Source organism: Mus caroli, unplaced genomic scaffold, assembly GCF_978045245.1.
Source record: "Mus caroli unplaced genomic scaffold, Mus_caroli_1 scaffold_18, whole genome shotgun sequence".
NCBI lineage: Eukaryota > Metazoa > Chordata > Mammalia > Rodentia > Muridae > Mus > Mus caroli.
The window spans coordinates 54,451,250-54,523,338 of record NW_028227273.1 but is presented as its reverse complement, the minus strand read 5'-3'; the positions used below and the strand labels follow the sequence as shown (position 1 = coordinate 54,523,338).

Below are 72,089 nucleotides of genomic sequence, written 5' to 3'. Positions count from 1 at the left end.
GCATCTTCTCTGACTAAACACAGACCTGGCAGTCCTCTGCTTTATATTTGTGTTGGGGGACTCATATCAGCTGGTGTGTGCTGCCTGGTTGTTGTTCCAGTAACTGAGAGGTCTCAGGAGTACAGATTAATTCAGGAAAGAATGGGATGGGGGATTTCTGGAGTGGAAACTAGGAAAGGGGATAACATTTGAAATGTAAATAAATAAAATATCCAATAAAAAAATGTACAATATCTTTTGTCTTCAGAGAAATGCAAACCAAAACGACTCTGAGATTCCACCTCAAAAAATTAGAATGGCTAAGATCAAAAACTCAGGAGACAACAGATGCTGTCAAGGATGTAGAGAAACAGGAACACTCCTCCATTGCTGGTGGAACTGCAAAGTGTAAAACCACGTTGGAAGTCAGTCTGGAGATTCTCCAGAAAATCGGAAATAGTTGTACTGGAGGACACACTATCCCACTCTTAGTTAGCAAATGTTGAACAACTATCTGATTGATGTAACCATATTTAAAATAATAATGCATGGCATGTGCAAACAGGCTTATGTAATTTATTTTATAATAAATGGATTGTAAGATGATATGTTTCTTGAAAAGAATTATGAAAAAGCAAGTTGATTCATTAAATAAAAATTGACAGATTTCACCCAACTCTGAAGATTTTTATTTTGTTTTAGCTTTGTCCTTCACTTTCTTTTAATCCTTTCCCTCAACAATTATTTCTTTTGCTACAGATCAGAATTCAGGTATCAGTTGTTGAGCTACATTTCTACTACATGTTCTCCTTAGTGAATATGTCTTGCAGTTCTTCTGTGGCCTATGAGGTTGTCTTATCCTAAAAATCTCTCATGATAAAAATATAGAAAAATTGTTTTTTTGTTTTCAAATACTATTTTATTTAGTGTTATTTTATTGCTACCAGACTATGTAATGATATATGTCTCTCTCTATATGTATATATATATATATATATATATATATATATATATATTCCTATTTATTTGATGTACATACAATTACAGAACTTCTTTAGCTCTGTATAAGAAATTGTACTTAATATCTCATAAAGACTAAGATCAAGTCTCTGACACTCGCTAGGACCCAACAGGATCCCTCACTGGATCCTAAGACCTCTGGTGAGTGGAACACAGCGTCTGCTCCAATCCAATTGTGTGGGACCTAAGACTGCATTAACTAGTGAAGCAGATAACCCTGGTTGATCAGGGGCACACGTCCCTTCTGGTCCACTCCAGCATCCGGATGCCTTGCCCGCAGAGTTTCAGAACACCCGGAAGGACCCACACAGGATCCCCCACTGGATCCTAAGACCTCTGGTGAGTGGAACACAGCATCTGCTCCAATCCAATCACACAGGACCTGAAACTGCATTAATTAAGGAAGCAGATAACCCGGCCTGATCAGGGGCACAAGTCCCTTCCAGTCCACTCCAGCACCGGGGTTCCTTGCATGAGGAGTTTCTGGACACCCCCAAGGTCCTGAAAGAAACCTCCTTGGGATCTTATGACCTCTGGTGAGTGGACCACAACTTAAGCCAGGAGGCAGGTTGGAACACCAGATATCTGGGCACCTTCCCTGCAAGAAGAGAGCTTCCCTGCAGAGAATACTCTGACCACTGAAACTAAGGAGAGAGCTAGTCTCCCAGGTCTGCTGATAGAAGCTAACAGAGTCACCTGAGGAACAAGATCTAACTAGAGACAACTATAACAACTAGCTTCAGAGATTACCAGATGGCAAAAGGCAAACATAAGAATCCTACTAACAGAAATCAAGACCACTCACCATCATCACAACGCAGCACTCCCACCCCACCTAGTCCTGGGCAACCCAACACAACTGAAAAGCAAGACCAGGATTTAAAAGCATATCTCATGATGATGGTAGAGGACATCAAGAAGGACTTTAATAACTCACTTAAAGAAATACATTAGAACACAGCTAAACAGGTAGAAGACCTTAAAGAGGAAACTCAAAAATTCCTTAAAGAATTGCTGGAAAACACGACCAAATAGGTGATAGAATTGAATAAAACCATCCAAGACATAAAAAGGGAAGTAGACACAATAAAGAAAACCCAAAGTGAGGCAACGCTGGAGATAGAAAACCTAGGAAAGAAATCTGGAACCATAGATGCGAGCATCAACAGCAGAATACAAGAATCGAGGAGAGAATCTCAGGTGCAGAAGATTCCATAGAGAACATCAGAACAACAATCAAAGAAAATACAAAACACAAAAAGATCCTAACTCAAAACATCCAGAAAATCCAGGAAACAATGAGAAGACCAAACCTACTGATAATAGGAGTTGATGAGAATGAAGATTTTCAACTTAAAGGGCCAGCAAATATCTTCAAAAAAATATAGAAGAAAATTTCCCAAACCTAAAGAATGACATGCACATGAACATACAAGAAGCCTACAGAACTCCAAATAGACTGGACCAGAAAAGAAATTCCTCCCGACACATAATAATCAGAACAACAAATGCACTAAATAAATAGAGAATATTAAAGGCAGTAAGGGTGAAAGGTCAAGTAACATATAAAGGCAGGCCTATCAGAATTACACCAGACTTTTCACCAGACACCATGAAAGCCAGAAGAGCCTGGACAGATGTTATACAGACACTAAGAGAACACAAATGCCAGCCCAGGTTCCTATAGCTAGCCAAACTCTCAATTACCATAGATGGAGAAACCAAAGTATTCCATGACAAACCAAATTCACACATTATCTTTCCACGAATCCAGCCCTTCAAAGGATAATAACAGAAAAAAAAAAAAAATACAAGGATGGAAATCACGCCCAAGAAAAAGCAAGAAAGTAATCACTCAACAAACCAAAAAGAAGACAGCCACAAGAAAAGAATGCCATCTCTAACAACAAAAATAAAAGGAAGCAACTATTACTTTTCCTTAATATCTCTTAACATCAATGGACTCAATTCCCCCAATAAAAAGACATAGACTAACAGACTGGCTACACAAACAGGACCTAACATTCTGCTGCTTACAGGAAATAGATCTCAGGGAAAAAGGCAGACACTACCTCAGTGTGAAAGGCTGGAAAACAATTTTCCAAGCAAATGGTCTGAAGAAACAAGCTGAAGTAGCCATTGTCATATCGAATAAAATTGAATTCCAACCCAAAGTTATCAAAAAAGACAAGGAGGGGCACTTCATACTCATCAAAGGTAAAATCCTCCAAGAGGAACTCTCAATTCTGAATATCTATGCTCCAAATGCAAGGGCAGCCATATTCATTAAAGACACTTTAGTAAAGCTCAAAGCACAGATTGCACCTCCAGTGGGAAGTCTCCAGTGGGAGACTTCAACACACCACTTTCACCAATGGACAGATCATGGAAACAGAAACTAAACAAGGACACAGTGAAAGTAACAGAAGTTATGAAGCTATTGGATCTGACAGATATCTACAGAACAGTTTATCCTAAAACAAAAGGATATACCTTCTTCTCAGAACCTCAGGGGACCTTCTCCAAAATTGACCATATAATTGGTCACAAAACAGGCCTCAACAGATAGGAAAATATTGAAATTTTCCCATGCATCCTATCAGACCACCATGGACTAAGGCTGATCTTCAATAACAACATACATAATGGAAAGCCAACATTTACGTGGAAAATGAACAACACTCTTCTCAATGATACATTGGTCAAGGAAGGAATAAAGAAAGAAATTAAAGTCTTTTTAGAGTTTAATGAAAATGAAGCCACAATATACCCAAACCAATGGGACACAATGAAAGCATTTCTAAGAGGGAAACTCGTAGCTCTGAGTGCCTCCAAAAAAAACTAGAGAGAGCACACACTAGCAGCTTGACAACACAACTAAAAGCTCTAGAAAAAATGGAAGAAAATTCACCCAAGAGGAGTAGATGGCAGGAAATAATCAAACTCAGGGGTGAAATCAACCAAGTGGAAACAAGAAGAACTACTCAAAAAATCAACCAAACAAGGAGCTGGTTCTTTGAGAAAAATCAACAAGATAGATAAACCCTTAGCTAGACTCACTAGAGGGCACAGGGACAGCATCCTAATTAACAAAATCAGAAATAAAAAGGGACACATAACAACAGATCCTGAAGAAATCTAAACACCATCAGATCCTTTTACAAAAGGCTATACTCAACAAAACTGGAAAACCTCGACGAAATGGACAAATTTCTAGACAGGTACCAGATACCAAAGTTAAATCAGGATCAAGTTAATGATCTAAACAGTCCCATATCCCCTAATGAAATAGAAGCAGTCATTAATAGACTCCCAGCCAAAAAAAGCACAGGACCAGATGGGTTTAGTGCAGAGTTCTATCAAACCTTCAAAGAAGATATAATTCCAGTTCTGCACAAACTATTCCACAAAATAGAAGCAGAAGGTACTCTACCCAACTCATTCTATGAAGCCACAATTACTCTGATACCTAAACCACAGAAAGATCCAACAAAGATTGAGAATTTCAGACCAATTCCCTTATGAATATGGATGTAAAAATGCTCAATAAAATTCTCACTAACGGAAACCAAGAACACATTAAAACAATCATTCATCCTGACCAAGTAGGTTTTATTCCAGGGATGCAGAGATGGTTTAATATACGGAAATCCATTAATGTAATCCATTATATAAACAAATTCAAAGACAAAAATCACATGATCATCTCATTAGATGAGGAGAAAGCATTTGACAAGATCCAACACCCATTCATGATAAAAAGTCTTGGAAAGATCAGGAATTCAAGGCTCATACCTAAACATGATAAAAGCAATCTACAGCAAACCAGGAGCCAACATCAAAGTAAATGGTGAGAAGCTGGAAGCAAGCCCTCTAAAATCAGGGACTAGACAAGGCTGCCCACTTTCTCCCTACCTCTTCAACATTGTACTTGAAGTCCTAGCCAGAGCAATTGGACAACAAAAGGAGATCAAGGGGATACAAATTGGAAAATATGAAGTCAAAATATCACTTTTTGCAGATTCACCAGAGAACTCCTAAACCTGATAAATAGCTTCAGTGAAGTAGCTGGATACAAAATTAACTCAAACAAGTCAATAGCCTCCCTCTACACAAAGAATAAACAGGCTGAGAAAGAAATTAGGGAAACAATACTCTTCTCAAGAGTCACAAATAATATAAAATATCTTGGCGTGACTCTAACTAAGGAAGTGAAAGATCTGTATGATAAGAACTTCAAGTCCCTGAAGAAGGAAATTAAAGAAGATCTCAGAAGATGGAAAGATCTCCCAAGCTCATGGATTAGCAGGATCAACATTGTAAAAATGGCTATCTTGCCAAAAGCAATCAACAGATTCAATGCAAATTCCATCAAAATTCCAACTCAATTCTTCAACGAATTAGAAAGAGCAATCTGCAAATTTATCTGGAATAACAAAAAACCTAGGATAGCAAAAACTCTTGTCAAGGATAAAAGAATATCTGGTGGAATCACCATGCCTGACCTAAAGCTTTACTACAGAGCAATTGTGATAAAAACTGCATGGTACTAGTATAGTGACAGACAAGTAGACAAATGAAATGGAATTAAAGACACAGAAATGAACCCACACACCTATGGTCACTTGATCTTCAACAAAGGAGCAAAAAAGATCCAGTGGAAGAAAGACAGCATTCAACAAATGGTGCTGGCACAACTGGTGGTTATCATGTAGAAGAATGTGAATTGATCCATTCCTTTCTCCTTGTACTAAGGTCAAACCTTAGTAGATCAAGGAACTCCACGTAAAACCAGAGACACTGAATCTTATAGAGGAGAAAGTGGGGAAAAGCCTCGAAGATATGGGCACAGGGGAAAAATTCCTGAATAGAACAGCAATGACTTGTGCTGTAAGACTGAGAATTGACAAGTGGGTCCTCATGAAACTGCAAAGATTCTGCAAGGCAAAAGACACTGTCAATGAGACAAAAAGACCACCAACAGTTTGGGAAAAGATCTTTACCTATCATATATCAGATAGGGGACTAATATCCAATATATATAAAGAACTCAAGAAGGTGGACTCCAGAAAATCAAATAACCCCATTAAAAAATGGGGCTCAGAGCTAAACAATTCTTACCTGAGGAATACCGAATGGCGGAGAAACACCTGAAAAAATGTTCAGCATCCTTAATCATCAGGGAAATGCAAATCAAAGCAACCCTGAGTTTCCAAGTCACACCAGTCAAAATGGCTAAGATCAAAAATTCAAGTGACAGCAGATTCTGGCGAGGATATGGAGAAAGAGGAAGTCTCCCCCACCGTTGGTGGGATTGCAAGCTTGTACAACCACTCTGGAATTTAGTCTGGAGTTTTCTCAGAAAATTGGACCTGGTAATACTGGAGGATCCTGCAATACCTCTCCTGGGCATATGTCCAGAAGATGTTCCAACTAGTAAGAAAGAAACATGCTCCACTATGTTCATATCAGCCTTATTTATAATAGCCAGAAGGTGGAAAGAACACATATGCCCCTCAACAGAGGAATGGTTACAGAAAATGTGGTACATTTACACAATGGAGTACTACTCAGTTATTAAAAAGAATGAATTTATGAAATTCCTAGGAAAATGGTTGGACATGTAGGCCATTATCCTGAGTGAGGTAACCCAATCACAAAAGAACTCAAATGATATGTACTCACTGATAAATGGATATTAGCCCAGAAACCCAGAATACCTAAGATATAAGTTACAATTTGCAAAACACATGAAACTCAATAAGGAAGACCCAGGTGTGGACACTTTGCCCCTTCGTAGAATTGGGAACAAAACACCCATGGAAGGAGTTACAGAGACAAAGTTTGGAGCTGAGACAAAAGGATGGACCATCTAGTGATTGCCATATCCAGGGATCCATCCTATAATCAGCCTCCAAATGCTGACACCATTGCATACACTAGTAAGATTGTGCTGATAGGACCCTGATATAGCTGTCTCTAATGAGACTACACTGGGGCCTAGCAAACACATAAGTGGATGCTCACAGTCAGCTATTGGATGGATCACAGGACCCCCCAATGGAGAAGCCAGAGAAAATACCCAGGGAGCTAAAGGGAACTGCAACCTCTCTAGGTGGAACAACATTATGAAATAACCAGTACCCCGGAGCTCTTGACTCTAGCTGCATATGTATCAAAAGGTGGCCTAGATGGCCATCACTGGAAAGAGAGGCCCATTGGACTTGCAAATTTTATATGCCCCAGTACAGGGGAACGCCAGGGCCAAAAAGTGGGAATGGGTGGGTAGGGGAGTGGGGGGGGGGGGTATGGGGGACTTTTGGGATAGCATGTGATATGTAAATGAGGAAAATACCTAATAAAAAAGAAAAAAGGAAGAAAAACAAAAACAAAAAAAAACAAAAACAAAACAAAAAAAATAATAAGCCAAACTACCCTGGTGCCTATATCCGGCCCTTACAAAGTTATAAAACGTGTGTTCTTTTTTTGTTATGGGTCTGTCCTCTGGCCTGTGTGCTAAGAGGGGAATCCCCAACATGTTAGGATAATAAAAATCCTCATTCGGTTACAAAATAAAATAAAATAAAATAAAATAAAATAAAATAACCAATATGTTTTTTCAATGCAACTCATTATGTATTTATAAAGGAAGCAGGAGTGAGTTGGTTGGTGATCAGGGAGAGAGTGGAGGCGTTAGGGGGATTTGGAGGGAAAACCAGGGAAGGGCATAACATTTGAAATGTAAACAGAAAATATCTAATAAAAATATCATAAAATTTTCTAATTTCAAAAAAAAGAAAATAATGGAAAATACAGGATCTTTTACGTTTTTAATTTCATCTACCTTTGTTCCTAATATTGTACTAATAATTATTTAATGCAGATAATTTGCCTCAAATGTGTAGAAAGAATAAAATATCATATGCAAAAATAAATATAAACTGTGTTAATATATAACAGGACAAAATCCTTTCATACAGTTAAAGTCGTCATTTGAAGACTTCAATAGTACTGAATTCAGATATATTATGGCATTTTCACACTATGTTTCCATACTTCCTTTCAAATGCCTTTCATGTCTATCTGCCTCTCCCCTTCCCCATTACCTCTTCAACCCAAATTTTCCTCATTCTTTTTATTGACCTTTTACTATTTATCCCCTTCGTGGTTACTAGCCCACAGATCTTAGTCACATAAACATTAATAACTAACCACAGAGCTACAAATTAGAAGATTTTATATACAGACTTTAGTGTTTATTTTGGTGTGGTTACTTCTTCCTATTTTATTTTTTTTTTCTTTTTGAAACAGGTTTAATTTTATGTGGTATATAATTGAGTAAATATATTACATCTACAGTAAAATTTTCAAGGGTTTAAAACTGTGAATTTTTCTTGTGTTCTAAAAGGGACTTGGACCTTTGAATGGAGTTGTTAAAATCTTGATGATTTGTGGATATGGAACAAAGGATTTTTTTTTCTGCATTGTGAAATGCATATGAGTTTTGGTTGCCTAAGGACAGAATGTCATAGAGAGATGCTGTAATGATTACAAAGTACTGGGATTTCATAATCTGCATAAGCTCCAGTCTACAACTTTGTGGACAGTGAAAAAGTCAAGAAGATCCATCAAATTAACATTAGTAAATTGGATGCAATCAATTCTGAATTTTCAAGTCAATGGGCAAAGCTCCTATGTATAACACTAGCATAAGAAGAGGTTTTACTATTTAAGAAGTTGAGATAAATTAATAATGGTTTTGTTTTTAATATCTGAATAGTATTCCATTGGGTAAAGGTACAATATTTTCTTTATCCACCCTTCACTTGAGGGACATCTAGGTTGTATCCAGTTTGTGGCTATTATGAATAAAGCTGCTATGAACATAGCTAAGCAAGTATCCTTGTTATATAGAAGAGTATATTTTGGGTACACGCTCAGGAGTTGTATAGCTTGGCTTTGAAGTAAAACTGTTACCCATTTTCTGAGGAAACCATCGAATTTATTTCCAGAGTAGTTGCATAAATTTGCACTGGAGGAGTGTTCCCCTTGCTCCACATACTCATCTTCAATTTGTTTCTTTGGGGACTTTAAGTTCTTGTTAAACAGATCTTTCACTTGCATGGCTAATTACCCTGAGATGTTTTGTATTATCCATGGCTGAAGAAAAGGCTGTTGTTCCCTAATTTCTTTTTCAGTTCATTTTTTATTTTCATAAAAATAAAAAGAGATTCTGACTACTTCTAATTAATTTTCTGTCCAGGCATTTGCTGAAGGTGTTTATCAGCTGTAGAAGCTCTCTACTCAATTACTCAATTGTAATTGGATATTGGCCATAAATTACAGGGTAGATATTCTAAACTCCACAGATTCAAAGAAGCTAGAGAAGAAGAAAGAACAAGAAATGATACCTCGGTCATAAGTCCCTTCCTGTCTGCGCCAGCACCAAGTCACCTTGGGCACAGAGTCAACGGACATCCCCAAGGTCCCCAGAGACTCTCCAAGGGATCTTAGGACCTCTGGTGAGTGGAACACAACTTCTGTTCCAAACCAATCACACAGGACCTGAGACAGCATTCATTAGGGAAGCAGAAAACCTGGCCTGACAGGGTGACAGGTCCCTTCCGGTCAGTGCCAGCACCCGGTCACCTTGAGCGCAGAGTCATCAGACACCCCAAAGATCCCTAGAGGAGACACCAAGCGATCTTAGGACCTCTCGTGAGTGGAACACAAATTCTGCCAGGAGGCAGGTTGGAAAGACAGATATATGGGTACCTTCCCTGCAAGGAGAGTTTACCTGCAAAGAGTGCTCTGACCACCTAAACTCGAGAGAGCTAGTCTCCCAGTTATCCTGCTGATAGAGGCTAACAGAATCACAAGAGGAACAAACTCTAACCAGAGACAACTATAACAACTAACTCCAGAGAATACCAGATGGTGAAAAGCAAACATAAGAATCTTACTAACAGAAACCAAGACCACTCACCATCATCAGAATGCAGCACTCCTACCTCACCTAGTGCTGGGCACCCCAACACACCCGAAAACTTAGACACGGATTTAAAAGCATACCTCATGATAATGTTAGAGGACATCAAGAAGGACTTTAATAACTCACTTAGAAAAATAAAGAAGAACACTGCTAAAGAGTTACAATCCTTAAAGAAAAACATGAAAACACAACCAAACAGGTACAAGTCCTTAAAGAAAAACTAGAAAGTAGGTCCAAACTGGTGATGGAAATGAATAAAATCATACTAGACCTAAAAAGGGAAGTAGACACAATAAAGAAAACCCAAAGTGAGGCAAAGCTGGGGATAGAAACCATAGGAAAGAAATCTGGAACCATAGATGTGAGCATCAGCAACAGAATACAAGAGATGGAAGAGAGAATCTCAGGTGCAGAAGATTCCATAGAGAACATTGGCACAACAATCAAAGAAAATACAAAATGCAAAATCATCCTGTCTCAAAACATCCAGGAAATCTAGGACACAATGAGAAAACCAAACCTACAGATAATAGGAGTAGATTAGAATGGAGATTTTCAACTCAAAGGGCCAGCAAATATCTTCAACAAAATTATAGAAGAAAACTTCCCAAACCAAAAGAAAGACATGCCCATGAACATACAAGAAGCCTACAGAACTCCAAATAGACTGGACTAGAAAAGAAATTCCTCCCGTCACATAATACTCAGAACAACAAATGCACTAAATAAAGATAGAATATTAAAAGCAATAAGGGAAAAAGTCAAGTAACATATAAAGGCAGTCCTATCAGAATTATAACAGACTTTTCACCAGAGACTATGAAAGCCAGAAGAGCCTGGACAGAAATTATACAGACACTAAGAGAACACAAATGCGAGCCCAGGCTCCTATAGCTAGCCAAACTCTCAATTACCATAGATGGAGAAACCAAAGTATTCCATGACAAAACCAAATTCATCCATTATCTTTCCAGGAATCCAGCCCTTCAAAGGATAAAAACAGAAAAAAAAACAATACAAGGATGAAAACCATGCCCTACAAAAAGAAGACAACAAACTAAAAAGAAGATAGCCACAAAAACAAAATGCCAACTCTAACAATAAAAATAATAGGAAGCAACAATTACTTTTCCTTAATATCTCTTAATATCAATGGACTCAATTCCCCAATAAAAAGACATAGACTAACAGACTGGCTCTACAAACAGGACCCAACATTTTACTGCTTACAAGAAACCCATCACAGGGAAAAAGAAAGACACTACCTCAGAGTGAGAGGCTGAAAAACAATTTTCCAAGCAAATGGTCTGAAGAGACCAGCTGGAGTAGCTATTCTAATATCTAGTAAAATCGACTTCCAAACCAAAGTTATCAAAAAAAGACAAGGAGGGAAACTTCATACTCATCAAAGGTAAAATCCTCCAAGAGGAACTCTCAATTCTTAATCTCTATAATCCAAATGCAAGAGCAGCCATATTCATTAAAGAAACTTTAGTAAAGCTCAAAGCACACATTGCACCTCACACAATAATAGAGGGATACTTCAACATGCCACTTTAATCAATGGACAGATCATGGAAACAGAAACTTAAACACAGTGAAACTAACAGAAGTTATGAAACAAATGGATTTAACAGATATCTACAAAACATTTTATCCTAAAACAAAAGGATATACCTTCTTCTCAGAACCTCAGGGGACCTTCTCCAAAATTGACCATATAATTGATCACAAAACAGGCCTCAACTGATGCAAAAGTATTGAAATTGTCCCATGCATCCATTCAGACCACCATGGACTAAGACTGATCTTTAGTAACAACATAAATAATAGAAAGCCAACATTCACGTAGAAAATGAACAACACTCTTCTCAATGATACATTGGTCAAGGAAGGAATAAAGAAAGAAATAAAAGACTTTTTAGCATTTAATGAAAACAAAGACACAACATACCCAAATATATGGGACACAATGAAAGCATTTCTAAGAGGGAAACTCGTAGCACTGAGTGCCTCCAAAATGAAACAAGAGAGAGCACACACTAGCAGATTGACAGCACACCTAAAAGCTCTAAAACAAAAGGAAGCAAATTCACCCAAGAGCAGTAGACATCAGGAAATAATCAAACTCAGGAGTTAAATCAACGAAGTGGAAACAAGAAGAACTATTCAAAAAATCAACCCAACGAGGAGCTGCTTCTTTGAGAAAATCAACAAGATAGATAAAACTTAGCCTTACTCACTAGAGGGCACAGGGACAGCATCCTAATTAACAAAATCAGAAATGAAAAGGGAGACATAACAACATATCCTGAAGAAATCCAAAACACCATCAGATCCTCTACAAAAGGCTATACTTAACAAAACTGGAAAGCCTGGATGAAATGGACAAATTTCTAGACAGATATAGGTACCAAAGTTAAATCAGGATCAATGTAATGATCAAAACAGTCCCATATCCCCTAAAGCAATTGAAGCAGTCACTAATAGTCTCCTAAACCAAAAACAACCCAGGACCAGATGAGTTTAGTGCAGAGTTCTATCAGAATTTCAAAGAAGATCTAATCCCAGTACTGCACAAACTATTCCTCAAAATAGAAGCAGAAGGTACTCTGCACAATTGATTCTATGAAGCCACAATTACTCTCACATCTAAAACACAGAATGACCCAACAAAGATTGAGAACTTCAGACCAATTTCCTTTATGAAAAACGATTTAAAAATACTCAATAAAATTCTCGCTAACCGAATCCAAGATCATATTAAAACAATCATCAATCCTAACCAAGTAGGTTTTATTCCAGTGATGCAGGGATGGTTTAATATACAGAAATTAATCAATGTAATCCATTATATAAACAAACTCAAAGACAGAAACCACATGAACATCTCCTTAGACACAGAGAAAGCATTTGACAAAATCCAACACCCATTCATGATAAAAGTCTTGGAAAGAGAAGGGAATTCAAGGCCCATACCTAAACAGTATAAAAGCAATCTACAGCAAACCAGGAGCCAACATCAAAGTAAATGGTGTGAAATTGGAAGCAATCCCATTAAAATCAGGGACTAGACAAGGCTGCCCAGTCTCTCCCTACCCATTCAACATTGTACCTGAAATCCTAGCCAGAGCAATTCGACAACAAAAGGAGATCAAGGGAATAGAAACTGGAAAGGAAGAATTCAAAATATCACTTTTTGCAGATGATACGATAGTATATATAAGTGACCCTAAAAATTTGACCACAGAACTCCTAAACCCGATAAACAGCTTCGGTGAAGTAGCTGGATATAAAATTAACTCAAACAAGTCAATGGCCTTTCTCTACACAAAGAATAATGAGACTCAGAAAGAAATTAGGGAAACAACACCCTTCTCAATAGTCACAAATAATATAAAATACTTTGGCATGACTCTAACAAGGAAGTGAAAGATCTGTATGATAAGAACTTCAAGTCTCTGAAGAAAGAAATTAAAGAAGATCTCAGAAGATGGAAAGATCTCCCATTCTCATGGATTGGCAGGCTCAATATAGTAAAAATGACTATCTTGCCAAAAGCAATCTACAGATGCAAAATTCCATCAAATTCCATCAAAATTCCAACTCAATTCTTCAACGAATTAGAAAGGGAAATCTGAAAATTCATCTGGAATAACAAAAAAACTAGGATAGCAAAAACTCTTCTCAAGGATAAAAGAACCTCTGGGGGAATCACCATGCCCAACCTAAAGCTGTACTACAGTGCAATTGTGATAAAAAAAAATCTGTATGGTACTGGTACAGCAACAGACAAGTAGACCAATGGAATAGAATTAAATACCCAGAAATGAACCCACACACCTATGGTCACTTGATCTTTGACAAGGGAGCTAAAACCATCCAGTGGAAAAAAGATAGCATTTTCAACAAATGGTGTTGTCAGAACTGGTGGTTATCATGTAGAAGAATGTGAATTGATCCATTCCTATCTCCTCGTACTAAGGTCAAATCTACGTGGATCAAGGAACTCCACATAAAAGCAGAGACAGTGAAAACTACAGAGGAGAAAGTGGGGAAAAGACTCAAAGATATGGCACAGGGGAAAAATTCCTGAATAGAACAGCAATGGCTTATGTTGTAAGATCAAGAATGGACAAATGGGACCTCATAAAATTGCAAAGCTTCTTAAGGCAAAGAACACCATCAATAAGACAAAAATGCCCCCAACAGATTGGGAAAGGATATTTGCCTATCCTAAGTAAGATAGGGGATTAATATCCAATATATATATATAAAGAGCTCAAGAAGCTGGATCCCAGAAAATAAAATAACCCCATTAAAAAAATGGGACTCAGAGCTAAACAAAGAATTCTGAAAAACGCCAAATGGCTGAGAAGCACCAGAAATAAATGGTAAGCATTCTTAATCATCAGGGAAATGCAAATCAAAGCAACCCTGAGATTCTACCTCACACCAGTCATATGTTTAAGATAAAAAATTCAGGTGTCAGCAGATGCTGGAGGGCATGTGGAGAAAGAGGAACACTCCTCCATTGTTGGTGGGATTGCAAGCTTGTACCACCACTCTGGAAATTAGTCTGGTGGTTTCTCAGAATATTGTACATGGTACTACTGGAGGATCCTGCAATACCTCTCCTGGGCATATAACCAGAAGATGTTCCAACTGGTAAGAAGGACACATGCTCCACTATGTTCATAGAATCCTTATTTATAATAGCCAGAAGCTTGAAAGAACCCAGATGTCCCTCAACAGTGGAATTGATACAAAAAATGTCATACATTTACACAATGGAGTAGTATGCAGCTATTAAAAAGAATGAATTTATGAAATTCCTAGTTAAATGGATGGACCTGGAGGGCATCATCCTGAGTGAGGTAAACTAGTCACAAATGAACTGACATATGTACTCACTGATAAGTGGATATTAGCCCACAAACTTAAAATATGCAAGATACAAGATACAATCTGCAAAACACATGAAATTCAAGAAGAAAGAAAACCAAAATGTGGACACTTTGCCCCTTCTTAGAACTGGGAACAAAACAACCAAGGAAGGCATTACAGAGACAAAGTTTGAAGCTGAGACGAAAGGATGGACCATCTAGAGTCTGCCATATCCGGGGATCCATCCCATAATCAACTTCCCAATGCTGACACCATTGCATACACTAGCAAGATTTTGCTGAAAAGACCCTGATATAGCTGTCTCTTGTGAGACTATTCCGGGTCCTAGCATACACAGAAGTGGATGCTCACAGTCAGCTATTAGATGGATCACAGGGCCCCCAATGGAGGAGTTAGAGAAAGTACCCAAGGAGCTAAAGGGATCTGCAACCCTACAGGTGGAACAACAATATGAACTAACCAATACCCCCCGGAGCTTGTGTCTCTAGCTGCAGGTGTATCAGAAGATGGCCTAGTTGGCCATCAGTGGAAAGTGATGCCCATTGGTCATGCAAACTTTATATGCCTTATTATAGGGGAACATAGGGCCAAGAAGTGGGAGTGGGGGGGTAGGGTACAGGGGATTTTTAGGATAGCATTGGAAATGTAAATGAGGAAAATACCTAATAAAAATATGGTACTTCAATTTCACTCATAAAGGGGAACTAAGATAGTCATAACAGGCAGATATAGGGATGCAACTTTGTTGGAGAGGAAATTGTTAAGGGAATGGGGGGGTACAGGATGACATGTTGATAGAAACAGCAGGGATGGTCAGATTGCCATTAGAATGAATAGAAATCTGCAACTTCCAGGGGTGAGGAGGTACAGACCTCTCCAGAAAGAGGCAGAGACCTAGGAAATGGCATATGGTGGACATCCAAGAAACAATAGGGGTGACCTTAGCTGTAATTCACAGAATTGTGTATAGGAAACCTGAATAAGCTACCTTCTGCAGACAGAAAAGAAACCCAATGGAGTGATAAGGACACCCACAAAACATTCAACCAAAAACTTAGCCTGCCTTTAAGAAATGAAGGGACAGGTGATACAACAGAGACTTTTGAAAACAGAGAAACAAGGCCAAACACTAACTGGCCCAACTTGAGATCCATCCCATGAGCAAGCACTAGTCCCTAACACTCTTAATGGTATTCTGTTATGCTTGCAGACAGGAATCTATTATGGCTATTGTCTGAGAAGCTCCACCCACCAGCAGACTCAGACTCAGACTGAGAGAGTAACAGTGGATGGGGCTTAGGAACTCTTATGCAAGAACAAGAGGAAGGATTGTGGCCTCTGAGGGGATAGAAACTCGAAAGGAAGACCAACAGAATCAACTAGCCTGGACCCTTGGGCTCTCAGAATCTGAACCACAAATGAAAGAACATACAAGGATTGGCCATAGACTTCACAGCACATATGTAGCTGATATGCAACTTGATCATCCTATGGATAACAAAAAACTGAAACTGGGGCTATTCCAAAAGCCCCAGTTGCCTGTCTGTGGGATATGTTCTAGCTGGGATACATTGGCTGATCTCAGTTGAAGAGAATGTGCCTAGCATCACAGAGATTTGATGTGTCAGGGTAGAGATATACCCAATGGGGTCCTGTTTGCCCCAAGGACAAGGGACACGATGAAGAGGGAAGGACTGTTTGAGGAGATTACTAGAAGTGGGGTAGTGAGCAGGATAAAAAGTGAATAAGTAAAAAGAAGAAAGAGAGAGAGAGAGAGAAGGAGGGAGGAAGGTAGGGATGGACGGAGGGAGGGAGGGAGAAAGGCACAGGGCAAGACAAAATATGCTGGCTAAAGTGAAAACATATAATAGAATATGTTATCAAAAATCAATGGCATCTGCAATTTGATGTAATGTCTTCATATTTCTTTTATATCTATGAACTCTAAAAATTAATATTTTGAAATAAACTGACCATATTAATACTTTTTCTTAGTTCAATTAACACATTTTATATATTTTCTCGAAAATATTTTTAATTATCTGAATTTTTCATATGCTCAATCTCCCATGCTTAATTGCTGTATTATTCTGTTTTATTTGCCCATAGACCTTTCATATCATTACAATGATCTGTCTAATCTGAATCATGTGTATATGAAATATCCAGATTACCTAATAATGTCAATATAAGTAGTTTTCCTTTACCGAAATATTTGTTGATGAAAATGGTAGAATAAGAGCAAGCAATAATCATTTTACTAAATCATCATAAATCTGAAAAACATCGTAAAACCATATATGAAAAACATTGAAAGGCAAGAGAACATTGCATAAAAAAGGATAATAAGAAAAGCTAGAGAAAAGGCCCAAATATTGCTTAATACAGTTAGAATGGGAAAAGCAAATTGTGACTTAAAATGCTAGACAAAAAGTTTAGAAGAGAGGGAAAATCTCCTTCCGAATGTTTTTACTTAAAAGTGACAAGGAAAAAATTCCCTAAGAAAGGACAGACAGAAACAAAGAAAATAGTGGTTTACTGACACACCAAGCAAATGCTGAGAAATTTCTCAGGGCTGCTGTCCCATTTCACTTTCACACACTTAAATATTCTGATGTAAAATTACCAGAAGATAAAAGACAATCTGTATTAAAAAAAAAAACTCTCTTGTGAAATATAGCCAAGAAAAAAAAAGCTTTAATACACTACTCTAGGCCTGCCCTGTTACCTATGAAAGGGGAATATGCCTAGAACACCTGAAACACAGGAACCTGCAACAGGAACTGGCTTGACATGAAAGCCTGGGGACAAAGCAATTCCAGCTAAGACAGTGGATTCTGAGAGCAAGTTCTATGGTAAGATGAAAGTATTGAAAATGCTAAAATTACAGTGGCTAGAGATACATCAGAGCCACAGTCCTTGAAATATACACAGAACCTTAAGGACTTCTGAGCTAACTGGAACATGAAGCTGATCAGGAGAGAAATTACAAGATTAAGGCTCCTACACTAGAAGGTTATGAACACTGGATGTATGTGGATCTAGGTGGACCTGAATGATTTCTTGATCCCGCGAAGTGACTGGTGTCTACTAGAAAGAATAAGGAAAGATACAATAGAGGTCTCTGTAGGGATATGTTGACTGAAATTTTGGTCATAAATTCAATAAAAAAGCAGGCAGTAAACTTGAAAGTGGGCATTACAGAATATCGAGGATGATTAAAGAGAGGAAACAAAAGTAAATGATATAAAAAATGTAGAGTGCACTGGACTGTTGCTGATAATGACACATCGTCTTTCAGACAATTAAAAATTTCAAACAAATCATGTACTTAACAGATTTTTAACTCTTTTGAATGTACACACAGTATTCAAAACAAAACATCATAACTTTAATTTATAAAGTAATTCATTTATATGTGTTCTTGAAGAAAGGAGAGTATATCCCACACTTATTGGACATTAGCAGCATATAAAGGATATAGGACTTGGTGACTCTCTGAGAAGGGACATTGTGAGCAAATATCAGTGGTTGTTTAATCTTCAGTGAAATACAAAATTGTCCATTTCACAAAAGAGGGTTTGAGTGAGTTTAAATAGACTAGTTATGCAATTCATTCTGATTGTATTTTCTTATTGAAGAGAAAAAGGGAAAATAGATTAAAGAATTAGAAAATATTAGTAGTATTTGGCAAAACTTGCAACTGTTCTTTAAAATTCCACTTCTAAGATCTTTCTATATTTATATATGCATCAAATCAGGAGCTGCTTTTTGTTTTTTGTTTTTGTTTTTGTTTTTGTTTTTTTGAGAAAATGAACAAGACAGACCCTTAGCAAGTCTAACTATCCGGCACAGGGACAGTATGCTAATTATCAAAATCAGGCCGGGCATGGAGGCACACACCTTTAATCCCAGCACTGGGGAGGCAGATGCTAGTGGATTTCTGAGTTTGAGGCCAGTCTGGTCTACAAAGTGAGTTCCAGAACAGCCAGGGCTACACAGAGAAACCCTGTCTCGAAAAACCAAATAAAAAACAAACAAACTAACTAACAAACAACAACAACAAAAACCAAAATCAGAAATTGAAAAGGAGACATAACAACAGAACCTGAGGAAATCCTAAACATCATCAGATCCTACTAAAAGGGTATACTCAACACAACTGGAAAACCTGTATGAAATTGACAATTTTCTAGAGAGATGCCAGGTACCAAATTTAAATCAGTATCAGCTTAAAGATCTAAACAGTCCCAAATCCCCTAAAGAAATAGAAGCAGTCATTAATAGTCTCCCAACCAAAAAATGCCCAGGGTAAGATGGGTTTAGTGCAGAGTTCTATCAGACCTTCAAAGAAGACCTAATTCCAGTTCTCCTCAAACTATTCCACAGTATAGAAACAGAAGGTACTCTACCCAATTCAGTCTAAGAAGCCACAATTACTCTGATACCAAAACCACTCTAGGACCCAACAAAGAAAGAGAACCTAGAACCGATTTCCCTTATGAATATCGATGCAAAAATACTCAATAAAATCCTCGCAAACTGAATCCAAGAACACATCAAAATGATCATCCACGATGATCAAGTGGACTTCATCCCAGTTTAGAGGGATGGTTTAATTTATGGAAATCCATGAATGTAATCCACTATATAAACAAACTCAAAGATAAAACCGCATGATCATCTCGTTAGATGCTGAGAAAGCATTTGACAAAACCCAACACCCATCCATGATAAAAGTCTTGGAAAGATCAGGAATTCAAGGCCCATACCTAAACATAATAAAATCAATATACAGCAAACCAGTAGCCAACATCAAATTAAATGGAAAGAATCTTGAAGCAATCCCACTAAAATCAGGGACTAGACAAGGCTGCACACTTTCTCCCAAAGTATTTATTACAATACTCAAAGTCCTAGCCAGAGCAATTAGACAATAAAAGGAGATCAAGGAGATAAAAATTGGAAAAGAAGAAGTCAAAATAACACTATTTGCACATGATATTATAGTATATATAATTGACCCTAAAAATTATACCAGAGAACTCCTAAACCTGATAAGCAGTTTCAGTGCAGTAGCTGGATATAAAATTAACTCAAACAAATCAGTGGCCTTTCTCCACCCAAAGGATAAACAGGCTGAGAAAGTAATTATGGGAACAACACCATTCACAGTACTTACAAATAATATAAAATGCCTTGGTGTGACTCTAAGGAAGTGAAAGATCTGTATGATAAGAACTTCAAGTCTCTGAAGAAAGAAATCAAAGAAGATCTCAGAAGTTGGAAAGATCTCCCATGGTCATGGATTGGCAGGATTAATATAGTAAAAATGGTTATCTTCCCTAAAGCAATCTTCAAGTTCAATGCAATTCCCATAAAATTTCCAACTCAATTCTTCACTGAGTTAGAAAGAGAAATTTGCAAATTCATCTGGATTAACAAAAAACCTAGGATAGCAAAAATGATTCTCAGCAATAAATGAATTTCTTGTGGAATCAACATGCATGAGTTCAAGCAGTACTACAGAGTAATTGTGATAAAAACTGCATGGTCCTGGTACAGTGACAGACTGGTAGATTAATGAAATAGAATTGAAGACCCAGATATGAACCCATACACCTATGGTCACTAGATCTTTGACAAGTGAGCTGAAACCATCCAGTGAAAAAAAGACAGCATTTTCTTTTTTGCTTTTAAGATAGATGCTCCAGTGTCCTTTGCCAAGGACTTCTTGGCTGGTCAAATGGCCCTGGCCAGATGGTAGTAGTACCCATCGAGTGGGTCAAGATGTTCCTGCAGCTGCAGTATGCCAGGAAGCAAATCAAAGCAGATAAAGAATACAAGGACATAATAGACGTGTTGTTTTGTGTCCCCAAGGAACAGGGAGTCCTGTCCTTCTGGTGTGGGAACCTGGCCAATGTCATCAGATACTTCCCCACCCAGACCCTCAACTTTGCTTTCAAAGATAAATACGAGCAGATCTTTCTGGTTGGTGTGGACAAAAGGACCCAGTTTTGGCGCTAATTTGCAGGGACCTGGCATCAGGTGGTACAGCTGGGGCCACATCATTGTGCTTTGTGTACCCTCTTGATATTGCCCGTACCTGTCTAGCAGCTGATGTGGGCAAAGCTGGAACTGTAAGGGAATTCAAAGGCCTTGATTACTGCCCGGTGAAGATCTACAAATTAAGGGCTTGTACCAAGGCTTTACTGTGTCAGTACAGGTATGCTTGACTACCGGCCAAAGATCGCTCACAATAAAGAAAGCAAGGCTGTTTTCAAGGGTGCATGGTCCAATGTTTTCAGAGGCATGGGTGGTACCTTTGTGCTCACATTGTATGAAGAGATCAAGAGGTACACATAGTTATGTCCTAGGTGTTCTTCCATAGAACAGCCATGTTGTATAATATACCAAATCTTGAACATTCTGGACAGATTCTCTGGGCTTGTCTGTTTTATCAATGTCAATTATTTACCATTTGAAAAGTGGGAAGCAATAATATTCATCTGACCAATTTATCTTAAAGCCATTTCCACAATGACAATAAGGATAGTTCTCAATTATATTTTTTATTTCAGTCACTCCAGATAATAAAAAAATTGAAGAAATAAAAATATCTAAAACCAAAACTAAATTGATTTATACTTTTTTCATTTATTTTTTTAATTCACTTTACATCCTAATCCTACCCCCTTATTTCAGTCCCTCTATTCCCCTTCTCCTCTCATTAGGGGTAGGCCCGCATTTGTACCAACCTACTCTGGGACATCAAGTCATTGTAAGACTAGTTATATCTGCTTCGTCTAAGGTCAGAAGAGGCAGCCCAGTTAAGGAAACAGGATCAACAAGGAGAGTACATAGTCAAGTTCAGCTCAGTTCCAGTTGTTGGGAGACGTGCATGAAAACCCACAAGTTCCATTACAAGGAACAAACATGTGTTAGAGAGGTAAAAAAGATAGAAAAACAGAGCAGTGAATGAGCTTGGGTGAGAGGTAGAACTAGTGACAGGATGGTTACAAGTAAGGAAGGCCTTAGGTATACATGCTGTCATTGAACAGTAGGGTCAGTGGGATGGTCTAGAACAGCTTCTAGATTCGGCAGACACAGACTCAGCCCTGGGTCCTCCTGCCCAGCTTTGGAATCACCTGACAATGGGCAATAAGGAATGTTTCACTTTCTGTATTGGACCACCTCTAAAAACCATTTAGTCCAAGATGTCACTGGAGTCCATGTTGGTGTTAGTGGTCAATGCTGCTGCTCCCAACATCTATGAAGCTGAGTTAGTGGCAGTATTGCACATCTAAGACCATCTTGTGGCCCATGGTCAGGGCTGCTTCCTGAATCCATGTTGATGTTTGTGGTGGAGCTGTGCACGCCACTCAGCAGCCCAGTACACTGAGATTTAGAGGAGGGCATAGGTAAAAGGGAGAGTGAGCACCCCTCTCCTCAGGCCACTTCACATCTCTCTTCCTCTGATTAATTTTGGTTTGGATGAAGGCAGAGAAAGACTCAACCTCCCTTGACCATTTATTGCGGAATATATATGGACTTTTTTTTTTAACCAATTCCAATGGAATTTGAGAAGAATTTTTTTTTTTTTTTTTGTGGAGGGGATAAGTCAAGGGGAATGGAGGACAGGCATATCAATACTGGGAGGCCAGTGTGATTGGGGGAATAAAATGAGATTCCAAAATAATCAATAAAATTAACTATTTTTTTAAAAAGACCTGAAGCCCATATAAAAGATATTAAAGAAAGCTACAGTAATTAGTCTTTTGTATATTTACTCAGCCAATAAGCCCAGCTACTTCAGAGAATGAGATAATATGGGTCTAATCATGAAAAAAAGAATTTCATCTTCTGTTGGGAGCCATCCCTCGGCTCACATGGACCGGAATTACTCCTGGGAGGCAAACTGGGGCTGAAAAGACAGAAGCTAGACGGTCAAGAGAAAAATGGAAGCCAAGACAAGGTTCCTGATCAAGCCTCAAATGTTTAATAGCAAACTGTGCTTATAAAGTAGGAGAGGCTCATCCCCGGCTAATTCATTCTTGGAGCCTGGAACCAGCTGCAGGTGATAGGGTGTAGCCTCCAGAATATCTCATTGGCCTCTCAGTAGGTAGAGATGTCTTGAAGGAGAACAGCAGCATTGGATGAACAATTGAGCCATCTAGGCAGGAAGTCTCCACCCAAGGTCCTCTCCTTCTTAGTGACAGCAAGGTCAAAGTCTGGATCAGCCTGTTTCAGGCTGGAGGGGGGTGGGTTTACAATCTTCAAGCTGTGGGATTTTCTTTAAAATGTAATTGAAGTACAAGGGTTCTGGGAAAAAAAAACTCATAAAAAATAAAGATACTGAGAAAGAATTCCAAGTAACTAGAGATTAATCAGAGGAAGAGAGATGTGAAATGGCCTGAGGAGAGGGGTGCTCACTCTCCCTTTTACCTATGCCCTCCTCTAAATCTCAGTGTACTGGGATAATAGAACACAACATGGTATCTTGGACAGATTACAGAAGGAAAAGGGTGAATTGCAAAAATTTGTGAAATACAAATGAAATGGAAAATATTTTGAATTATGTCAAATCCTTACTGTTAACAAACTTACCAATCACACAATATGTTATTGGTGAATGAGAACCATTTGGAATTTTGAAGTAATATCTCTCAAATCATTAAGTCCTATAAAACTCAAAACTAAGGATATTTTTTAATGAAGCAATATTAATAATTTTTCTTAGTTCAATTAGTACTTTTACTTAGTTTCTGCAAAATATTTTTAATTATTTGTCTTATTTAGGGTTTCTATTCCTTCACAAACATTATGAGCAAGAAGCAAGATGCATAGAAAATTGCTTACACTTCAACACTGCTCATCATCACATAAGGAAGTCAGAACTGGAACTCAAGCTGGTCAGGAAGCAGAGGCCATGGGGAATGGTATTTACTGACTTGTTTCACCTGACTTGCTCAGCTTGCTCTCTTATAGAACCCAAGACTACCAGCCCAGGGATGCCACAACCCACAATGAGCCCCCCTCCCCCATCATTAATTGAGAAAATGCCTTACAGCTGTATCTCATGGAGGCAATTCCCCAACTGAGGCTCTTTTCTCTGTGATCACTCCAGCCTGTGTCAAGTTGACACACAACCAGCCAGTAAAATTGACCCCTTGTCAACTTGACACAAAAACACATTACTATTAACCCTCAATCCTTACTTTCTTGTTCATCCCCAAGAGCTAAATAACTTTAAAAGTCCCACATTTTCTATGTATTAAAAGTTCAATCTCTGTAAAATATCAAATATCATTTTTAAAATTCAAAGTCTTTTAAAAATTCCAAGTCTGTTAACTGGGCTCCACTAAAATACCTTCTTATTTCAAGAAGGAAAAATATCAGGGCAAAGTCACATTCAAAAGCAAACTCCAACCATCCAATGTCTGGGATCCACTCATGATCTTCTAGGCTCCTCCAAGGGCTTGGATCACTTCTACAGCTCTGCCCTCTGTAGCACACACCTTGTCTTCTAGGTTCCAGCTGCCTATACTCCACTGCTGCTGCTGTTCTTGATGGTCATCTCCAAGTACTGGGGTCTCCAAAACACTGCTGTCTTCCACTGTAACTAGGCTTCACCAATAGCCTCTCATAGGCTCTCTTCATGGTGCCAAGCCTCAACTCCTTTGCATGAACCCTGCAGTTCTGGGCCATTAATTGCAACTGATGCTGCACCTTCACCAATGACCTTCCACAGCCTCTCACAGTGCTCACATTCTCTCAGCTGCTCTTCATGACCCCTTCATTCCTTCAAAACCAGTACCACCTGCATGACTCTTACACATTACCAAGTGCAGCCACAGTGCAAGGTATAACCTTGGCTATCTCTGGAAAACAGCCTCTGTACTCCCAGAAAATGCTACTCAGAAGATTTCACTTCAATGATGCTGGTCTCTTCTTAATCACGGCTAATTTCTTAGCTCCAGCTAACCAGCATCAATAGTCCCAGTAATGCAAGGTTTTCACTTTAGTAGTTCTGGTATCTTGTAAATCACAGCTGATTCTTCAGCCCCAGCTAACCAGAACCACAGAATCTTCACAATCAAAATATGGCCCTGCTAAGAGTCTTAATCTTCCCTATGAAATTTCACAAGCCAGGCTTCCATCATTTACACTGTTCTCATCATTATCTTCCAAGCTCCTACAGAACAACCCACAAAGCTCTTTATATTCAACGGTTCTTCTAGCTCAAAGTTGCAAAATCCTTTCACAGTCTTCCTCAAAACATGGTCAGGTTGTCACAGGAATACACCACTATACTGGTACTGATTGGTCAGGGTTTCTATTCCTGCATAAAATAAAAAGGATTCATCACTCAAAATTGAAGAAACGGGCAAGCACAAAGAGACAGTAACAAATTATATAAGATTTCAGCACTGAAAACATCTTGGAAAGGAGTGCCAGAGTAGGGGTTCTGGACCTGTAACAAGAGAATGAATTCCTGAGATAAAATCCTACAGAAGGTTCATGGAAGCACAGTGTTTAATGTAAAGTTAATTGATTTCCAATTCTGCCCCCAAGGATTCTATCAGATGTGCACAGTTAAAATTGAAGAAAACGTCCTATTTTTTGCAGCTGAATTTAGAATTAAAAAAATAAAATTATAACCTAACCAATCAATAAGTATTTGTTTCTTTTTTTTTCTTTTTCCAATTTTTATTAAGTATTTTCTTCATTTACATTTCAAATGTTATCCTGAAAGTCCCCTATACCCTCCTGGCCCTGTTCCCCTACACATCTACCCCCACTTCTTAGCCCTAGTGTTCCCCTGTACTGGGACATATAATGTTTGCAAGACCAAGGGGCCTCTCTTCCCTATGATGGCCATCTTCTGCTACATATGCAGCTAGAGACATGAACTCTGGGGGTACTGGTTAGTTCATATTGTTGTTCCACTTATAGGGTTGCAGACCCCTTCAGCTCCTTAGGTACTTTCTCTAGCTCCTCCATTGTGGGCTCTGTGTTCCATCTAATAGCTGTGAGCATACATTTCTATGTTTGCCAGGCACTGGCATAACCTCACAAGAGACAGCTATATCAGGGTCCTTTCAGCAAAATCTTGCTGGCATATGCAATAGTGTCTGCGTTTGGTGGCTGATTATGGGATGGATTCCCATGTGCGGCAGTGTCTCAACTCCAAACTTTGTCTCTGTAACTCCTTCCATGGGTGTTTAGTTTCCAATTCTAAGAAGCGGCAAAGTGTCAACACTTTGGTTCTTATTCTTCTAGAGTTTAATGTGCTTTGCAATTTGTAACTTGGGTATTCTAAGTTTCTGGGCTAATATCCACTTATCAGTGAGTACATATGATGTGATTGGGTTACCTCACTCAGGATGATACCCTCCAGATCCATCCATTTGCCTAGGAATTTCACAAATTCACTTTTAATAGCTGAGTAGTACTCCATTGTAGAAATGTACTACATTTTCTGTATTTATAATAGCCAGAAGCTAGAAAGAACCCAGATGTCCCTCAACAGAGGAATGGATACACGAAATGTGGTACATTTACACAATGGAGTGTTAAACAGCTATTAAAAACAATTAATTTATGAAATTCCTAGGCAAATGGATGGACCTGGAAGGCATCATCCTGAGTGAGGTAACCCAATCACAAAAGAACTTACATGATATGTACTCACTGATCAGTGGATATTAGCCCAGAAACTTAGAATACCCAAGATACAAGATACAATTTGCAAAACATATGAAACTCAAAAAGCTCCTTGGGTACTTTCTCTAGCTCCTCCACTGGGGGGGGGGGGGCTCTGTGTTCCATCCAATAGCTGAAAGTGGGGAAAAGCCTCAAAGATATGGGCACAGGGGAAAAATTCCTGAATAGAACTGCAATGGCTTGTGGTGTAAGATCGAGAATCGACAAATGAGACCTCATAAAATTGCAAAGCTTCTGTAAGGCAAAAAGACACTGTCGATAAGACAAAAAGGCCACCAACATATTGGGAAAGGATCTTTACCTATCCTAAATCAGATAGGAGACTAATATCCAATATATATAAAGAACTCAGGAATGTGAACTTCAGAAAATCAAATAACCCCATTAAAAAATGGGGATCATAGCTAAACAAAGAATTCTCAACTGAGGAATATAGAAGGGCTGAGAAGCAACTAACAATATTTCTGTTTCTTACATGCTTTCTTACTTTTTGTTTGTTTGTTTGTTTGTTTTTTGTTTTGGTTTGTGAAGACAGGGTTTCTCTGTATAGCCCTGGCTGTCCTGGAACTCACTTTGTAGACCAGGTAGCCTCGAACTCAGAAATCTGCCTGCCTCTGCCTCCTGAGTGCTGGGATTAAAGGTATGTGCCACCATGCCCGGCTGCTTTCTTACTTTTAAAATGAGCTTTTACAGATTTATTTTCTCAATACTGAAATGCTGACATTTTTTTTTATTTATTTCATAAACTAATTTTAAGATTGGGTGGCAGCAGTGGCACCTGGGTCAGGCCTGACCCAAGTGGATTAGGAGGGAGGTGGTGGAGGAGAAGGGAGTCAGTGGAGGAGGTAAGATGGCAGCATCCATCCTGCTGAAAGTGTCAATGGCATTTCTGGGCAAAGCCTCTTAAACAGTAGCTGACCTCTCAATACACATGTGTTCCCTTGATAGCAGTGGCAGTCAGCTCAGCCAAGTTAAGACAGAAGTAGGCAAGAGCCAGGTGCTCTGAGGTTAGTCCATAATGTTTTCCCTTCTCCTTTCTTCTTGCCCTAAGAATGGTCAGTAGGTGTTTCAGAATCACATACTGAATTTGGAAACCTTAGGGCTGTTGGGAAAACCGTTTGCAGACTCAGAAGAAACACATATAGAAAGACCCGGAAGAGAAACATGGAAACTTTGTCCCACTCCGGTAGCCACACAGAAGCAGTGAGAAGAAACCCAGAGGTGATCTGAGTAAACCCGATGTCAGGGAGACTGTCTTTCTCTGGTTAACATCTTACAGGACATATTAAAGGTGCCTCCTGTCTTAAATCTCAAACCAAATCATTCTGTGTGTAGAACTGGGGTAGAAGTATGTCCCCTTCCTTCCTTAATCATGTAGCAGAGAACTTGCATGCTGCCATTTTATTCCTCGGTTGGGAAGCCGCAGTTTTTTTGTCAATATGTTAAAAAGTAGGCAACTAGAAAGAAAACTCTGAGAGTTTATAACCTCATTGAGTGGTTTATGACCTTCAGTCTTAACTGACACACCATAGGATTTCTGGCCCGGGGCTGGGGGAGGTATAAAATAGGAATTGTAATGCCCTTTAAGGAGGTTCTAACCAGTTTCATTTTTCTTTTTTTCTTTTTTTATATTTTTTATTACATATTTTCCTCATTTACATTTCCAATGATATCCCAAAAGTCCCCCATACCCTTCCCCTCCCTACTCCCCTACCCACCCATTCCCACTTTTTGGCCCTGGCATTCCCCTGTACTGGGGCATATAAAGTTTGCAAGTCCAATTGGCCTCTCTTTCCAGTGATGGCCAACTAGGCCATCTTTAGATACAAGATGCAAGAGCTCCGTTGTACTGGTTAGTTCATAATGTTGTTCCACCTATAGGGTTGCAGATCCCTTTATCTCCTTGGTTGCTTTCTCTAGCTCCTCCATTGGGGGCCCTGTGATCCATCCAATAGCTGACTGTGAGCATCCACTTATGTGTTTGCTAGGCCACAGTATAGTCTCACAAGAGACAGCTATATCTGGGTCCTTTCAGCAAAATCTTGCTAGTATATGCAATGGTGTCAGGGTTTGGAGGCTGATTATGGGATGGATCACCGGATATGGCAGTCTCTAGATGGTCCATCATTTCGTCACAGCTCCAAACTTTGTCTCTGTAACTCCTTCCATGGGTGTTTTGTTCCCAATTCTAAGAAGGGGCAAAGTGTCCACACTTTGGTCTTCGTTCTTCTTGAGTTTCATGCATTTAGCAAATTGTATCTTATATCTTGGGTATCCTAAGTTTCTAGGCTAATATCCACTTATCAGTGAGTACATATTGTGTGAGTTCCTTTGTGATTGGGTTACCTCACTCAGGATGATGCCCTTCAAGTCCATCCATTTTCTTAGGAATTTCATAAATTCATTCTTTTTAATAGCTGAGTAGTACTCCATTTTGTACTTAAAAGACAGCTTAATTCCGATTTTATCAAAGGTGTTTTCCGTGAGTGTATGCATTGCAGTTGTCTTCTGAAGTAGTTAAAGAACATCTAGAAGTACTGAATGGTATTTATGGTAAACCACGTCCTCATTCTAGAACTGTACAGTGTGGTCATCTCAGAGGCCTGTGTTCATGTCTCCTAAGGCAGTCAAATGGCTAATAACTAAGACTTTTGCTATTTATTTATCAAGGCTCTGCTAAACTTGTCCCTTAGGTCCCAATTCCAAATGTCTTTTATCACTCAGCAGAGTGGAGTTAAAGCTTGTCTTGACATTACAGATGTCTCCAACCCTTGCTCAAGAAAATGTTAGAGGGTTCCCTCCACGACCCTTGAAGTCTGGTTCCCTATCCAGTGCTAATGTTCCCGCCCACAGGAAAGCACAGGGGACACAAGTTCCTTCCATAGTTAATCTTTATTACATATTGATGAGGAAGACAAAGAGCCTCAGAAAAGGTGTTGCTTTTTATACCCCCTGGGGTGACGTGTCAATGCCTGACTGGTTGCTCACCCACGATCTCATAGAAATGCCTAGGGGTGGGCAAAGACTTGGCGCGCGCATTTACCCTTGCACATGCACACCATAACTTGTTCTATTGTTTAAGTGGCATAATGCACTGCGGAAGTCAGCGCCATCTTGTGATGGCAAGTGTTATAGCGGCTCCACACATCTCCCCCTTTTAGTTTTATTAAAACAAGGCTGGTCTAGGCCTCTTCAGTTACGTCCATCTGCTGTGGCCCCTGTTTTAGGCCGTTCCTCTAATGTCACAGCCTTACCCATTATCGGGTAACCCTATCACCACTGGACGCATTGTCTTAGGTTGTTCTGTGCACGAGGAAAGTTGCCAGTCTCGGGATACCAGAGTGCTGCGTGACAATAACTGCTAAATAGCCTAGGGTGAACTCTCCAAAAGAGGCCAGCCAAAAAATGAATTAGTGGGGTTTTGAGTCTCTCTCATCCCAGCGCAATGGATCTGCAGATCCATTGGGTGCAAGGGCAGAGAACTCAGATGCCAATTAAGTCTTAAGCATGGATAGCCAAATTTCAGGGGAGGCCCCTTGTTCAATGGCCACAAGTGCTTGAGTGATTACGACCTTGTCACGTTTCTGTTGAGACCTGAGCTTGCAGACCAACCAAAGCATGGACACTAGGCCACAACATAAGGCTGCACCAAACAAAACAACTCCCACCCAGTCTTTAAAATAAAAAAAATAATAATAAAAAATGCAGAGGTAAGCCAAGAGGTGAAGTCTCCAAGGGTCACTGGTTCCACTCTGGTTCCATTAAGGTTCAGGATCTGTGTCTGCAGCTTCGTCTGCAAATTTTCCAGCTTCTGTGACCTGTTCCCCTTCAGATAATTTGATAAATCTGTACTTTTAATAAAAGAGTCATTAGTATACCTAACAGGAGTAATGCACATATGTAAAGTTGATGCCATACAACTCATGTGTATGATATCTATCATCTGTTCCACATTATGTTGTAAAATATCTACTATTTGATTCACTAATATTAATCCTGAGGCAATATGAGAATCCACGCTTTGCAGGGTAAGCAATGCCTCAGACATTTTTTTCTGTTATCTGACTTATGGTATCAGCAATATTGACTTGATAGGCCATAGCAATTCCTGCAGTAACCGCGGATGCTGCAGACACTGCAATGGCAGTAACAATGACAGTGCTTGATACTTGGGATGGCAGCCTTGATTCTCTGGTTGTTTGTAATTTGGTTATTCTTCATGGGAACGTTGAAGTCTACTCTCATGATTACTCTTTTTTCCCATAAGATCCACTTTGTCCAGAGTCAACTTAGCAGAAAGAGCCATCTTGATGGTATGCACAACAGCCTCTTTACTGCTGCTGGGAGGCTGGCTTGGTGGTGATTTTTAACGCTTAATCTTGGCCCCGCCTTTCTTTGTGAGTTCAAAGTATCCTGCACAATTGCCATTGGTAGAATTTGAAAGGAAATCCAGCTCTGTGATTGGTTCTCCATCCTGTCTATCTTGATTTGGAACGTTTTGCCTGGTACAGACACAAACTGCCAGCCTAGAATACTAAACAGTAAAACTGAGAGCTTGGGGTTAGAGTTGGGAAATTAGAAAGCCTTCAAATAAGTATCAAAAGGCCAGATTGTTTTTCTCCTGTCTTTTGTTTCTATATCCTCTTTCAAATCAATTAGAAAATAAAGCATACCTAACCATAAGATTACCAAAAAGAAGAAAACAAACAAACAAACAAAATCCCCATAATTCTTCCCCACATCCAATCTCTAATTATAATGAGTAAAATCCTCTGCAGTACAAATAATGAATATTTGAAAAGAAAGTACTGTTTTTGTTTTGTTTGTAGTCCAAGGCAGCATAATACAAGTCTTTTATCCTTGATAAATATTTCTGCTGAGGTCATGAACTGCTATTAGACTTTGTGATATACTCTAGTTTTGAGTAGGAATCATATATTTTTTGTTACCTTAGTTTATTCTTTTAATTTTGTTCATCTATCTATCTATCTATCTATCTATCTATCTATCTATCTATCTATCTATCTATCTATCTGTCTATTTTTAGACTTCAGTGAGAGAAAGCTTTCTGGCTTCTGTGGGAGAATAGCCCGGAAGAACATCTCAGTTCTTTCAGATTCAGAAGGTAGGCCATTATGCCTTTTATTTCTTCTTTGTTTTGCTTACTCCTTGTATAATTTAGAAACAAAATATAAAATATGTGATACTTGAGTTGATGTCTTCTACAGGAAATGAGAATAAATAAGAAAAAAATTTCAAAAACCCACTATGGCTGGTTGAATAATGAAACTGGTACAGTGTCTCTCTAGCTCTGCTTTTTTTTGTTCAGGATTTCTTGGGCTGCCTAGGACCTTTGGAGTCACCATGTGAAAATTTGCAGGTTTGTTGTTCTGTTTCTATGATGTCTTGTGCATTTTTTATGTGATGGCATGGTGTCTGTAGGACTACAACAATATTAACTATACAAGTCTGTGAATGTGGAAAGTATTTTCATATTATAATGCCTTGCTCATCTCTTAGTTTCCATTGTTGAGGTATTTTACCTTAATTTTATCCTACATTTTATTTGTTTGTTTGTTTACTTATTTATTTATTTTTGAGGCTATTGTGTCAGTGTGCCATATCTTTCAGTATGTTGTTATTGCTGTGTGTACAGGGTACTATTTGTAAGGTAATTTTGTGTCCTATTTTGCTATAATGTTGATAATTGCAAAATATTTCTGTTGGAATTTAGGCATCTAAGTATATAATTGAAAAATAGTGATAATGTGACCTCATTTTCTATTTGTATACTTTTAGTTTTCTTCTAGTCTTATTGATGTAGCTGCTGCTTTAAGCACTATGTTGTAAAGGTGTTAGGATAGTGGACAGCCCTGTATTGTCCCTGATGGAATGATATAACTGGGTTTTTCTTCATTTGGGATAAAGTTAGTTTTGGTTTTGTCATATAAAGCTTTTATTATATTGTATGTTCCCTCCTGCCCTACACTTTCTAGGACTTTTCGCATGAAGTCTTGATGGATGTTGGCAAAGGTCTTTTCTACATATATATTGAGAAGTTAAAGTGATCATTTGTATTTTAGTAATTTATATGATTTATTCCATTTATTTTTATGTGTCTTTAATCAATCTACATCTCCTGAATAAAGTCAAATTGATCCATGCCAATGACTTATTTGACATGTGCCCATATTCAATTTATAATGAGGGTATTTACAGTACTCATGAGGAATATTGACCTCAATAAAAAACAACAACAATAATATTAAACATTATTATTATTATTAATTATTCTAATAATTATTATTTTATCCTGTAACATCATATATCATGTAACATGTATCATGAATTATATATCATATATTATATGTGATTGAATATATCATGGTTATATTATATTATATATAATATTCTATTATATATTTATTATGCATATTATATGATATATAATGTATGTGTTTAATTATATATGGTAAATAATTTAATTATATATATTTGGTTATATAATGTATTATATTTTTGTACAATTTATATTAATTGTATAGTATAATATAATACTTAATGTTATATATGTACTAGAAGATATATGATTTTATTTATAGTATATTATAATATATATAATATATTATGTATAATTAGAATAATTATTTTATTCTCTGTTTCCTTCTCCCTACTTATCTCTAATCCTCTCTTTCTCTTTCCCTTTCCCTTTCCCTATCCTTTTCCCTTTCCCTTCCCCTTCCCTTTTTCCCTTTTTCCCTTTTTCCCTTTTCCCCTTTTTCCCTTTTTCCCTTTTTCCCTTTTTCCCTTTTCCCCTTTTCCCCTTTTTGCCTTTTTCCCTTTTGCTTTCCCTTTCCCTTTTCCCTTTTCCCATTCCCTTTTTCCCTTTCCCCTTTTCCCTTTCCTTTTTTCCCTTTCCCTTTCCCTTTCCCTTTCCATCTCCTCCTTCTCCTCCTGCACCTCTGTGATTTCTATACCTGGCTTCTGTACTAGAGTTATATGGACTTTGTAAGAAAGTTTTGATAGTGGTTCTTTTCTCTCTCTCTCTCTTTCTTTCTTTCTTTCTTTCTTTCTTTCTTTCTTTCTTTCTTTCTTTCTTTTTTTCTTTCTTTCTTTCTTCCTTTATTTCTTTCTGTTTCTGTTCCATTGTTTCTTTGTTTTGTCATAGACTTCCTATTACCTTGTCATCTGTTCCCAATTATTATAGCTGTGTTTCTGTTTTCACATTATTTAACTTTGGTATTTGGTTGAATCTAGACATTCTAAAATAGTAAAATATACTTTTTTTTAAAGGAATACTTTATACTACTCAATGTTTCTTTAGTGTTTATGGTAATGTCTCCTTGAAAATCTCTCATTCTGTTATTGTGGATCAACTTTTCCTATTTTTCTGGTTAACTGAACCAAGTCGCTTTCTATGTTATATTTTTAATTTAAAAAACTCAAATCTTTATTTCTTTAAAAACTAGCTCAGAGATTCATTGATTTTTTTTGGTAACGTTTATTTCAATAATTTATGCTCTGATTTTATTACTTCTTGATGCCTACTGGACTTAGCTTTGGCCTGTTCTTTCTTTTTCCAAATTTTTTTAGTTGCATTCGGAATTAATTTGTTTTTAGTCTATGCAATATTTAGAGACACTTAGAAGTATGAATTCCCCCTTAGGACTGCTTTTAATCCACCTAAGGATTTTTTTGGGGGGTGTGTTTTGCTTTTATTTTCATTTTGAACTAGAGAAAAGTTTTAGTATTTTTGTGACTTCTTTTTTAAAAATTTATTCATCATTCAGTAATGTGTCATTTAATATTCATGAATTTATATAATTACTAGAGCTTTGTTTGCAGCTGATTTAAAATTTTTAATGCATATATTTATATAGAATGCACAAAGTTATGCCAGTTTATCTGAATGTGTTAAAATTTGCTTCGTGTTCCAAGATATGGCCCATTATAAATAGACTAAGTAAAATGTACATGTTTATGTGTTTCAAAAAATATTCTATAGAAATTTGTTAGGTCCACTATCATATATGATGCTATTTAGTTCTGATGTTATTGTCTATTATTTTTCTACATGACTTTTCTTATAGGAGAAAATGGAGTAATTATATCACCTATTATTGTGTTGTTGTTAATTTATGTACTTCATTTCCACTAGGACACTTTTTAAAGTCTGTATATAACTTTTTATTAATGTTATGCTTAACCATTGGGTACTGTTGACGCTTTAATAAAAGTCTTATTTTCAAAATATAGATAAAATAAGGGGCTTGATATTTTTCTAGTAGACAGTGTTTTTAAGACACTGGCTCAAGTGACAGAAAAACAGGGGTTTTAGATCTTCACCAGAATGCTATAAACATGTATTGGGTATACACATTCCTAGGGATTAAATATATGATAATCTATATCTCAAAGAGCCTGTTCTGAAGGCATTTGATTGGTTGATTGATTGATTGATTGCAAGTGAACAAATGGAGAGCACATGGGAGGGACTGGAGAAGAGAAGAGAAGGAAGAAAGAAAATGATTTAAAATATAGTAATACGCTTTTGATGAAGCTTGATGCCTGAGCATTTGGTTCATATATGTTTAGGAGTTCAATCTCTTTTGCTTAATTGTTACCTTGTTTAGGATGAACTGTCCTTCTTCAGTATGATTTGTTTTATTTTAATGTTTGCTTTGTCTAGTACAAGGACAGAGGCACCTGATTGCTTCCTGATCCTTAGAATCCTTTTTTTTCCTTCATATTTTCTCCTTAAAGTAGTTCTGTTCTTTAAAGGAAAGATAAGGCTTTGTAGAGAACAAAAGGATGCATTTTGTTTTTTAATTCATTCAACTAACCTGTCCTTTTGATTGTAGGATAGAGGCCATAACTATTCAGTTTTTTTTTCCCAAAGTACCTGTGTTGATACTTGTCCATTTGATTTTTCTTTTTATTTTCCTTTTTCCTTTCCTTTTCTTTTCTTTTCCTATCTTTTCTTTTCTTTTCCTTTCTTTCATTCTCTCCTTTTTCTTTTCTTTTTTTTTTCTTTTCTTTTCTTTGATAGTCTTTCTTTGTTACAGGCCTGGTTGTTCTGAACTAGCTTTGTAGACCTCGAATTGAATACACAGAAATTTCCTGTCTCTTCCTCCCCAGTGATGGGAATAAAGGCATACATCACTTCTTTCTTTCTTCTTCTTCTCTCTCTCTCTCTCTCTCTCTCTCTCTCTCTCTCTCTCTCACTCACTCTCTCTCTCTTTCCCCCCTTCTCTCACCCTCTCTCTCATATTTATTTATTTATTTATTTATTTATTTATTTATTTATTGTGCATTAGTGTTTTGCCTGTATGTTTGTTTGTGTAAGGGTATCAGATCCCATGGAACTGATGTTACAAACACTTGTGAGGGACCATTTGGTTGCTGTGAATTCAACACAGGAACTCTGCAAGGAAACTAGTGCTCCTAACCACTGAGAAATCTCTCTGGCCCCTTCTTTAAAATTTTATTTTAAGTATATTCTGTTTTGATTTTATTATCGTTCTCCTCCCTAAAATTCTTCCAATTCTCTCTGATTCTCTATCCACTCAAACATCATATTGTTTCTCTCCCTGTTACCCCCAAAAAGACAAAGATCATAGAGAAAAACAATTTTCTCCAGTGGAATGTTACTGGATGTATTAACTGCAGTCTAGCACAGGACACATACTCAGAAAGTACTTGGGAAATACAAAATAGACACAATGTTCTTGGGAGGAGGGTAGCCATTTTGTTTTGTTTTGCCTTGGTGTTTTGGATTATTTGTCTTTTTCCTTTGGTTTTGTTGTTGGTGTTCTTCTTGCTGTTGTTTGTTGTTGCTATTGTTTGTGTTCTTAGTTGTAATTTGTTTTTCAGTAGTTATAATTTCATCTATTTTCTTTTTATTACCTCTAATCCTTACTTATTCTTCTCAGTCTGAAGTATTATTTCAAGCACTCACTCTAGGTCTAATTTTGTGCGCATGAACTCTTTTGCTTTATCATAAATTTTTATTTACTTTTTAGCAATTGAGGTATGTTTACTGAGGACAGGAATCTAGGATGACGCTCATAGTGTTTTAGAATATGAAATAAATTGTTCCAGGCTCCTCTTAATTTTGTAGTTTCTATTGAGGAATAACCCAATCATTTGATGAGTTGTCTTTTATATTTGATCTAGGTTCTTTATTTTTTAGCTTTCAGGATTCTCTCTATGTTCTAAATATTGAGTGCTTTAAATATACTATTTAGTGAGTATCTCACTTCTGCTTTTATCTACTTGTAGTCATGAGTGCTTCCTGTGTCTGTATGAATATGTCTGTCTTTAATTTAGAGTCTTTAATCTTGTTGAAATTGTAGTCTATGCCATTGATTTGTGATTTTTCTTTGTCTTCAATGCCTATAATTCCAAGATTTGTTGTTTACATAGTACACATTTTTTTGCACACTTCTTTCATCTATGTGTGTGTGTGTGTATTTAATTTCCTATATTCTTTGCTTGAAGGACCTAATTCTTCAGTGTTTTTTCCTCTAAATCCTGACATTCTGTCATCTATCTAACCCATTCTACTTTCCTTCTCCTGATCTTTTGTTAGTTTCTTAATCACATTATAAATTCAGGGGGGGTTTCTTTCTCTTACTGAATATAGTTTTAAAATCCTGAATTATCTTCATCATTTCATTTGTCAGAATATTCGTTGCTTGTTTGTTGGGTTAGTTAGTTTTGACATGTTTGTTCATGTCTTCTCTAAAATTCTCAAGGTTTTTATTGCTTTTTGATTTGTACTCTTAAAAAATTCTTTTTCGGAAATATTTCTATAAGACTAGTGGATCTGGGGGGATAGGGTGTTGGTACTTAGGCTGCACATATTTTGTGTTTGTATTGAGACCAGGGAATGTAGATTACTTTCATTGGTTTTATGCCTGATGTTATATTCTATGGTACTTCAGAATTAGCCCAGGCTACAGGATGTCCAACTAGGATAACTGAATATGAATGTTGAGAACTTATGAATGTGCTAAGTTCCACAGTGCTCACCAGACTGTATGGAGGATGTGTGACCTGGCATAGGTCTATACATTCTATATAGCATGGTAGAGTAATGTGAGGAGTATTTGCCAAACTGGATTCCCTATTAATTATTAAATGAGATATACATTGATTAGAATAAACACTTCTGAAGGCTGACAACTTTAATGTAAATAAATAATTAAGTAAAAGATATCATAAATATTAAAATGTCATATTGGAGAAAGCAAAGCCCAAATAACCAGTCTAAATAAATACTAAGAGAAGATTAATATACCAAGATTAAGATTTATTTTTTTTCTAAAGCAACAAAGGTCATTGTCTCCTGAACAAGCAAATTCTGCTCATTAAGGTATATTTTATATCATTCTTAAAAAAAAAAAAAAAAAAAAAAAACAACTAAAATGTAAATGGTATTTTAGAGTTTAAACCACTGATTATGTTGAATGTGAAGAATAATGAATAGTGAGAAAAAAATAAAAGACAATTAATGTGAATTTTCTCCAGAGAGAGAGTTAAGTAGGTAGAGCTACAAAAGATGACTGACTATTACAAAGAACTATATGTTTTCTATTCCCTTACTTCATTGTGCTCTTGGAACATTAGTCATATGAGTTTTAGTGACTTTAGTCATACAGACAATGTATAGTCATGGGCTAGATTTGACTCCATGAATGTGTCACATATTTCAAATGTCAAGGTCCAAGGTTATTATCAATTTTGTTACTTTAAAATATTTGGGCTAAATGATTTCTGCAAAATAGAAAGAAATAGAAGAAGAAACACAATCTTTACCATCTGGAATTCTTTAAATGTAGTAAATCTATACATTCTTGGTGGGATGTGATAATCCTCACTAGAGAGTATGATCTTTCTCAACTTGGTCCCGGCAGCTTGTACAGGAAATTTAATGAATTTTGCCTTAACAGCAGCATGTAGGTAGGCAATATTTTAGAAGAAATGGATTTTTACAGATGCTTATCAGACGTTTACACCAAGAAGCCATATCCATATATTGACAACTCTTGGCTGAAATAAAGAAAAAATATTCATTGATTTATTATTTTTTTCCTCTGTTAATGGCAACAAAATAATACTTATATGAATTGGAACAGGGGATTAAGCAAATTAGTGGATCTATTTTAAAGTGCAGCTTTGTGTAATTGATTTCTTTACTCACAAAAGCTCAAGAAAATTAAATTGAGTGGTTTTGTGTAGAACTGGGCTATCTAGATGGATTATGCTTAGGAGCCTTTGATATTCTTATGGAGAAACTTGTTTTGGTATTCACCATACATGTGGGGGAATATGACCTCCTGTACCTTCAGTTTCAATGCCTGTTTTTGTTCTCCAGGGTAAACAAGAACGAATGTGGTACACATAAACACATGAACATAAATGCAACCAAATAACCCCATTAAAAAATGGGGCTCAGAACTGAAAAAAGAATTCTCACCTGAGGAATACTGAATGGCAGAGAAGCACCTGAAAAAATGTTCAACATCCTTAATCATCAGGGAAATGCAAATCAAAACAACCCTGAGATTCCACCTCACACAAGTCAGAATGGCTAAGATCAAAAATTCAGGTGAAAGCAGATGCTGGGGAGGATGTGGAGAAAGAGGAACACTCCTCCATTGTTGGTGGGATTGCAAGCTTGTACAACCACTCTGGAAATCAGTCTGGGGGTTCCTCAGAAAATTGGACATAGTACTACCGGAGGATCCAGCAATACCTCTCCTGGGCATATATCCAGAAGATGTCCCAACCGGTAAAAAGGACACATGCTCCACTATGTTCATAGCAGCCCTATGTATAATAGCCAGAAGCTGGAAAGAACCCAGATGTCCCTCAACAGAGGAATGGATACAGAAATTATGGTAATTTACACAATGGAGTACTACTCAGCTATTAAAAAGAATGAATTTATGAAATTCCTAGCCAAATGGATGGACCTGGAGGGCATCATCTTGAGTGAAGTAACACAATCACAAAAGAACTCACACAATATGTATTCACTGATAAGTGGATATTAGCCCAAAACTTAGGATACCCAAGATATAAGATACAATTTGCTAAACGCATGAAACTCAAGAAGAATGAAGACCAAAGTGTAGACACTGTGCCCCTTCTTAGAATTGGGAACAAAACACCCAGGGAAGGAGTTACAGAGACAAAGTTTGGAGCTGTGATGAAAGGATGGACCATTTAGAGACTGCCGTATCCAGGGATCCATCCCATAATCAGCTTCTAAACGCTGACACCATTGCATACACTAGCAAGATTTTGCTGAAAGGACCCAAATATAGCTGTCTCTTGTGAGACGATGCAGGGGCCTAGCAAACACAGGAGTGGATGTATCACAGGGCTCCCAATGGAGAAGCTAGAGAAAGTACCCAAGGAGCTAAAGGGATCTGCAACCCTATTCTTGGAACAACATGATGTACTAACCAGAACCCCGGAGCTCTTGTCTCTAGCTGCATATGTATCGAAAGATGGCCTAGTCGGCCATCACTGGAAAGAGAGGCCCATTGGACTTGCAAACTTTATATGCCCCAATATAGGGGAATGCCAGGGCCAAAAGAATGGGAATGGGTGGGTAGGGAAGTGGGGGGCGCTATGGGGGACTTTTGGGATAGCATTGGAAATGTAACTGAGGAAAATATGTAATAAAAATATTAAAAATTTAAAAAAAATGCAACCAAATTTCATAATATGAAATAAAAAATAAGCATTAAAAAAGAACATCACAAAAATGTGATTATTATACAAGTATTTTTAAAAATTAATATTGTTAATATTTAAACTATTTAAATATTTAAATATTCTCAGCAAAACAAGTTTCATTAAAATGTTCTATATCAACTGTGCCTAGTGGCCTCTTTCTATGAATATACTAGACATGTCTTATGTATTGCTTTTTGTATTATCTACTCTCTCAAGAGGAGTGCCCAGAGGTGGAGTATATCACATACTCAGATGATGTCAGATATAATCTTAAAGGCTAAAGCCTGTGATTGGGCAGTGGAAGGAAAGTCAGAGCTGAAAGTTTTAGAGAGGGGAGAGAAGGAGGAAGAAGAGAAGAGCAGTGTGTGAACACAGAGAGAAGATGATGGAGGAAGAGGTAGAAGTTGGAGCAGATTCATGAGGCCTGGAGGAAGTGCAAGTAGATAAGGACTTCATAGCTGAATAATATAAGTGTGTAGTGCATATTTGCCCAATATGGGCATGCTGCTTGGATTTATATTAACTGAGTTGTGTGTTCTTTACATGGGTGATTTTGGGTTGGAGATTTATTGTTATAAATCTACCTAATATAATATCAGACTTTAGTGTTTCTATTTCATGGGGCTAAGGGGATCTGAGTGAGTAGAAACTAGTTTTGAGCAGGCCAGCCATAGTGGGTGGACGGTCTAAAAAATGTGAGCAGTAGCTTCAAGCATTTTGGGTTAAACTGGTTTGGTTAGTTTAGGAAGCTAGCCTAGGGATCCAGGAGACAGCACATAGGGCTAGCCATAGGGGGAGCAGGGAGGGCTAGGCAAAACTGCTGAGGCTGGCCCCTAAAATGACATGCTACAGACATTAACTACATTCTAGGATGTTCTCTTTTTCATGTCAGAGGAGGTAATCTTATGAATACAGATTTGGAAAGATATGTAGTGGAGAAGGTTGATCTGATTATTAGACACTTATATGCAGATATTCACCAATAGCTACAAACTCAAAAAAAAAAACTTATTCTAAATTCATTAATCTATAATCTTCGTCATGTCTTTGATATGTATCCAGAGCTCACAAATTTACATTCAGCTCATACACTCTCAGAAAATTGGAAACTTCCATTTACCAAAGAATTCAAAATAAGATCTTGCTTATCTTCTGGACCATTGTATTTATGGAAACAAGCTCCTACAATCAGGTTACTGCTAATGTCATACCCCAAGAAGTATTACTACAGGCACATGCACAATCCTCTTTCCAGTCCCACATAGATGATATATTTATTCAGCATTGAACAAGTACAATTAACAAAAATACATTATTATTCTATATTCTTTCTCTCTCTGCAATCAATTTTCATAACTTTTGCAATAATAATGTAAAGATGACTGTATGATTCTGAATCGATACCTCATAGTTGGATCTTTCATTATGCTTTTTCTAAGAGCTTTTATAAAACACAATTTCCACAACACTTGGGAGATAGGTATAGGAAGACCAGGAGCACTGATTTCAGGTGAGCTTTGGTTATATAGTGAGAAACTATTTCAAAACTAATAACAGCATAAATCACAAATAAGTAAATTTATAAATAGCTAAAATAAAAAAATAAGGATTTTTACTTTTCTATTCTTGTTTAAGGTCCTTCAATTGGCTGTTACTAATAGGATGGGGTGTTTTATAAGCACAAAGCAAAGTTGTGAATGTATGAATCTCTCTTCTTTAGTTAACATTATTGATATCATTAGTACATAGAAAATATTATCTATACAAATCAGTCATGAAGAAATCCCAAATTCATTCAGAAATTCACAAAAAAAAACTAGCAAGTTTCCACCACAATGTAATATATTAATTTTGGTACCATATTCCATTTTTATAAACACTTTGTTGCAGGGCCAGGGAAATGGCTCAGGTTAAAGCTCTTGACACTAAGCCTGGTGATTTGCTGTCAGTCTCCCATATTCATACCATGGAAGGAGAGAACAATTCAATATGAAATGTCCTCTAACTTCAACACATAATCACACATATGTGCCATGACACACATGTGTATGTCTGGACTTTTTAGAAAGACACAAATACATTCACAAGTAAATAAAATTGAATTTAATAAAAAAAAAAACCTATTGATGCTCTGGAGTAGCCTAAAAATTTATTGTGCTAAGCTCTTGCTGTGCAAAAAAAAATTAGTATCTGTTTTCTTTCTCTGTGCTGACTCTGGTTTTATTATTTCAACTCCATAAACTTGTACTGCATCCTCTTTTTAAAATGCCAAGTTTGAGAATCAGAAACTTCACTTTAAATTGTATTAAATTACATCCTCAGAAATACTTCTGTAGACATTAGTAGCAAAAATTCCAATATAGTTACAAGTGTTCACTGATTTTAAATGTTTCTTTACACTAACCTAAATATTAATATTTTGTATGTCAAAAGTATGCACATCTTAAACAAAAGAAAATCTGTCATTCAAAATAATGATGTTAACATATGTAGGAGATGTACAACTTAACTTTTTTAGGTTTCCAAAACAACTGGAGGGGGTATTATGCTTAAACTGTATCTCCTTGTTGATCTTGATCACTTTGCCTGGACTCAGTAGGAGAAGTTGTGCCTAGTCCTGCTGTGATTTAGTGACTTAAGCTGCCATAATGGGCTGGTACCCAGGGGGTCACCTCCTACTTCTCAGAGGTGAAGGGGAGGGGTGGAGGAGGGACTGTGTGAGGGAGGAGGAGGGAGCTGTGATTGAGATAAAAAGGGAGTAAATAAATTAATTGAAAAAATTTAAATGATGTTAAGTACATTTTTGTCTATTGCAAGTATTAAATCTTAAAGCAGATTGTCATTCTATGTTGTTATATTGGTATTTTAATAAACTTACTGCACAGTCCATCTTCATAATGATCAGGACAACTGGTACATGGTGCTCTTGCTGTGTAAGCTAGGTATGTCCTGCTTGTATAATGGCCACTGTAATTCGATCTGCAAAATCATCAGATGATTTTAATTTTTTTCTTTACACACTAATGTTTGCATATATCATCAAATTATACATAGATATATAGATAGATAGATTCATAGATTCAAACATAATCATATATGTCTATAGATAGATAGGTAGGTGATAGATAGATAGATAGATAGATAGATAGATAGATAGATAGATAGATAGATTCATATATTTAGACATATAATCATATATATACTTGGATTACTGTTACAAACCTTCAATTGAATACCATAACAAAAACCTAACATTTCCTAAGAGAATTCTGACATAGATGTATAGTAAGGAAGTAATTAATCCGTGCACACTTTGTTCGTCAACCATTATCTTAGAACCTGAGAAACAGAAATAAAGTCTAAAAGTTAAGAGAGATTTTAATGTTAAAATACCCTCTTCAGTACTTGATCAGCCTGGAAAATTCCTAAGACAGTACAATATAGGTTATGTGGAAAAGCTACTTTCATAGATTAGGTAGGTACAGAAAAAAGCTGTAAATCCTGTAATATAGAACAGGTTATCAAGTGACAGGTTGAGTTTCAAGAACTTAAATGAGTAATTGTGAAAGGCCCCATGCATATGAAGGTTTGATAGTCTCTAAATGTAGCAGGAAGGTATGAGAATTTATGCTTATCAAAAATGAGGATATTAAAATGAGAGATTTTATAAATATCTTCTAAACATAGCAGTACTCTCTGATTGTGGCTACACCGCCTAATTAGGACTATCACTTTACTGATTGTCTAGGAAAATTCAGATTCTTCATTGCATCAAGTTGTGTGTGTGTGTGTGTGTGTGTGTGTGTGTGTGTGTGTGTGTGTGCAGTCCAAGGGCTTTTAGCATAACCACTACTCTATATGCAGAGCACAACATATAGAATCTATGAGCAATCTACGAGAAAAGACAAAGTATTGCACAACCTCAGTCATTTGCTTCTCCTTATTCATATGTTACTCTCCTAGGTTCAAGATGCTTCTTATTTGACCTGACAGCTGGATGGATTCCAGTAGCTTCTTTCCTTGTATTATACTTAATAACAGAAACATGCTTGAAAATTCTTTCATAATATTTCTCTTGAACTGACATGCTACACCATCTGTATTACCTACAGTATACAATAGAATCATTTTAAAAATTGATATAGAAAGACCTTCACCCTCCTCTTGTATAGGTTTCCTATAAGAAAAGATACAAATAAAGCTGGGGAGATGTCTCAGCACTTAAGAGTGCCTATTTCTTTGGGCAATACATGGAGTTTGATTCCCAGTACCCATTTCAGGTGGATTACAACTGTCTGTGATGCCAGTTCCAGGCAATCTGATGCCTCTGGCCGCCAAGGGCATCTGCACCACTGTGCCAAACCACATGTGGACAGAGAGACATGCAAATGTAATTACAATCTTTTTAAATGAGAAACGTTGGCATGTTATGAATATACATTCGTCCTATTCACTGGAATGTTTGGAAGAGTTCAAACGGTTTATTTCTGTTTCATTAGTAAGTTTTTAATTTTAAAATCAAGATCTGTATGGATGGATTTTTTTAGTATTTTTAGGAAATCCTGAGAAACAAAGAGTTAAGATTTTTATCTTTCCTAACTATTTAAAATATTTTAAAGACTTCTTAAAACGACTTTGAAGTCTGATTTAATAAATTCTTATAGGTATAAGTTTGCAACAAGAGGTTGGAAAGATGGTCCAGTGCTTAAGAAAATTTGCTGTTCTCACAGATGATTCAAATTTGATTCCCAAGACCCATGGAAAATAGGTCATAACAACTTTTAACTCCAGGTTCAGGGGATTTAATGCTCTTTTCTGGTCTTTGTGGATATGTGCACATGCATAAATAGATCCATAAACACAAGGCCTTGAAAATATAGCAACTGGACTGGTCATTGTTATGGCTTTACAGGAAAATATATTTGTTGATTATTTTCTCCCTTGGCAGTTTTCATAGCGTATTCTAATACTACAAGAGATGGTCTACAGGAAGTAGCCTTCCAAGTCAGTTCCAGTTCACTTCCTCTACCTCCTGTTTCTGAAGTGTGTGATATTTTCAGGAAAAGGGTCTCTTCTTCAAGGACTGAGAGGCAATCAAAAGCTATATTGCTTTGGATAGAGTTTTGTATAACCATGGATGTTGAGAAAGGGAATCTCCAGGGTGGAGACTCTTGGTAGGTTATCCAGTACAAAGTGGTTAACCACAAACACTTAAACATCAGAGCAATACTAACTTAACTCAATGGTACAATGTGTGTGTGTTATACATACATATACGTATAAATGTATGCTATTATATATGCATATATGTATAGAACATGTAGGTGTATAACAATATAATTTAATGATGGCATAATGAATTTGAGAGAGAATGTGGGCTTGGAAGATTGGGAGAAATAGTTGGAAGGGTGAAAATTATGCAAATTTAGTACTCCTTTATGAAATTCTCAAAAGACAAATAACTATAAGTAAAGATAACAGCCTATATAATCAGACATAGGACTACTTTTGTGGAAACTCAGCAATCACTATCCTGGGTTATTCACTAATGATCACCCTTTTCCTAGTATTAACAGATTCCTTTGTAAAGTATAAACTTAGCCATAACTGAATATTTGACAGTAACAATCTCTATATTTTGTGGTCACCATGAATCCAGAACATTCCAACCGAAGGGGAAAAAGAAAAAAAAATTTAAGCATAGGGTGAAAGTTTCTGAGTGTGATTTATAGAACTGATGAGTTAGCCATTTCATGAATTTTGTAATAGTAAGTTCAACTAAGTGAAGTATTTAAAAGTTTGCATTTCCCTTTCATGTTTAATGTATATCTTTAATCATTTTTTACACTATGACAATTAAAAATGTTAAATTGAAATTGATGTTGTTGAAAATGAACTCTAAATTGCATACTTACACAGAACAATAGTGACAAACATAAAAGTATCTCAGTGGATTTTCAGGGCATTCAGCAACTCCACATGCAACTTATAAATTTGAATTCCAAACAACCTGCACACCCAGGAATGAATATGGAACATGTGTCAGAGAAAAATAATGCAGAAAAACAAATAGACAATGTAAACTTAAAACACCTTTGGTATACTTTGTTACTATATGCCTTCTGGGCTTACTTAAATGATTGAATCAGACTACAAATGTTAAAAGAGCCCTCAGAGCCTATTTTTTAATCACCTACTCCAGTAAAGCTTACAGAAAGCATATAGGGGAGTTTAGGGAGGCTAGAAACTGTTCCTGCCTTATGTCAAGAACTTTGTTGTTATTGTAGTGCATTTTTGACAGTTTCTAAGATGATGAGAAAGCAAACGGATTGGTGAGGCCAATGATCTTCATGTCAAAATGAAAGACATCATAAAGCCATGGATACCAGGAAGATCCTGGTGAGATGTAAAATTTCTCTGCTTCCTATCTTTTAGGCACGTGACAATAAACTACAAGAGAGTAACCTGGATATCATGTCAATTCCTAGTCAGCCATCAAAGGTTCCATGAATTCCTCCCAGAATCACAGAAGAGGTGTTCAGTTGGATGCTAACACCTGGCCATGAGTATCTGCCTTCCCAATTGGACAGATTTCATGACTGACATGCAAACCTTTCTGGTCAAGCCTGGACCAAGGCTATCACTTATTAATCATTTATATTTTCTGAAAGTTGTGTGTGGTGAGTGCTTCTGTGTAGAAAACTGATCTTGAATTTTCTGGTTCCTTCCTGAAACCAGGTTTCAGCTCAAATATCTCAGCCTGTAGGATCTGATCAGATCAAAGAATTGGAGTTGTTTGCTGCTACATTAGTCAAGGATCTCTAGAGTCACAGAACTTATGAAATAAATGTGTATGTTAATTTTAATGACTTACAGACTGCAATACAACTAACCAAGCAATGACCAGCTGTGAATGACAAGCCCAAAAATCTAGTAGTTGCTCAATACCACATTGATAGTATTTCAAATGGTCTTCTCTATAACCCAGAATCCTAAATAAGTAGACTCCAGTGAACATGCTAGAGACGGAAATATAAGCAGGTAAAAGTGAAAGAACCTTTTCTTTTTTCTTTGTACTTATAGGCCTCTAGCAGAAAATAAGGCCCAGATTAAAGGTATGCCTGAACATCTGGATTAAAGAGTATGTTGATACATATCAAAAACTGTGTGTATGTGTGTGTGATCTCACCTCAGTATCTTCATCAAAAGCTTGTGTCTTCCAAACTCAAAATCATGAAAAAAGACATATTGTCTTTTAGCCTTCAGATCCAGAAAACAGGTATGTGTTCTTTTTGGTTATAATTCATTCCAGATATGGTCATGTTGGCAACCAATTATAATACACCCCTCGTCATTTTGACACAAATCATATTTCAGGTCCAAATGCAAACAATAGCTAGGTGATAATAATGCCTAATAAGATATGACTATCATTGTAGAATCACAAATTCATAAACAATAATTAGGTCACAATAATGTGTAATATGATACAGCTACCCCTAATACAACCCTAAATGCATTGTAAATTTAGAATAGGTAGCACTGTCCCTTGACGTACATCCTTTTAGGATCTCAAATATAAATGTGAAAGAGACAGACAGACAGAGAGAGAGAGAGAGAGAGAGAGAGAGATTCTATCCCTAAGTTATGTGACTCTAGAGAACCCTGAATATATTACAGATTTTGGTAAAACCATAGTGCAGTATTGCTGTGACATCCCTGACCATATTTTAGGGAGGATTTTGAAAGGACTTTGGAACTTTGAGCTAGAAAATCCATTGTATATTAAAAGATCTGAGGGAAGATTTAGGAGCTTGGAAGATAAGAATGTTGAACAGAACTGAAGAGTACCGAAATTCGTAAAATTTCACATTTTACGAATGTGAAATTTCAAAGGAAATTAAAGACTCTATTAGGGTCATTTTCTATTTTACTTTAAGATTTTGCAGTTCTTCTTAGCTAGAGCTAAAAAAAACAAAATCAGCTGTTACTAATGAGATACCAGAACTACTGAAGTAAAACTTTATGTTTTCGGGACAGTTGATGTTGGTCAGCTGGTGATAAGATTAGTGGTGATTAAGAAGTGACTATCATCATGAAGGTGAAATCTGCTGGAAAGTGTTTTCCTGAGAGCACAGAGAAGCTGCATTCCAGATTATGTGGCCAAAGTTGTAATTTTGGCTGCCTGCTAGACTTGGCAATGTTACTAATTTTGAAAGCATGGAAGATTCATGGAAAATAGCTGAAGTTTGGAATTCTTAGAGGCAAGGAGAGTTTGGCATTCTTAGAGCCATTGATGAAAGTGAAACCTCAGTGGCAGTTGAAGGGCCAGGACTGAAGGGGTCATGCAATGAATTTGAGACTTGGTACCAGAAAGATAGCCTATGAAAAGCTATTTCGGGAAATTACAGCTCAGTTGCAGCTGCAGACCTCAGCATTTTGGAAATTAAAATACCATGCCTCCACCACCAATAACAGCAACATCAGTGAAATGGAGCCAGCAGAAGCCTAGAAGACAAGCTGCCTGACAGAGATGGAGAGGTGATCCAAGCCATTTGGAAGAGCCCAGAAGGTCATGTGTGGATCCCAGACACTGGGCATTGAGTTACTTAAACTGTTGGGGTTTAGCAGTTGCTTGTTTCAGATTGTGATTATGTTGTGCTTCTTCCCTCTTGAAAAATACATTACATTTAATTTAGATTTTTACAAGAATGGACTACTGAAAAATTTAAACTTTAGGAGAGATTTTGAATTTTTAATGAGATTGAAATTTTTATGCTTTTAAATTCAATGCAATCCTGATCAAGATTCCAACTCAATTCTTCAACGAATTAGAAAGAGCAATCTGCAAATTCATCTGGAATAACAAAAAACCTAGGATAGCAAAAACTCTTCTCAAGGATAAAAGAACCTCTGGTGGAAACACCATGCCTGACTTAAAGTGTTACTACAGAGCAATTGTGATAAAAACTGCGTGGTACTGGTATAGTGACAGACAAGTAGACCAATGGAATAGAATTGAAGACCCAGCTATGAACCCACACACCTATGGTCACTTGATCTTTGACAAGGGAGCTAAAACCATCCAGTGGAAGAAAGACAGCATTTTCAACAAATGGTGCTGGCACAACTGGTTGTTATCATGTAGAAGAATGCGAATCGATCCATTCCTATCTCCTTGTACTAAGGTCAAGTCTAAGTAGATCAAGGAACTTCACATAAAACCAGAGACACTGAAAATTATAGAGGAGAAAGTGGGGAAAAGCCTTGAAGATATGGGCACAGGGAAAAAATTCCTGAATAGAACAGTAATGGCTTGTGCTGTAAGATTGAGAATTGACAAGTGGGACCTCATGAAACTGCAAAGCTTCTGCAAGGCAAAAGACACCATCAATAATACAAAAAAACCACCAACAGATTGGGAAAGGATCTTTACCTATCCTAAATCAGATAAGGGACTAATATCCAATATATATAAAGAACTCAAGAAGGTGGACTCCAGAAAATCAATTAACCCCATTAAAAAATGGGGCTCAGAACTGAACAAAGAATTCTCACCTGAGAAATACCGAATGGCAGAGAAGCACCTGAAAAAATGTTCAACATCCTTAATCATCAGGGAAATGCTAATCAAAACAACCCTGAGATTCCACCTCACACCAGTCAGAATGGCTAAGATCAAAAATTCAGGTGACAGCAGATGTTGGCGAGGGTTTGGAGAAAGAGGAACACTCCTCCATTGTTGGTGGGATTGCAAGCTTGTACAACCACTCTGGAAATCAGTCTGGCGGTTCCTCAGAAAATTGGACATAGTACTACCAGAGGATCCAGCAATACCTCTCCTGGGCATATATCCAGGAGATGTCCCAACCCGTAAGAAGGACACATGCTCCACTATGTTCATAGCAGCCTTATTTATAATAGCCAGAAGCTGGAAAGAACCCAGATGCCCCTCAACAGAGGAATGGATACAGAAATTATGGTACATTTACACAATGGAGTAGTACTCAGCTATTAAAAAAATGAATTTATGAAATTCCTAGCCAAATGGATGGACCTGGAGGGCATCATCTTGAGTGAGGTAACACAATCCCAATGGAACTCACACAATATGTATTCACTGATAAGTGGATATTAGCCCAAAACTTAGGATACCCAAGATATAAGATACAATTTGCTAAACGCATGAAACTCAAGAAGAATGAAGACCAAACTGTGGACACTATGCCTCTTCTTAGATTTGGGAACAAAACACCCATGGAAGGAGTTACAGAGACAAATTTTGGAGCTGTGATGAAAGGATGGACCATCTAGAGACTGCCATATCCAGGGATCCATCCCATAATCAGCTTCCAAACGCTAACACCATTGCATACACTAGCGAGATTTTGCTGAAAGGACCCAGATATAGCTGTCTCTTGTGAGACTATGCCGGGGCCTAGCAAACACAGAAGTGGATGCTCACAGTCAGCTATTGGATGGATCACAGGTCTCCCAATGGAGAAGCTAGAGAAAGTACCCAAGGAGTTAAAGGGATCTGCAACCCTATAGGGGGAACAACATGATGAACTAACCAGTACCCCAGAGCTCTTGTCTCTTGCTGCATATGTATCGAAAGATGGCCTAGTCGGCCATCACTGGAAAGAGAGGCCCATTGGACTTGCAAACTTTATATGCTCCAATACAGGGGAATGCCAGGGCCAAAAGAATGGGAATGGTGGGTAGGGAATTGGGGGGTATGGAGGACTTTTGGGATAGCATTGGAAATATAATTGAGGAAAATATGTAATAAAAAATATTAAAAATTTAAAAAAAAAAGAAAGAAAAATACATTACATTTAATTTAGATTTTTACCAGAATGGACTACTGAAAAACTTTAAACTTTTAGAAGAGATTTTGAATTTTTAAGGAGATTGAAATTTTAATGCTTTTGAATTTGTAGATACTGTGGGACTTTTTAAAGTTATTTGTATTTACATGTGAGATTTTGTGGTTAATAAGAAAAAAAAAAGCTTGTGGCTTAAAAGTAATGCATATGGTTGTGTGTCAACTTGACAAGGGGACAGTTCTATTGGTTGTTTTTTGTAGCAACTTGACAAAGTTGTAGTCATCAGAGAAGAAGAAGCCTCAGGGGAGAAAATGCCTCCCTAAGATATAGATGTAAGTCATAGTTACTGATCAATGAAGGACTTCCCAGCTCACGGTTGTTGGGCCATTCCTGGGTCGGTGGTCCTAGATTCTATAACAAAGAGGGCTGAGCACGGCACAGGAAGCATAGATGTAACACCCTCCATAGCATCTGTATCAGCTTCTGCTTCCAGTCTCCTGCAGTGTCTAAGTTCCTGCCATCACATGCTTTGGTGATGAACAGCAACCTAGAAGTATAAACGAAATAAACAATTTGCTTTTTCTCATATTGTTTTATTGGACAAACAAACAAACTAACCCTGGACTTAGACATCTGCCTATACCATATCTGGATCTTCTCTCCAATCAGCCATTCAGAATCCCCTTAGCACTTTATTTTCTCTCTTAGCTTTTGTAGGCACTATTTGACAGTGGCCTGAATTGAGGCACAATTGTGTAATTCTTGCTAATATAGTCACCTCATTTGTCTGGAAATCAGCTGTCAGGGGTTCTGGAATGAAAACTTTTGGGAAATTGTTCTCATTCTCCTTCAGGAGCCAAACAAAGCTGATGTGCAGCCGTGATCAGGTAATTCAAATACTTTCTTGCCTCTCATTTATAGAGAAAATATTTTTTTCTTACCTGAGTATGATGTCCGACCACACTGTCATTTTGCTTTGGGCCCACACCAGATGTAACATCTTTGTAATCATTATACCATCCTTGGATTACAGAAGACCATGGTGCAAAGTAAGATGACATGAACAAATTCTCACCACATTTTAAATCTATGGGAAAGAAATAGACCAATTGTTAAGGCAGCAGGAAAGAGAGAGAGAGAGAGAGAGAGAGAGAGAGAGAGAGAGAGGGGGGGGAGGGGAGGGGAGGGAGAGGGAGAGGGAGAGGGAGAGGGAGAGGGAGAGGGAGAGGGAGAGGGAGAGGGAGAGGGAGAGGGAGAGGGAGAGGGGAGAGGGGAGAGGGGAGAGGGGAGAGGGGAGAGGGGAGAGGGAGAGGGAGAGGGAGAGGGAGAGGGAGAGGGAGAGGGAGAGGGAGAGGGAGAGGGAGAGGGAGAGGGAGAGGGAGAGGGAGAGGGAGAGGGAGAGGGAGAGGGAGAGGGAGAGGGAGAGGGAGAGGGAGAGGGAGAGGGAGAGGGAGAGGGAGAGGGAGAGGGAGAGGGAGAGGGAGAGGGAGAGGGAGAGGGAGAGGGAGAGGGAGAGGGAGAGGGGGAGAGGAGAGGGAGAGGGGGAGAGGAGAGGGAGAGGAGAGGGAGAGGAGAGGAGAGGAGAGGCTATACAAAGCAGAATTCCTGGTCTTTAAAGACATTGCTCACAGTGGCTTTTGATTATTTCATTAGAGGCATGCTTCAGACTTAATCATTCTTCTGAACAGTAGCCACAGGCATTCAATTTGTGGGCTGAACAGCATATGAACTGCATAGATACAGAGTCTTATTTCTAAGTAGCTTCTCTCCTTAAGTTGATTCATTGACACATTAAACTCTCCATACCTGTGTGAAAACGTGTGAGGGAGTGTGTAATATTGTATGTGTGTCTCATATGTAAGAAATGTTGATGTAAAGTCTTCAAAAAGACAAACAACTAACTTATTTAATTTCTCTTCTGTTCTACTAGAGATTTTTATGGGAATTGTTACATATTTAGCATGATTGTTTTGTGTAAGCCTTCTTCATAGTCATTGCTTACAAGTACAAAACAAACAAAAATAGAAGTAACAATATGTTAACATTTAAAATTTCATGAGCTAAATATTCTACCAAGAATGGAGAAAAAAACAACTTTTAACACCCAATAAATAGATTAGTATTTTCTCAGTCTCTGCAAATTCTAAATTACTTTATACTTTAACTGAATGTTAAACCACTTAAAATAAAACTTTTTAAACACTATGTGATTAAAATAATGATAGCTAAGAAGTACAACCTTAATAATGGATAATTAAATGATTTTCAAATTCATCCAGAGATTACCATTTGTAATGTTTCAAGAAGTAATATATCTTATAGTCCATTTATTTATGTTCTCATACTTTCTATACTTCCTCATGTAAAGAGTATGTCTAATAATTTATTTTTAACATAATATACTAATCAGCTACCCAGAATGTACATAAGTTGCTGTCACCAAAAATGAAGATAGAGTTTGGAACATACACATTGCTGTCTTACACAAGATTATGTATTTGAAGACATCCTGTACTATACAGTGAGATCTGTATTCCACCAAATCAAAAACAAAAAAAAAGTAAAGAAAGATAATGAAAATATTTGATGTTTTCTGAGAAAAAAATGAAGAATGAGTTGCTCAGATAAAACACATTTTTATAATTAAAAATATATCTTATGAACATGAACAAGCCACATCATCAGATAAGCTACCACTTATGTACATGTCTTTAATCTCAGCACTCTAGAAGCAGAGACAGGTAGATCTCCATGAGTTTGAGGCTAGCCTGGTCTACAGACTCTGTTCCAGACAACCTGGAATACAGAGAGAAACCCTGACTAAAAACAAACAAACAAACAAACAAACAAACAATATAAAAACAAAAAGAAAATCACAAAACAAGGTAGATCAGATACTCGATTAAATGATCGAAATTTAGAAATTCTAATTACAGAGGGCTGCAAAAGCACCTGAACAGATAAGAGCCTATCCTGCTACTTTAGCACACTTGAATTCAACTTGTAGCATCCATATGGAATGGGTTAAAACCACTGTAAATTCAGCTCCCAAAAATACAATTCCTTTTGATGTCTATAGACTCTCTTCTGATTAAGCACATACATTCAAAAGTGCATAAATATACCCAAGACAAACATACCCATAAATAAAAACTAATAGGATAAAATTAAAAGGAGATTCTAATTTCAAGCCCCATCATATTACTTTAATTAGTAGTTTCATCCTTCAATCTTTAAAGGAGAGAAAGAGATGATCCCTACCATGTTTCACTTGTGATCTATTTATAAGACACAAAGTTGGCATGGTCAGAGACAATTTTATAAACTATAAAACTATAAAACAGCCAATTAGCATAACACAGCTCTTCCAAATGCACTGCCCTGGTGTGAGCCCTCACCATTTTTAGTAAGTCACTGCCAGGTGGAGAAACCATTCGTCTCAATTGGTTGTGCTGGCTTACAATCTCTTCTTGGACTGAGTTTTTAGTGGTTGAAAGTTTCTCAAGACTGTTTTCCTAAAGGGAAATAAAATGAAAGTCACATTAGTGTATGATAAGGTTACATAAACTGGTGAAAATGATGTCTCAGGTGAAGGAAGTTCATTATAAAAGTGCTCAGACAATATTAGACATTGACCTTGAAACTAAAACTTAAGAACATCTGTTACTTTTCATCGGAAACATTTTAAACAGAAATTTTGAGAATAAAGCATGAATTCATGGCATGTCAAAGTAAAAGTAAAAAAAAAAAAAAAAAAAAAAAGTAAAAACCTTTTCTAATCAACAAATATCAAATTTTATTTAAGAAAAGTCTATAACGCCTGGCGTGGTGGCGCATGCATTTAATCCCAGCACTTGGGAGGCAGAGGCAGACGGATTTCTGAGTTCGAGGCCAGCCTGGTCTACAGCGTGAGTTCCAGGACAGCCAGGGCTATACAGAGAAATGCTGTCTCGAAAAACCAAACAAAAAAAAAGAAAAAAAAGAAAAAGAAAAGTCTATAACAATAGTCATGCATGGTAGAGAACCTTAAGTCATTCCCACACAATTAGGCTATAGCAAGGAAGTTTTAAGAAATGAAACACATAATTTATTATACATCTTTGAAAGAGATATCTAGTCTTTGATACGGAGTTTGGAGGCTTGTGAGACTATGGAGGTCTAGACACACTATATGTGTGGATTCAATTATCTATTTCAGTAAGAGAATTTTTATATGTAATATGATTTTGTGATCCCTCCAAAGAGTATTGTCTAATATAATATCTATGTCAATTTGTAGGCAATGGGTTCTTGAACTTCTTGAGTATTACTGGCTTTAAAGTTTAGTGAACATAAATAAACCTGTTGTTAACTCAGAAGCTGATATTTAGTTTCACGTTTTTGTGTTTGTGTGGGACAGGTAGGTAAAGTGTATAAGAATTGGCAGAGATCTAAATACCCCTTGCTGATGGAAGTATACTTCAAATCCTCTCTTCTTCTACAGTGTAGAGCAAGATGTTAGTGCTTAATTATCAGTGGACAGACCTGCACATACATTTCATCTTACTTCTTGGATAAGCTGGTTCTCTTTCATGTAGTCCTTAGTTTCATCAAATTTCTGCAGACATTTGTCACATAGATCTAATCATACTGTATTACCAGTATTTGCAAAATGTCTACATCTAGCTGTTGTTTTATGTTCTGAAAGCACCAATGAATGCCTTGAGCCAAGGACTTTCTCACAGCTAGTGAATTTTTTTCTTAACAAGTAGTGATTTTTAAGACAGAAAGAATGTATGTTTTTAAGTCGTTGTTGGAAAATTCTCATATCATGTTATAAAGTAAAGTGACAATAATATTCAGTATTTATTTATTGAGGAAAAGGCATAATTTTCTAAACGTATTTGTTTTTAACTAAGTGTATACGTTTGTATAGATGAGAAAAACACATGTAGAGGACAGAGGAGCATAGCAGATCCTTTGGAGTTGGAGTTACAGATGAATTTAGGCAAATTGAGATAGGTAATTTAAACCAAAATTTACGTTGCAAGAGTAGTAAATGTGCTTATCCACAAAGGAATATCTCCTTAGATATTCCATTTCAACTGAAAACCCTACTTATGGTTGTTACCTTTCTAAAGCCATAATATACTTTTATGAGAAAGCCATTATTATTTTCTGCTTTTTTCTACCTTTCTTGGTCACTGAAAACTTGAAGAGACAATAAGCGTGCTTCTCTTTCCTTGACAGACAATGGTAATATTTTTAAAGAGATATTATTAACACGGAAATATAAGGATAAAAACTAGTTAAAGGGTTTATATTGGGTAGGTAATATGACCTAATAATTATAACAGCACAAATTTAAGACAGGAATGGAAATGAATGTCAGGGAAATCAGTTCTTCATGATAACTTTCAAAGAAAACTTCATTCATCAAAGGTGACTCTGAATTGCTCTGCTATTTGTATCTTGAAATTCTCTGAAGAGATATCAGTAGACCAATGAAAAAAAGTGAGTGGTTAGGAGGAATGGAGGGAGAATAGATAGTTCAAAGGTGCAATAAAACAGAATCAGTTTAAGAAACTAGCAATACCAACAATGTCAATAAACACCTATATTATAAATAGTGTCTAGATTTCTAATTTGGATATGGTAACCAAAAAGAAAATAAGCCATGAGGCTTATATTCCAAAACAAGTTTGTCCAGTAATTGGCACTCCCTATTCTTGAAGAATTCCAGTTGTCTCCAATGCCCAGACCAGAGAAGAGTATGAGGGTACAGCAATATAGAAGGCTTTTAATTTTAGTAGCTTTCTAACAAGATGGGAAATATCTTTGCTATTCCTACATACTCCATCATTTAAAAGGATGGCTAAGCCTCACTGGTAATATCTAAATAAAAGAAAATATTATAAATAGTTAATATTTGGCTCATATTTATTGTTTGCATTGTAGATGTACTTACAGCATTGTGTGAATGTTAGAGTGTGTGTGTGTGTGTGTGTGTGTGTGTGTGTGTGTGTCTATGTGCCTGAGGATTAATCCCAGGGATTTATTCATTCTGAGCAAGTGTTTTTTAGTGTCATCCCTAGCTATAATCTAGCAAACTTTTAAATTTGAAAATAGACAAATAATCTTTCACAAAATATCTATGAAAAAGATATATATATTATACATATAATGAAGTTGTGCTATTTGAAATATAATACAAAGTTTCAGTGAGGACCACACAGAAATGGATTACATAAAATAATAACAATTCTTAAAACAGAAACTACACTAGCAAGATTTTGCTGAAAGGACCCAAATATAGCTGTCTCTTGTGAGACGATGCCAGGGCCTAGCAAACACAGGAGTGGATGTTCACAGTCAGCTATTGAATGTATCACAGGGCTCCCAATGGAGAAGCTAGAGAAAGTACCCAAGGAGCTAAAGGGATCTGCAACCCTATTGTTGGAACAACAGGATGTACTAACCAGAACCCCGGAGCTCTTGTCTCTAGCTGCATATGTATCGAAAGATGGCCTAGTCGGCCATCACTGGAAAGAGAGGCCCATTGGACTTGCAAACTTTATATGCCCCAATATAGGGGAATGCCAGGGCCAAAAGAATGGGAATGGGTGGGTAGGGAAGTGGGGGGCGCTATGGGGAACTTTTGGGATAGCATTGGAAATGTAACTGAGGAAGATATGTAATAAAAATATTAAAAATTAAAAAATTAAAAAAAAGAAATAAATCTAGAGATAGGAAAATTCCAATACAAATATATTTCAAATATCATGTGTAACTTTTATTTCTTGACCACATTAAAAAGAAGTGGGTATTTTAAATTAATATCAATATTTATATTTAATCTATATTGAAAAAATACAACTTAATGGTTCTTTATACAAAATGTATTATGATATATTTGTCTCTAGTCTTTTCTTTGATATTATCTTTGTGTAATGAATGCATGCCTATTCCTTTAGATATTGCATAAATATAAGTATTTTAATTTAATCAACCTAAATAAACATATTCAATATTCACTTGTAATTAGGGCTACAAGTTCTTTTACCACACTTTTAAAATAATGTCAACTGTTCTGAACTATCAATGAGTACTTTGTGATTACTACACACACTGGTCTTTTAAAAATTTGAAGACTGGGCAGTGTTGACACACACCTTGAATACCAGCATATGGGAGGCAGGGGCATGTGGATTTCTGAGTTCAAGGCCAGCCTGGTCTACACAGTGAGTTCTGGGTTATACAGAGAAAGCCTGACTCAAAAAAAATCAAAAGAAAAAAAAAATTGAAGAGTGATCTAGTTGTCTAGTTGCTTATTTGCATAGCCTTCATACCTGCCTAAATTGTTCTGATAAGATAATAATGCTTACCCTTACCTGAGAGCTATCTTGAAGAAAGGATGGGGGCAGTACAGCAGCCAGGAAGAACAGCACAAGCATTAATGCCATGGCTAGAGAACAAAGAAGAGAACAAAAACATGCATTATGATGATTAGTACATTGGGTTCTGAGAAACACACCTACAAATGCTCTGAGATGAAATCAATGTAGGTCCTCTCATCAGGTTCTAGGAGTCTAACCATTCTCTCTTTTTCCTTCCAACAATATCAAGGTCTTCCAGTTGTTACCATGACAGGGCACTAACAAGTTAAGACTAACCATTTCTTGATAAGTGTTTCCTACCCCTTTATAAATATATTGTTAGGAATACATCTTCCAAGTAGAAGTGAGAATGTATCATATCACTCCTGTCAGAATCTTTTTTTTTTTCAAAAACCTGGGTAAAATCTATGTCTTTGTTCTGGTTATTATTGCTGTGATGAAACAGCATGACCACAAACAACTTGGAGAGGGTTTATATGGCTTATATTTCCAAATCACAGCTCACTGAGAGAAGCCAAAGTGGGACCTCAAACACAGAAGGAAGCTGGAGGCAGGGTTGATGAAGACACCATGGACAGGTGTTACTGACTTGTTCCCAATTATTTGCTTAGCTTACTTTCTTATAGAGTTTAGGGCCACCAGCCTAGAATTGGCACTACCCAAAAAGGAATGAGGCCTACTTCTTCAACTCATAATTGAGAAAATTTCCTAAAAATTTGCCTGCATACAGCCTACTCATTTGGAAGTGTTCTCTCAACTGGGATATCCTCCACTCAAATAACACTGACTGTATGAAGTTGAAATAAAACTAGCCAGAATGTTGTCTACTGAGGATATGATGTTTATTTGTTTGTTAATTATTCACTAAAAGTGTTTTCTCTTCATTTGGAAACAAAGAATTTGGAACATATCTTCTTATTAATGGTATATTGCAAAACAGCCTGCCACATAAACACAAACACATGCACAAATATTTAAATGTATGCCACTATGCAATATATATGTATGCTTGCATATAGAGATCCGAGGCAATTGCTTTTCACCCTGTAATTTGAGACAAGATCTAGCAGAGCTCTCAGGTCTCACCATTTCAGTTGCTCTGACTCCACAACTTGTTCCAAGTACATTCTGCCTCAGCCTTCTCCTGGATATGAATAGCATGTAGACACACCCATCTGGATTTTAGATGGGCTTGGTGATTTGAACTCTGACCCCCAAGCTTGTATACCTGGTGCATTCTCTACTGAGTCATCTTGACTGCACTCACACTTTTAAATTTGTTAGGCTAATGGTTTCCCCTAACCAGTAAGAAAAGTTTCTCTTTCTCTACAATTAATAAGTAAAGATCTATGTGGAATGAATACAATGCATAAATAACTAATTTTTATGAAATGTGTCAAAGCACTCCTTGCCATAACTTAGGCTCTGACAATAACATAGATACTGTGACTATGGGCTTGGTGTCACTTATCATGTGACTCTCTGTGGGATTCATTTCAAACTCATAAAAACATAGTTGGGAGACACTGTGACTAAATATTCCACTCTACACATGAGCAATCACAGCATTAGAGATTTTGTAATGAGGTGTCCCATAAGAACTCAGGTAACTCCTATTATCCATAGGCTTGACTCTAGCTGCATATGTATCAAAAGATGGCCTAGTTGGCCATCACTGGAAAGAGAGGCCCATAGGACACACAAACTTTATATGCCCCAGTAGAGGGGAATGCCAGGGCCAAAAAATAGGAATGGGTGGGTAGGTAAGTGGTGGGGGAGGGTATGGGGTACTTTTGGGATAGCATTGGAAATGTAATTGAGGAAAATATGTAATAAAAAAGATATCAAAAAAAAAGAAAACTGATAAAAAAAAAAAGAACTCAGGTAACATAAGTGAAATAGAAGCACCATCTTAAAGCATTCAGTTCTGAAAGCCAGAAATTACAATGCTTTGAAGGTTATGTACACATGGAAATATGTCAATAAAATCCCTGCAGAAATACATATGATGAGGACATTACAGGAAAAATAACACGATTCTAATGGATCATATTCTCCCAATTATCTACTGTAATATTTTCTAAATTCCAATATAATATGGTAATTGTCACTCTTGATTGCTTTGTCATGTTTTTCTGAGGTATGAATTAGTCAATAGAGAGCATATGTTCTACGAAACTGCTAGAAATGAATATGGACAAAAATGTTGCAAAAACACTCTTGTCAATTCCTACAAAATAATTTTTTCCAAGAAGGAATGTCCTTGATTCCTTGAATTTGCTCAGCAGTAGCATTGAAATTCTGAACTGGTCCTGATGTACAATTCTTGAAATGTCTAACACTCATTTCTGCAATCCACCCTTTGTCTCATAAATTTGCATCCCTCTATCTAATAGATTTCAGGATTTATACTTGTTATAACTTTGACTGCATTTTATCCAAATTCAGAAGTTTAGATACATTGACAGGCACTGTAGGTTCAAATATAAAAAAGCAGAGCACATCATTGAGACACATGGAAGAAAACATCCATAAATGCTCTTTGGAGTTAATATCTTCTGCAGTATCATATAATTTCTTTCTGATAGGCATTGAATAGTTCCATGAAATCCTAATATTTTCCAGAAACATTTTTGTTTGCACAAACACAAAGTTCTTATGTGCTCAGTCATATAAAATATATGCACAATTCATACATGTAATTAATCTATAAGCAACCAGAATATATTCACCTAAGACCAGAAACACTGTATGTTTTGTTTTTTGCTTGTCTTGAATTATTTTATGGACAACTTATATTTTCTGCTAATGATCATCAATATCACATTTATTTCAAGTTTACTGCTATAATATTCTTTTGATAAATTTAAAATCAGTAGCAAGGATACCTTCACACCCATATTTTAAAAACATTTATATCACTGTACAGAAATAGATTTTAAATAAAATCCCTACACTCCTGAATCGTAGTCTTAGTAAAGATACCACTAACAGAACTACTTGGAAAAATTCATAGACATTATTTCTGATTTTAGAGTTAAAAAGTTTCATTCCCATTATCTCTTTACAATATTATTTCCAAGATAAATAATTAAGCTGTATAATCATGCATATCGCTTTATATGATAAAATATAAACAATTGTTCTCAATAAAATTATCAATATGATACTGATAACAACCACACATGCAGTTATTAACTGTAAAATTTCACTGTTGTTTAGTTGTAAATGTATTCCATTAGGAACTTGATCTCATAATAAAGGAGGATGACTTACTACTGGCTATAGAGTAGAATGAGGCGTTGTCCTGCAGGAAGAAGAAAGGTGACATCAGACAAGAGTCTCAGCTGTCTATACATACTCTGCATAGTTCCTGTTTTGGCAAAATCTGCTTGTGGAAGCACATCTTTGTTAACCAGGTATGACACAGGATTTGTCATGCCAGATTTTATTTCTTGTTATCTAACTGACATTTTGACATTATGTGATGACTGTATATTAGAAACAAATTTTACTGGCTCTTTCATGCTCATGTAGTGAATACAATGTATGTATATATTTGCCAGGAAATGCTTCAGAAACTTTTAATCAAATAATTTTTATTTTATCAGAGCTGTGAGGATTTTTTAAGGGGTCTACAAAGGTGACTTGGATTTAGAGTACTTCATACTCTTAAATAGAATAATGAGTTTTGTTTCTTCTAGCTATGTATGGTGTGTCACTATTGCTTGTAACTGCAGGGGATTGGACAATTTCTAGTCTCCATGAACATATATTTACATGAGTATACCTTTACTCAAAAGCAAATAGATACCCATACATGAACAATTGAACACTAATTGTCCCTTTAAGAATGAGTGTGAAATTATATCTTTCATGTCTCTTGAGAATTTAAGATTTCCTCACAGAAAGTGAAGTGTCCAAACCTAATTGTTGAAATTAGGAAATTGTTGAATGCATTGGAAAATAATTTTTTCCTGAACCTTTGAAAATTCAATGTGATAATGCCTTCAAGAGTATATTGATAAAGAACTCCAGTTATCGTTAAAGCCACAAGCATTGGAATATATTTTCTGGTGGACTGGTGTTAGACATACTATTGAACAATATATCAAATTGCTTCCAGTGTGTAGATCTACACAGGTTCCATGATTTCTAAGCTTTTTCCGTGCTACAAAAATGAAGCCGGATAGAAAGCCGACTCCAAATACCCTAGGCAATGCTGTTAAGAATTGTGTTTTGATAAATACAAGAGAATCATTTACAAGTCTCAAGTAGTACATACATAGTCTTGAAAGGCATTTCAAGAATCTCCTGCTGCTTTAAGATGAGGGGCTAAAAACCAAACACTGCAGTATCTGGCCTCAGAGAAACTCAGGCAGGTAAGCCAGAGCATCAAAGTGACTAAGACTGAAGAGAGGTAAACATTTTATTATTGAACAGCAACCCTGCCCCTGCAGATGTTCTTTCTGCTCCACAACCTCAAGAGGCCAATAATTAATAATTAAGGGCAAGGGATGGCCTCCAGCAACACATGATAAGAACCCCTCACTTGAAAATGCTCTCTTTTTTACACTGGATGATTTTGGCTTCTTTGTCAAAGATCAAGTGACTCTATACATGTCTGGGTTTATTTCTGGGTCTTCTATTCTTTTGATCTTCTCTGTACCAATACCATGCAGTTTTTATCACTATTGCTCTGTAGTATAGCTTTAGGTCAGGGATGGTGATTCCTCTGGAAGTTTTTTACTGTTGAGAATATTTTTTTTCTATATTTTGTTTGTTTGTTTGTTTGTTGTTCCCGATGAATTTGAGAATTGCTCTTTCAGTTTCAATGAAGAAATAAGTTGGAATGTTGATTTTCAACAAATGGTGCAGGTTCAATTGGCAGTTGGCTCATAGAAGAATACAAATTGATCTGTTCTTATCTCCTTTTATAAAGCTCAAGTCCAAGTAGATTAAAGATCTTCACATAAAATCAGTTGCATTGCATCTAATAGAAGAGAAAGTGGAGAATTTCTGGAACACATGGGCACAGGGGACATTTTCCTGAACAGAACAACAGTGTCTCATGCTCTAAAATCAACAATTGACAAAAGTGACGTCATAAAATTGAAAAGCTTCTGTAAAGCAAAGGACATTGTCTATAAGACAAAATGGAAAAGATCTTTACCAACTCTAAATATACAAATAACTCAAGTAATTAGACTCCAGAGAGTCAAATAATTATACTTTAAAATGGGGTACTGTGCTAAACAAATAATTCTGAATTGAGGAATCTCCAATAGCTGAGAAGAATGTAAATGCAATGGATAAGTTAGAGAAGGGATTGAAGGATCTGAAGGGATTTTCAACACAATAGAAAGAACAACAATATCACCCATCCAGATGTCTCAGATCTTCCAGGGACTAAACCAACAACCAAAGAATAAACATGCAGGGATCAATGGCAGCAACAGCATATGTAGTAGAGGATGGTCTTGTAGGGCTTCAATGGGAGAAGAGGCCCTTGGTCAGGAGAAGGCCTGATGCCCCAATATAAGAGAATGCTGGGTTAGGGAGGCAGGAGTAGATGGCTTCAGTAGCACTGTCATAGATGCTGGGGAAGAAGAAATGGGATGGGGGGTTTCTGGAGGGGAAACTAGGAAAGGGGATAACATTTGAAATGTAAATAAATAACATACCCAATAAAAAATTGTTTAACATACTAAGTCATCAGGGAAATGCAAGCCAAAATGACCCTGAGATTCCACCTCATACAATTTAGAAGGGCTAAGATAAAAAACTCAGGAGACAACAGATGCTGTCAAGGATGTAGAGAAAGAGGAACACTCCTCTTTTTCTAGTGGGACTGCAAAGTGTAAAACCACTTTGGAAGTCAGTCTGCAGATTTCCCAGAAAATTGGAAATAGTTCTACTTGAGGACCCAGCTATCCCACTCTTAGTTAGCAAATATTGAACAATTGTCTGACAGTTGTAGCAGTAGCATATTTAAAATAATAATGCCCGGCATGTGCAAACTGGGTTATGAAATTTATTTTATATTAAAATTGATGCATAAGATGATGTGTTTCTTGAAAAATAATTATGAAAAAGCAAGTCGATTCATTAAATAAGAAATTGAGAGATTTCACCCAACACTGAAGATTTTTATTTTGTTTTAGCTTTGTCCTTCATTTTCTTAACCTTTTCCCTCAACAATTATTTCTTACACACAGATCAGAATTCAGTTAAAAGTTGTTGAGCTACATTTCTATTGCATATTCTCCTTAGTGAATATTCCTTGCAGTTCTGCTGTGGCCTATGAGTTTGGCTTTTCCTAAAAATCTCTCACGATAAAAATATAGAAAAATTGTTTTTTTCATTTTCAAATACTATTTTATTTGTTGTTATTTTATTGCTACTAGAGTATGTAAAGATATAGGTACATATATATAAATATATAAATAAATAAATAAATACACACACATATATATACACATATATATACTCCAATTTGTTTGATGTACATACAATTACAGAATTTGTCTAGCTCTGTATAAGAAATTGTACTTAATATCTCATAAAGACTAACATCAAGATAAATCATTATAATCATCAGTTCTCCCATTAGTTATGAAAAGAATTATTGGTAACATGTGGATACTAAAGGTAATCAGTAAAAGAAACTATTTATGTACAGGTAAAAATTGCTATTACTTAGTGCATGAAATTATATACTGTAATGTGATGTCAGGAATGCTCAGAAAACATAAATGGGGCTTACAGTAATTTACACATTGATTTCTTAATGCTGGAAATTATCTTTTTGAAATTTTATTTGAGAGCAAAGCAGTTCAAAAGATGTGGCTTCTGGTAAGTCTATTGTGCTTCAGTGTATGGATACACAGGACAAATATATAGGAAACACTAATATGACTTAGTGGGTTTAAATAGACAAAGAGTTGTATAGATATAAAATGCAACTAAGCTGGGAGAAGATTAGAGAGAAGGATAAATATCAAAATCCTGTATATGCAAATTTCAAATAAATAAATTAAATTCATATTTTAAGGTAAGCTCTTGGTGATTAAATATTACAATATGGATATCAGAGATGTACTATGAATGGGATATACTTGAATCTTAAAACAACAATCATTCTGTTAGTTATATTAGTAACATTATTTGTTCTACAAGGTAGTGTAAGGCCAAGAAAAGGTTTTGAAAGTAGTTGTCTTATAAAATAATAGAGTCTCAAAACAGATAATGTTGAATTCTCTGGAATAGGTTACTTTTTAGTGGAAGAAGTTTTTTCCCTAAGAACAAAAAAGTAGAGAAGTTTTCATTTAAAATTGGCTAACTAAAGCAAATTTAACTAAGGAATATTTTATGATATTATGATTCTTACTGCTAATACTAAAATATTATAGAATCATGATTGAGTTCTTTGTTTATATTTTCTATTCTGCATGAAAATCTTTACTGTTTATCCTTCCTTCATCAATCGTAGAGTCTATGAATTCCAAGTCATGTAAGGTAGAATCCTGGGATGGGCCGCAACTTGAAATTTTGCAGTGGCCTTCATTATGTTGTTCCTACATTCTAAGGCTTCCTAAATCATAAAAATAAGATGTTTCATATTTGCTATGAGTAATACCTTGTTGCCTGTCTTATCTCTAAATTCTAACACTTCATTTATCATTATATAGTTTATTAGTAGTATCAACATTTCGGACCTCTTGATCAAAGCAAATTTGCTGTCTAAAAGGCATTACATTGCCTTCTGCAACTCAGCAATGGCCTATGCCCTATTTGCAAGATCACCATGGGTTTTTCTTCAGTTAGCCACAGTTACCTCAAGGTTTTGTTTAGTAGTGTCATTCTAGAGAGAGCTGAATTAGAATAACCAAATACTCTAAGCACTAGTGTTTATGGTGTACTAGGAATGCAATATTTGGACTATATTCACTGCAAAAAGTCTTTTTACTTTAATATTTACTTAAAATTTTAAATTAAATGCTTTTGATAATTTTATAAGAAAATTGCATTTATCTCATTCACACCTCTTCTTTCAGAGCTAGGTATGAGCTGTCCCTAGAGTTCCATTCTCTGAATGATGCTCTGCTGGTCTCCACTGGGCATACAATACACGGAACATCTACGCCTGTTACACCAAGAACATCCAGTCTGAATCTTCCCACAAGAGTGCTGATTCACCACAAATATCCAGATTAGGCTTACCTCTCTGACATTTGCTGAACCAAGAACATTCTTGGACAACCAGATGGCTGAAGGCCTGTGTAAAAACACAATTAATATGAACCAGGAAATATGTGGCAACTTCAAAAAAAAAAAAAAAGCTATCCATCGTCAGCAAGTCTTTCCTATTCTAACAGAACTGTAGCAAAAGGAAATGACCTTGAATCCATCCTTATAAAGATAATAGATTCCTTTAAAGAAGAAATGAATACACCCCTCAAATAAATACAGGAAAATACAATTAAACAGATGTAGAAAATTAATAAAACACTTCAGGAACAGAAAATGTTAACAGATCCCATAAAGATAAAAAATAATCTAATAGAATCCTGGCGAAGGAATACCTAGAAAAGAGACCAGGAAAACAGATGCAAGCATCATCAACAAAATACAAGAGATGGAAAAGAGAATTTCAGCTGTAAATGATACTAAAAGAGAACTTGATACCACAGTCAAAGAAAATACTAAATCAATATATATATATACATTCTTTACACAAAATATTCAGGAAATCCGGGAAACTATTAAAAGAGGTAATCTTGCAATAATAGAAAGAGAAGAAGGTAGAGTCCTAGCTCCAAGGCCCTGTATTCTCAACATAGTCATAGAAGAAAACTTCCTTAATCTAAAGGAAGATATGTTTATAAACATTCAAAGAGTTTACAGAAAATCAAGTAGATTTAACCATAAAAAATCCTCCCACAGCATAATAATCAAAAACAATCTTCAAAACAAAGATAGAATATTCAAAACTGCCAAGAAACATATAAAAGCAAACTTTTCTGAATAACTACTGAATTCTCAACAGAGACTCAAAAACCTAGAAGAGCCAGGGCAAGTGTTTTACAGCCTCTAAGAAACCACAGAAGCCAACCTTCATTACTGTACCCTGAAAAACTCTCAATCACCATAGATGGATAAAAGAAGATAAAAGAAAAAAATAAAAAAACTTAAATATCTATCCACAAATCTAGACCTACAGAAAATACTTGAACGAAAACTCCAACCCAAATAGATTAGCTATACACAAGAAACCACTAGAAATAAGAAAGTCAAAACAAGCAAAAACAAAATAAGGAAAACATGCATGTGTGTGTGTGCATATGTTGGGAACAAAATAAAGGGAGGGGTCCGGGGTGGGGAGGATCGGGGTGAAGTGGGATAGGAAAAAGATGCCCGATGCCTAACCAGAATTTTCCTATTCTCTGGGCAGTCAGGAGTTGGAGGGCTGCTACCCTATCCACTCATCCCTGGGTGGGCATTCCTCTATCCCACTCTTCAGGGGGTGGCCAAAGGGCAGCCCTGCCTGGGGATACTCCCCCCCAGAGTTACTTTGCAAAAGCTGCCAGAGTTATGGTAGAGAGGGAATTGGGGGAAAAGTTCCCAACACTGACCATAGTGAGCGTTGGAACTTGAAGGGCAGAGGCTCTCTGTGGTTTAAAAGATTTTTTGTAGAAATGCAGGAGAACAAGAGGAGAGAGAGACAGAGACAAATACAGACACAGAGAGAGACAGAGAGACAGAGAGAGAGAAGGATAGAGAGAAAGAGAAAAGAGGAGAGAAGAGGAGAGAAGAGGAGAGAAGAGGAGAGGAGAGGAGAGGAGAGGAGAGGAGAGGAGAGGAGAGGAGAGGAGAGGAGAGGAGAGGAGAGGAGAGGAGAGGAGAGGAGAGGAGAGGAGAGGAGAGGAGAGGAGAGGAGAGGAGAGGAGAGGAGGAGAGGAGAGGAGAGAAGACAAAGAGAAAGGGAAGAGGAGTGATGAGAAGTAAAGGGACAAAAGAGAGCCAGGAATGCTGAGCACCCCTTTTTATAGTCTTCACTGTTGCTAGGTAACTGGGGAGGAGTTTAGCCTTAAGGTCAGAAGCTTTGGCCATTGCTTACATGACTACTAACCATGCATCTCTTGTGGGGGTTGTTTGAGGTGGCCAAGGCAAGGGCCAGAGTTCCAGGAGCATATGGGAACTCCTACCATGTCATGTAGGTGAATTTTGACCATAAGGGTTCAGACCTCAGCTTAATTGGAGACCAGCCTGTAATTCCCCACGTGCATGCGCGCGCGCGCACACACACACACACACACACACACACACACACTCACACTCACAAAACCAACATTAAAATAACAGAATTTAACAATCATTGGTCATTATTATATCTCAACATCAAGGAACTCAGTTCTCCAATTAATAAAAACACAGGCTAACACTTCTCCTTTCCCCATTTATGCTTCACTTGGTTTCGTCTTCCAAAACTCCCTGTCAAATTCATAACCACTTCCTTTATAATTTCTACTTTTACACACTCACTGACACAAAGCCTTCTGAGTCTATTGAATATTACAATCTGTATGCGGTTTTAAGACTGATCACTTGAGATTTGGTAGCCTATCAGAGAGCATATCCCTAGAGAAAACTGATTTTCCACCTCTCATTCTCACTGATTGCCTGTAACTCTTCATCTAGGATTGAGTCTTGAATTTCCCCATTCACATTTTCACATTGACTGGTGATATCATAATGCTGGTATTCTTCTGTCAATAATTGTTTTTAATATTTATTTCTATGTATTTGGGTATTGCTTGGGTGTGTGCTTGTGTATTATGTGTGCAGTGTCTTCAGAGGCTGGATGGGGATTTCAGATCTTCTGGGGACTGTACTTGGGGATGGTAGTGAGCTTCCATGTCACTGTTAGAAACCAAACCCAGGTCCTCTGCAGGAATGTTGTTAAGATATTATGGGTTCATCTTTCATGTTGTGTAGTAATAGGTTCTCACAGTAAGCAGGCTGGCCATTTGGCTTTGAAGTCTTTTTGCCTTCTCTGAGATATTCACTGAGCATGGTGTGTAAGCCTTATATTGTAGATATAATATTATAGCTTAGGCATCTCATGGTAACTAGTGTCCTGAGGCTCTAAATTGCCATTTAGAGGAAGAAATTTCTTTGTGGTCTGGCTTCTTCGGAATTCATCCATACTATAATCCATATCTTTCATTCTCTTTTGTTAAACCTCCATATTTTTGTAGCTACTTACAAATTAACATGTTTAGCCCAATTTTTTCCTGACCCTAAATTCTCATTCAAACTAACTTGATAGTCCTCCTCCCCACTGGACTCTTATCCAACACTTAAAGGAAGATATGCAAATTTAACCTATATTTTTATTTTATTTTATTAATGTCTTTAACTCCATGGCCTTTAAAAAATTTCATTATGATACGTGAGTATCAGAATGAATTATGTTCATCAGGATCATGAAGAAGCTCACCAAGGCAAGAGAAGGGCATCAGATCTCAAGACATGGAATTATATGCGAATGTAAGCCATTCTATTTAAAATATGTCAATTAACTTAGCAAAGAATACCTATTTAGAATGATACATTGATGAAAAATCCTTGGTTAAGAATATTTAGATAAAGTTAATGAACATAGTATGGTTCAAGTTTAATGCAGTAGTTTTCATGACACATTGGAGATGAGTTTGGTCCTGATCCTCAAGAGGGTAAAGATAAATTCAAACACAGGAAGGTAATGACCACACTGGCATTACAATAACAATATTTGTTTAGTAACTAGATGAGTCAGAAGTAAGAAAACTATTTTCATCTTCTATATTATTTTATCCCAGTATAAAGAACTTAGAGAAATACACTGGAAACCACAAAACCAGTCTTTCTATCCCCAACACAAAAGCTGAGTTTAGTACAATTTGCAGTTTGCTTTTCTTTGGGATTGGTTCCAAACTACATAACATTGAAGTATGACAAAAGATATAAATCCCTGCGGAGTTCTCAGTAATCTCCTTGTGCCTGTCTCTACCTGTTCACATAAAGGTCAACCAGTGACTGCTTTGGCACTCAGTTTTATTATCTTCGACTGTTTCCTCCTGCAATTGATCATTCATTAAAGAAATACTTGACTTAATTATCTGAATATTTCTACAGCTTATTCAAGTATCTGTTTGATATTTGACTGTGATTATCTAATAACTCCCAAATAACTAAATGCTATGTGACTCATTAGGAGGCAATCCTTTCCTCTTTGAAATTAATGTTTAACCCACTTCCAAAAAGTCCCCTTGCTTTTCAGTACAAAGCTTGAGGATTAAATATCATATCACAAAAGCTTATCTCTAAAATACTTGTCGTCAAGATGAGAAAAAGCATTTAGACCTCACTGGATTATTAACATGCCCTAGAAATTTGTTATTTATTCCAGTGTTCACAAAAACATAAATATTTATTTGTAGACTTTTAAAAATGATCATCTGCCTACATGAGATCATTGACTGTGGATATAGGTTTTTTTTTTTTCATGCTATAAAATTGGATGAAGTCAGATAATATTAGATAATCAAGTGATATCTTTGGCCAATGTTTCTTGTGAAGAAAGGAAAATTCTTTTTAGTACAGAGCCTTCCGGTCTGTAATGACCACTTCTTCTCTGCCTGGCCTCAAAATCTTCTTGTCTTCAACTGGTTGTCTTCATACTCCTGATTATTTTGCCCAATAGTTCTATGGTTTTAAGCATGATTCCCATCCTAAGGAGGTTCTTGAAATGAATTACTCCTATAGAGTATGCTCTTAAGATTACTTCTAACTCAGTTTTCATGTCTTACACTGCTGACCTTTATTTTATGCCTCAGCCTATTTGGGGAGAGGGGTACTTTCTTTACATTTTCTTTGTGGTGCATCTTCTCTACAGAAGAACCACTGTTCACTAATACCACCTTATATTGCTCAGGCAAAATGCAGCCTTTTTTCCCCCAAAGAAAATGTTTCAATCACTCACTCCACTTCCTACATGGTGAAAGTCATGCTGGCACAAGTTGCACACTTTACGGTATCAAGAAAATGAGAGAAACATACATGTGCTACAATGGTTCCTTCTATCTCCAGGATTAGTTTTAGATTATAGGATTCTGCTGCCTGCATTTTTCTTGGAATGCAACCTGTTAGTGTATCACTTGACAGCTCAATCAAATTGAGAAGTAAGGTAAACCCCACAGGTCTTTGTAAGAAACAATTGTAGTACAAATGACTGGATAATTCTGACCTTAAACCTTTTGTATGGGAGGAAATGGAATGATGTTCTGGCACACAGAATATACATATGAATGAGAAGAGAGATTTAGAAATAGATAGCATTTGCACTATGCAAGTTTTCTTGGTATCTAATGACTTGCACATTAAATCCATATATGTTGTATATTTGAATGTTCTTTCTGAGAGATACTTTCACTACATTCATGCTCTGGAATTGTAATATAT

At 36.8% G+C, this 72,089-nt stretch overlaps 2 pseudogenes; one reads left to right on the top strand and one right to left on the bottom strand.

Annotated features, from left to right (window-relative positions):
- Positions 1–16,578: 16,578 nt before the first annotated feature.
- On the top strand, positions 16,579–21,265 carry LOC110312247 (ADP/ATP translocase 2 pseudogene; annotated as a pseudogene).
- A 25,024-nt stretch (positions 21,266–46,289) lies between these two features.
- On the bottom strand, positions 46,290–58,649 carry LOC147000415 (cysteine-rich secretory protein 3-like; annotated as a pseudogene).
- Between the last annotated feature and the right edge of the window lie 13,440 nt (positions 58,650–72,089).